At 35.2% G+C, this 72,089-nt stretch overlaps 4 protein-coding genes across 24 annotated transcripts; 3 read left to right on the forward strand and 1 right to left on the reverse strand.

Annotated features, from left to right (window-relative positions):
* Positions 1 to 5,628: 5,628 nt before the first annotated feature.
* LOC112420789 (uncharacterized) lies at positions 5,629 to 12,647 on the forward strand (the record flags this gene model as incomplete). Its single annotated transcript, XM_039832652.1, has 4 exons — positions 5,629 to 6,315; positions 10,504 to 11,472; positions 11,652 to 11,735; positions 12,012 to 12,647. Coding segments are annotated over 4 exons (2,376 nt in total), but the record flags the coding sequence as incomplete, so codon positions are not given.
* An 830-nt stretch (positions 12,648 to 13,477) lies between these two features.
* LOC112420791 (uncharacterized) lies at positions 13,478 to 14,098 on the forward strand. Its single transcript, XM_024780483.1, has one exon. The coding sequence runs from the start codon at positions 13,478 to 13,480 to the stop codon at positions 14,096 to 14,098; it is 621 nt and encodes a 206-aa protein (XP_024636251.1).
* A 5,742-nt stretch (positions 14,099 to 19,840) lies between these two features.
* Positions 19,841 to 34,571, forward strand: LOC112421274 (phospholipase A-2-activating protein). Of its 21 annotated transcripts, XM_039833124.1 has the most exons (25): positions 19,844 to 20,239; positions 20,676 to 20,779; positions 20,919 to 21,005; positions 21,341 to 21,401; positions 21,508 to 21,647; positions 22,200 to 22,385; positions 22,761 to 22,814; positions 23,466 to 23,543; positions 23,917 to 23,970; positions 24,622 to 24,699; positions 25,360 to 25,437; positions 25,817 to 25,870; positions 26,532 to 26,609; positions 26,987 to 27,040; positions 27,532 to 27,582; positions 28,305 to 28,448; positions 28,667 to 28,698; positions 29,401 to 29,466; positions 30,237 to 30,390; positions 30,535 to 30,624; positions 31,103 to 31,230; positions 31,695 to 31,762; positions 32,014 to 32,086; positions 32,838 to 32,900; positions 33,419 to 34,571. In XM_039833124.1, exons 1-25 carry the CDS (start codon positions 19,872 to 19,874, stop codon positions 33,554 to 33,556), a joined length of 2,481 nt encoding a protein of 826 aa, XP_039689058.1. In that variant the 5' UTR covers positions 19,844 to 19,871; the 3' UTR covers positions 33,557 to 34,571. The 21 variants fall into 21 exon arrangements, with proteins under 21 accessions (XP_039689061.1, XP_039689062.1, XP_039689060.1 ...); XM_039833127.1 differs by lacking the exon at positions 32,838 to 32,900 and having other exon boundaries at positions 19,841 to 20,239; XM_039833128.1 differs by lacking the exon at positions 29,401 to 29,466 and having other exon boundaries at positions 19,841 to 20,239.
* A 35,355-nt stretch (positions 34,572 to 69,926) lies between these two features.
* On the reverse strand, positions 69,927 to 70,886 carry LOC112418111 (extensin-like). Its single transcript, XM_039832653.1, has 2 exons — positions 70,601 to 70,886; positions 69,927 to 70,513 (listed from the first exon to the last, which is right to left on the reverse strand). The coding sequence occupies exons 1-2, from the start codon at positions 70,884 to 70,886 to the stop codon at positions 69,927 to 69,929; spliced, it is 873 nt and encodes a 290-aa protein (XP_039688587.1).
* Positions 70,887 to 72,089: the final 1,203 nt, after the last annotated feature.

Consider the following 72,089-nt stretch of genomic DNA (forward strand, 5'->3'; position numbering starts at 1 on the left):
TCCAAGTAGGTGAAGCAAAAGAAAGACACCTATAAACAGTGTGATTTTAAGAACGGATGGTAGGGGAGATTACTCATCAAACCTGAATTGACAAGAGTGAGTGGAGTAAGTTAAGAATGGTTCTAGAATATATTTTTTTACAAGAAAATATATATTTTATAAAGCAATATGAAGAATTACACAATTTTATTCAAATTAACATGAGTCTGAGTATTCTTTTTCCACTAGCAACACTCAACTAATTAGTCTTTATTCAAATTTATTTATTTTTTTAAACAGTTTTAATTCGGATTTATTTATTTAATATGCAAACATAAAATAAATTATGCATAAAATAAAACTTCACACCATTGTAGCGTGAGTTAACTCACGTTGCCCCATGCATGTAACATGAGTTAACTCATGTCAATGTTAAACCCAGCGTGAGTTAACTCATGCTAGTTGGTCGATTGTTCATGCACCAGGAACACATTTTGGGTGTGTTTGATTTGCAAAACAATAAGTACTGGACAGAACAGAACAATATAGAACAGTACAACACAAAGCAGAACAGCACAGGACAAATTTTTTATGGCATTGAGTAATTTTTTGTTTTATACGATTTTTGGGAGACAAAATGTTATTTTGGTATTTTAGACAACTTGTACGTGGGACAAAAATATGAGTTTTTGTCCTGTCCCTTGCCTCAAGTTTGTCCTATACCTGAAACAATTTTACAAATCAAACACTGGACAATTAGAGTTGTTATGTCCTGTCCTTTATTTTTTAGCAAATCAAACGCATTCAACCTTGATTTTATTGATTTTTTTTTTTTTTACAGTTTTTTGACTGCATTTAGTGCACATAAAACCTATGTTACCATCCCCCCCCCCCCCCGATTTACCATTTCCTCACTCTCTCACCTTTATATTTTTTTGTTTTTAGCTTTTTGTTGGTAAAAAGAGGTCAATCAAGGGGTAAAATAAGGTCTATGGAGGGGTAAAAATCGGCAAACCAACTTGGGGCACAAAGAGCCCTTGGGTTAGAAGTAAATCTGCTTCTTTTTATCCAATTTTTTTTTATCGTGGGTAAAAAGACTCTTTATGAAAATTGTTGTTGACACATCTTGTTAGGCTTAGAAACACAAGTAAAAGACGTAAATGCTCCTCGGTAGTTAAGTGCCGAGAAAAATGAAACTGGCTGCAGTTAACTACCGAGGAAAACCTCCGCAGTTAACTTTTGATGCGTGCTGAACATAAACAGAAGCAGAAACTCAGTTTTGAAGTTTCTTCTTTTCTTCAAATTCTCTCCAAATTCCATGTTCACGAATTGCAAGCCAATCATCCCCACATTATCCCAAGTAAGTACCATTAATCATTGCAATCTTAATGTTAGTTTGTTTAGGTTAAGTTTTTGAAATTTTTTGAGTAGTTTGCATGTGGTTAGGTTTTATGAATGAATTGACAATTTCATCATTGCATGTGTAGTTTATGAATTGATAAATGAATGTAGTTGTTGCCTATGTTGTTTAAATGATGTATAATAAAAATGTGGTTTTGAATGGTGCCAAATGAACACATTTTGAGTATGTTTTATACTTTGCACGCAAAGTGTTTGACAAAATGCCCAAATGAAAATTGTATTGATTATTGAGTTAGTTTAGGTTATGGAAATGATTGAAATTGTAACGCCCACTTTCGTTTAATCGTTTATTTAATCGAGTTTAGGTGATTATATTATAATTATATAATATATGCATGATTTTGGTATGTTTTGATGATTTATTATGATTTGATCGATGACGTGATAAGTTATGAGTTTTGGAAGATTTGATAAGGATATGAGAATTATTTTATTGTTAAATAAAATAAAGATTTGAAAATAATATAAAATATTTAGTTGAGGGATGTTTTGATATTTTAGATAGTTTTGGGGGAGAAAGTGAGATAAGATAAGTAATTAAGAAGAGGTATATAAAGGTTAGACCTAGTTTTAGAAAAACATTGTACGTACGACTGTTTTGGAGAAAAAGGAGAAAAAGCCAAGTTTAGAGAAACCAAGGAAGAGTGCTGCGATTTTCTTCATACAAGGTAAGGGTGAGACTAATAATTCAATAACGTTGATTGCTGTAATTCTAATGATTAATTGACAAAGTTAGGATTGATTTAGAAAAGTTTTGGAATTAGGTCAAAACACTAAAAATTGATGATCAAACGGTAAAACTTGTTTAGATTGATGTAGAAACCGTCCTTTAACCTTAGAACATGTTTAGGATGGATTATGGGATCAAAATTAGGCTTTGAACCATGTTTTTTGATGGATTTGCGAGAAAACCCGTAGTCTGCCCGTGCTTCTGTTCATCGCTCGCCACGGCGAGGGATGACCTTCATCGCTCGCCACGTGAGCCCTTTCCCTTCGCCTCGCGAGTTGTTTGGTGCAACTCGCCATGGCGAGCAACCCTTCCTCGCCTCGCGAGCTTAGGCAGAGAGCATGTCATATTTCGTGATTCGACCTTTTTAGTTGGACTTTGAGTGCCTTTGAGTGCCTGAACATACCTAGTATTGATTAGGAATGAATGTAAGATCAGAGGGAACCCAGAACAAGTTTATTTTGGGAGTTGAGTGGTACTCGCCATGGCGAGTAAGAACTCTCGCCTCGCGAGCACAGCCAGGATGCAGTTGCTTGTGTGTTGGTGCGATCTGTGTCGCACGTGTTGATCTAGAGTGAACCCCTAACTAGTAATAAGACCTAATGATGACGTTTAATGCAGTCTGTAGAGTTGTTTAAGTTATGTTGATATTAATTGGACATGAACTAATGTATTGTATATTCATGCAAGATATGAAAACTTGATAATGATGCAATTTATGTGCTATTGATATAATGATATCATCTCGTTTATGTGACCTGTTTATGCTGCTTCCGTTATTTAACTAAGTGCATAAGTATATGATGAAGTTAGCTCCAAATTATTGGATGCATGTTGATATGTTGATTACGATGTTTTGTTCATAAGTGTCCATGCATAGCATCTCATTGAGCTTAGTCCTCGCCACGAATATTAGGAGCTTTGTCCTCCGCACGTTTTATAGGAGCTTTGTCCTCCGCACGATTAAAGTATATTAATACTTATGATGACGATTGGTACCACATGCATATAAGGAGTCTAAGAGCATTGTCGCATTGTCATGATTAAGATGCCTTGTTGATGATGATTGATTACGTGATTATGTGATAAGTGGTTATCGAGTATGTTATGTTGTTCATGATAATTGGATATATGATTATGTTATAACTGTTTAGCAATTATGCAATGTTATTTAAGGAATGATTATGATGTTAATTTATGATTCGCAATTACATTGATTATGAAATCTCACCCTTCTGCTTGAAAATGTTGCCCTTCGTATGGGTAACTTGCAGGTGATCGTGCTTAGTGTGCAGTTTGCTTTCGTGAGTTGGCCTTGCCTTCACTGTGTCGTCTAGGTCGCTCTGATACGTAACGGGATGGGGTTATATGCTATAACATGCTTCATTCTTTTATGTGAACTGCTATGATAATTTCTGTTTTGATTAACTCTTTTGAGATACTTTATTGGGGCCTACGTGCCAAACTGATTTATGGTTTATGAACTAATATTCCGTTGCTATGTTAAGATATTATGTGGAAGTTAAATTATTATTTAACTGTTTTTGGATTACGTTTTTATGTGATATCCCGTTTATGGTTTTTACTCTGATAAATGTTTAAGAAATTTGTATATTGGGAAAACGGGGTGTTACAATTGGTATCAGAGCAGGTCGGTCGGTCCGGTCAATTAGAGAGTCGTGTCGAGTCTTAGTAATATGTATATTACTATCTTATGTTGTTGTTGTTGTTGTTGCTACTTTTGTAGAATATCAGGAATGGCTGGAAGAAACGATGCTGCGTTAGCTGCTGCTCTACAAGCTGTTGCCCAAGCTGTGGGACAACAACCTAACGCAAATGCTGGTGCGAATGCTGAAGCTAGGATGTTGGAGACTTTCATGAAGAAGAACCCTCCAACTTTCAAAGGACGTTATGACCCTGATGGAGCCCAGACGTGGCTTAAGGAGATTGAGAGGATTTTCCGGGTTATGCAGTGCACTGAGGATCAGAAAGTGCGGTTTGGTACTCATCAGCTAGCCGAGGAAGCTGATGACTGGTGGGTTGCTCTTCTGCCTACCCTTGGGCAGGAGGGAGCTGTTGTGACTTGGGCTGTTTTCAGGAGAGAGTTCCTGAGGAGATACTTTCCGGAAGATGTTCGCGGGAAGAAGCAGATCGAGTTCCTTGAGTTGAAGCAAGGAAACATGTCTGTGGTAGAGTATGCTGCCAAGTTTGTGGAACTGTCAAAGTTCTACCCGCACTATACTGCTGAGAATGCTGAGTTCTCGAGATGCATCAAGTTCGAGAACGGTTTGAGGCCCGACATCAAGAGGGCGATTGGATACCAACAGCTTAGAGTTTTTCAAGATTTGGTCAATAGCTGCAGGATCTATGAAGAGGATACGAAGGCTCACTACAAGGTAGTGAATGAGAGGAAGGGCAAGGGACAGCAGAGTCGTCCTAAGCCGTACAGTGCCCCTGCTGATAAAGGGAAACAGAAGATGGTCGATGTTAGGCGGCCTAAGAAGAAGGATGCTGCAGAGATTGTGTGTTTCAATTGTGGTGAGAAAGGCCACAAAAGCAACGTCTGCCTTGAGGAAATCAAGAAGTGTGTCCGGTGTGGCAAGAAAGGTCATGTTGTAGCTGATTGCAATCGTACGGACATTGTTTGCTTTAATTGCAACGGAGAGGGTCACATTAGTTCATAGTGTACTCAGCCTAAGAGGGCGCCGACTACAGGTAGAGTCTTTGCTTTGACTGGTACTCAGACAGAGAACGAGGATCGTTTGATCAGAGGTACTTGCTATATTAATAATACTCCTTTAGTTGCTATTATTGATACTGGTGCTACGCATTGTTTTATTGCTTTCGATTGTGTTTCTGCTTTGGGTCTTGATTTGTCTGATATGAATGGAGAGATGGTTGTCGAAACTCCAGCTAAGGGTTCGGTGACTACTTCTCTCGTATGTTTGAAATGTCCTTTGTCTATATTTGGTCGTGATTTCGAAATGGATTTAGTTTGTCTACCTTTGAGCGGTATGGATGTGATTCTGGGTATGAACTGGTTAGAGTACAACCACGTTCTTATTAATTGTTTTAGCAAGTCAGTGCATTTCTCTTCCGTCGAAGAGGAAAGTGGTGCGGAGTTTTTATCTACTAAGCAGCTGAAGCAACTGGAACGCGACGGTATCTTGATGTTTTCGTTAATGGCTACTTTATCTACTGAGAATCAAGCAGTGATTGATAGGTTACCGGTGGTGTGTGAATTTCCTGAAGTTTTTCCAGATGAGATTCCTGATGTGCCTCCAGAGAGAGAAGTTGAGTTTTCTATTGATCTTGTTCCTGGAACGAAGCCGGTCTCGATGGCACCTTATCGTATGTCTGCTTCCGAGTTATCTGAGTTGAAGAAACAGTTGGAGGACTTGCTTGAGAAGAAGTTTGTTAGACCAAGTGTTTCACCTTGGGGAGCGCCGGTTTTGTTAGTAAAGAAGAAAGATGGTAGTATGCGGTTATGTATTGATTATCGGCAGTTGAACAAGGTAACTATCAAGAATAGGTATCCACTTCCGAGAATTGATGATTTGATGGATCAGTTAGTGGGTGCACGTGTTTTTAGCAAGATTGATTTAAGGTCAGGTTATCACCAGATTAAAGTAAAGGATGAAGATATGCAGAAGACAGCTTTCAGAACGCGTTATGGTCACTATGAATATAAAGTTATGCCTTTTGGTGTTACCAATGCACCTGGAGTGTTTATGGAGTATATGAATCGCATCTTCCATGCATTTTTGGATCGGTTTGTGGTTGTGTTTATCGACGATATTTTGATTTACTCCAAGACTGAAGAAGAACATGCTGAGCATCTGAAGATTGTTTTGCAAGTGTTGAAAGAGAAGAAGTTTTATGCTAAATTGTCTAAGTGTGAATTCTGGTTGAAAGAAGTGAGTTTTCTAGGCCATGTTATTTCTGGTGATGGTATTGCAGTGGATCCGTCTAAAGTTGAAGCAGTATCACAGTGGGAGACTCCTAAGTCAGTTACTGAGATTAGAAGTTTCCTGGGTTTAGCTGGTTACTATAGAAGGTTTATTGAAGGTTTTTCTAAGTTAGCTCTTCCGCTAACGCAGTTGACTTGTAAAGGTAAAACTTTTGTGTGGGATGTCCATTGTGAGAACAGTTTCAGTGAATTGAAGAAGCGTTTGACGACTGCTCCAGTGTTAATTTTTCCGAAGTCAGATGAACCTTTTGTGGTATATTGTGATGCGTCCAAGTTGGGTTTAGGAGGTGTACTTATGCAAGAAGGTAAAGTGGTAGCTTATGCTTCAAGACAGTTGAGAATTCATGAGAAGAATTATCCTACGCATGATCTCGAGTTAGCGGTCGTAGTCTTTGTATTGAAGATATGGATACATTCCTTGTATGGTTCGAGATTTGAGGTGTTTAGTGATCACAAGAGTTTGAAGTATTTGTTCGATCAGAAGGAATTGAATATGAGACAGCGAAGATGGCTTGAATTGTTGAAAGATTATGACTTTGGTTTGAATTATCATTCAGGTAAAGCTAATGTTGTTGCAGATGCCTTGAGTAGGAAGATATTGCATATGTCCGCTATGATGGTCAGAGAGTTCGAATTTCTTGAACAGTTTAGAGATATGAGTTTGGTTTGCGAATGGTCACCTCAGAGTGTGAAATTGGGTATGCTGAAGATTGATAGTGAATTCCTGAAAAGTATCAAGGGAGCACAGAAAGTTGATGTAAAGTTTGTGGACTTGTTGGTTGCTAGAGATCAGACTGAAGACAGTGATTTTAAAATCGATGACCAAGGTGTGTTGAGATTCCGAGGAAGAATTTGTATCCCAGACAATAAAGAGTTTAAGAAGATGATTCTTGAAGAGAGTCATAGAAGTAGCTTGAGTATTCATCCGGGAGCTACGAAGATGTATCATGATTTGAAGAAGATTTTCTGGTGGTCTGGTTTGAAACGAGATGTGGCACAGTTTGTGTATTCCTGTTTAGTTTGTCAGAAGTCGAAAGTTGAGCATCAGAAACCTGCTGGAATGATGGTACCTTTAGATGTGCCAGAATGGAAATGGGATAGTATATCCATGGATTTTGTGACGAGTTTGCCAAATACTCCTAGAGGGAACGACGCAATTTGGGTTATTGTTGATAGATTGACGAAGTCGGCTCATTTTCTACCGATTAATATTAGTTTCCCTGTTGCCCAGTTGGCAGAGATTTATATCAAGGAGATCGTGAGGTTGCATGGTGTTCCTTCGAGCATTGTATCAGATAGAGATCCAAGATTTACTTCTAGATTTTGGAAAAGTTTGCAAGAGGCTTTGGGTTCGAAGTTGAGGTTGAGTTCGGCATATCATCCGCAGACAGATGGTTAGTCGGAGAGGACAATTCAGTCGCTAGAAGATTTGTTGAGAATTTGTGTTCTTGAGCAAGGAGGAACTTGGGATAGTCATCTTCCGTTGATCGAGTTCACATACAATAATAGTTATCATGCTAGTATTGGAATGGCACCTTTCGAGGCTTTATATGGTCGGAGATGCAGAACTCCGTTGTGCTGGTTTGAGTCAGGTGAAAGAGTGGTCTTAGGACCAGAGATTGTTCAGCAGACTACTGAGAAAGTTCGGATGATCCAAGAGAAAATGAAGGCGTCGCAGAATCGACAAAAGAGTTATCATGATAAGCGTAGAAAAGATCTTGAGTTTCAAGAAGGAGACCACGTGTTTTTGAGAGTCACTCCTATGACCGGTGTAGGACGTGCTTTGAAGTCAAAGAAGTTGACCCGAAGTTCATTGGTCCGTATCAGATATTGGAAAGAGTTGGAACGGTGGCTTACCGAGTGGGTTTACCGCCGCATCTTTCGAATTTGCACAACGTTTTCCATGTGTCGCAACTTCGAAAGTATGTTCCGGATCCATCTCATGTAATCCAAAGTGACGATGTGCAAGTTAGAGACAACCTTACGGTAGAGACTTTACCGGTGAGGATTGATGATCGTAAAGTGAAGACGTTGAGAGGCAAGGAGATACCTCTCGTGAGAGTCGTTTGGACGGGAGCGACTGGTGAAAGCTTGACGTGGGAGCTTGAGAGTAAGATGCTGGAGTCTTATCCAGAGTTGTTTGCTTGAGGTAAATTTTCGAGGACGAAAATCTTTTAAGTGGGGGAGAGTTGTAACGCCCACTTCGCTTAATCGTTTATTTAATCGAGTTTAGGTGATTATATTATAATTATATAATATATGCATGATTTTGGTATGTTTTGATGATTTATGATGATTTGATCGATGACGTGATAAGTTATGAGTTTTGGAAGATTTGATAAGGATATGAGAATTATTTTATTGTTAAATAAAATAAAGATTTGAAAATAATATAAAATATTTAGTTGAGTGATGTTTTGATATTTTAGATAGTTTTGGGGGAGAAAGTGAGATAAGATAAGTAATTAAGAAGAGGTATATAAAGGTTAGACCTAGTTTTAGAAAAACATTGTACGTACGACTGTTTTGGAGAAAAAGGAGAAAAAGCCAAGTTTAGAGAAACCAAGGAAGAGTGCTGCGATTTTCTTCATACAAGGTAAGGGTGAGACTAATAATTCAATAACGTTGATTGCTGTAATTCTAAAGATTAATTGACAAAGTTAGGATTGATTTAGAAAAGTTTTGGAATTAGGTCAAAACCCTAAAAATTGATGATCAAACGGTAAAACTTGTTTAGATTGATGTAGAAACCGTCCTTTAAACTTAGAAATTGTTTAGGATGGATTATGGGATCAAAATTAGGCTTTGAACCATGTTTTTTGATGGATTTGCGAGAAAACCCGTAGTCTGCCCGTGCTTCTGTTCATCGCTCGCCACGGCGAGGGATGACCTTCATCGCTCGCCACGCGAGCCCTTTCCCTTCGCCTCGCGAGTTGTTTGGTGCAACTCGCCATGGCGAGCAACCCTTCCTCGCCTCGCGAGCTTAGGCAGAGAGCATGTCATGTTTCGTGATTCGACCTTTTTAGTTGGACTTTGAGTGCCTTTGAGTGCCTGAACATACCTAGCATTGATTAGGAATGAATGTAAGATCAGAGGGAACCCAGAACAAGTTTATTTTGGGAGTTGAGTGGTACTCGCCATGGCAAGTAAGAACTCTCGCCTCGCGAGCACAGCCAGGATGCAGTTGCTTGTGTGTTGGTGCGATATGTGTCGCACGTGTTGATCTAGAGTGAACCCCTAACTAGTAATAAGACCTAATGATGACGTTTAATGCAGTCTGTAGAGTTGTTTAAGTTATGTTGATATTAATTGGACATGAACTAATGTATTGTATATTCATGCAAGATATGAAAACTTGATAATGATGCAATTTATGTGCTATTGATATAATGATATCATCTCGTTTATGTGACCTGTTTATGCTGCTTCCGTTATTTAACTAAGTGCATAAGTATATGATGAAGTTAGCTCCAAATTATTGGATGCATGTTGATATGTTGATTACGATGTTTTGTTCATAAGTGTCCATGCATAGCATCTCATTGAGCTTAGTCCTCGCCACGAATATTAGGAGCTTTGTCCTCCGCACGATTAAAGTATATTAATACTTATGATGACGATTGGTACCACATGCATATAAGGAGTCTAAGAGCATTGTCGCATTGTCATGATTAAGATGCCTTGTTGATGATGATTGATTACGTGATTATGTGATAAGTGGTTATCGAGTATGTTATGTTGTTCATGATAATTGGATATATGATTATGTTATAACTGTTTAGCAATTATGCAATGTTATTTAAGGAATGATTATGATGTTAATTTATGATTCGCAATTACATTGATTATGAAATCTCACCCTTCTGCTTGAAAATGTTGCCCTTCGTATGGGTAACTTGCAGGTGATCGTGCTTAGTGTGCAGTTTGCTTTCGTGAGTTGGCCTTGCCTTCACTGTGTCGTCTAGGTCGCTCTGATACGTAACGGGATGGGGTTATATGATATAACATGCTTCATTCTTTTACGTGAACTGCTATGATAATTTCTGTTTTGATTAACTCTTTTGAGATACTTTATTGGGGCCTGCGTGCCAAACTGATTTATGGTTTATGAACTAATATTCCGCTGCTATGTTAAGATATTATGTGGAAGTTAAATTATTATTTAACTGTTTTTGGATTACGTTTTTATGTGATATCCCGTTTATGGTTTTTACTCTGATAAATGTTTAAGAAATTTGTATATTGGGAAAACGGGGTGTTACAATTGGTATCAGAGCAGGTCGGTCGGTCCGGTCAATTAGAGAGTCGTGTCGAGTCTTAGTAATATGTATATTACTATCTTATGTTGTTGTTGTTGTTGTTGTTGTTGTTGCTACTTTTGTAGAATATCAGGAATGGCTGGAAGAAACGATGGTCGTCGTATGGGTACCGTAACAACAATGGTCGTCGTATCCTCTCAAAAAAGCTTGACAAAGCCATTTCTAATATGAGTTGGCGTCTTGCTTTCCCCGAGGCCTTCATTGAGATCTTATGCAGACTCCACTCTGACCATAATCCTATCCTTCTCCGCTTTGGTGGTCTTCCCTTAGCTATAGGGCCCCGTCCTTTCCGTTTTGAGGCGGCTTGGATTGATCATGAGGATTATTATGATCTTGTTACTACAGCCTGGAACTCTTCTAACCACAATCCTACTACAGCCTTAAAAAATGTCAGGGAGAGTTCTATCATTTTCAATCAAGAGGTTTTCGGCAACATTTTTAAAAGAAAGCGTCAAGTTGAGAAAAGGCTCAAAGGTGTTCAGCAATACTTTAACCGTGTTGATTCCCTTCATCATGCCCTTCTAGAAAAAGATCTTCAAAGGGAGTATAACGACATCCTCTTCCAAGAAGAAATGCACCGGTATCAAAAATCTAGGGAGCAATGGGTTAAATTTGGGGACAAGAACAATGCTTTCTTTCATGCCCAAACCATCATCAGAAGAAAAAGAAACAAAATTCATAGGCTTCAGCTCCCAAATGGTATCTGGTCCACTGATAGCTCAACTCTCCAAGAAAAGGCTCAACGATTCTTCAAAAACCTTTTTTGCAGCAACCGACACAATAACAACAACCTTACCCTAGAAGGTACCCACCCAACCATTGATGTTCAAGATATAACTTCTTTAACCAACCCAATCACTAAGGCAGAGGTAACCGCAGCTCTGAACTCTATGAAACCTTACAAATCCTCTGGCCCAGATGGTTTTCAATGCATTTTCTTCAAACAATATTGGCATATAGTGGGTGAAGACATTTTCCAATTGGTCAAAACAGCCTTCGAAACATGTTATTTTGACCCTGCTCTCTCTGACACTCTAATAGCTCTCATCCTTAAGGTTTATCCTCCTTCCAACTACAAAGATTTTAGACCTATTAGCCTTTGCAACATGTTTACAAGATCATCACCAAAGTTCTTGTCCTTCGCCTCAGGCCTATCCTAGATACTATCATTGGCCCCTACCTGAGCAGTTTTCTGCCAAGTAGATGTACTTCTGATAATGCTGTTGTTTTACAGGAAATCATTCACCATATGAGGAGATCAAAGAAGAAAAAGGGGCAGGTGGCATTTAAGCTTGACCTTGAGAAAGCCTTTGATAATGTAAGCTGGACCTTCCTTCAATCATGCCTTCAAGATTTTGGCTTTCCAGATATTACAATTAAGCTTATCATGCATTGTGTCACCTCTTCCACTCTCTCTATTCTTTGGAATGGGAACAAGATGCATCCTTTTAAGCCTTCCCATGGCCTCAGACAAGGAGATCCTCCCTCGCCTTACCTTTTCATCATTTGTATGGAAAAACTTTCCATTGCCATCAACAATGATGTCCAATAAGGAGCTTGGGAACCAATCCACATTTCTAATAATGGGCCTCAGATATCTCATTTACTCTTTGCTGATGATGTCCTCCTCTTCACTAAGGCAAAAAATTCTCAACTTAGATTCATTTCTGACTTGTTTGATCCCTTCAGTCTAGCATCCGGTTTGAAAATTAATTTGTCAAAGTCTAGAGTTGATTATTCAGCAGGTACTCCTCAAACTAAGATCAATAGGCTCACTTCTATCTCGGGTATTAGGAGCACTACCTCTCTTGACAAGTATTTGAGTTTTCCTATTCTCAAAAGGCGGGCCAAGCGAAGTGATTTCTTGTATATCATTGAAAAAATGCAAAGTAGACTTGCTTCTTGGAAAAACAAATTGCTTAATAAGCCTGGCAGGTTAACTCTAGCATCATCTGTTCTCTCAGCTATTCCATCTTACTATATGCAGATAACCTGGCTCCCTCAGAATATATGTGACTCCATTGACCAAACAACTAGAAACTTTATTTGGAGAGACTCTAATAACAAAGGTATTCATCTGGTTGGTTGGAACAAAATTGCTCGTCCTAAGCACCTAGGAGGACTTGGTATCAGACCAGCTAGGGAAGCTAACATTAGTCTTCTTGGAAAGTTTGTTTGGGAATTGGTCCAATCTTCAAATAAGCTTTGGGTTAATCTCCTATCTGACTGATATGTTTCCGGTCCGCGCATCCTCCTTGCTACTACCCACAATATTGCCTCAGCCACCTGGTCCTCTATCATCAAAGCTAAAGAGATTATTAAAGATGGTTTCTTTTGGCGCGCAGGATCCGGTAGTTCTTCCTTTTGGTCTTGCCCTTGGAGCTCCTTTGGTTACTTAGGGCCTTTTGTACCCTATATTGACATTCATGACATTCAGTTAACGGTTAAAGACGTCATCTCCTCCACTAGCCCTCACACTCAGATTCTCTACACTCAACTTCCTCCCATAGTGTCTGAAACCATCAATAACACCCACTTTAAATCCAATGCTTCCCTTGAAGACGCTTTCATTTGGACAAACAACAAAAATGGTACCTACGCTACTAAAAGTGGGTATCTTTGGCTGCTATTCCGAATGCACCCGGTAACTCTTTCTAATTCTACCCTCTCTTGGTCTTGGATTTGGAAATTAAAGCTCCCAGAAAAATCAAATTTTTAGTTTGGTTGGCTTGCCACAATTTTGTGCCCACCATCTCCTTACTTAATCATAGAAACATTGCTCCGACTGCTACTTGTTCAAGGTGTAATCTTCATGTTGAGACTTTTCTTCATTGTGTGCGTGATTGTCATTACTCAACAAACATTTGGCAGCATTCAGGATTTAATGACCCAGATTTCTTCTCTAACTTGATCGATCATGATTGGCTTAAAGATGGTTTGATGGGTCCTCAGTGTTTTTTGTTTGCGGCTTGTCTTTGGTGGGCTTGGCGTCACCGAAATAACATGTGTCTTAGTAATGAAACTTAGTCCACTCATCATCTCTCTTTCAACATTCAGAGCATGGTTGAGAACTTCAAAGTTTGCTTCAAACCAATATCAAATGATACTTTGGACATCAGATTCATTAAGTGGAACAATAATAACTTCTCTAGTGTCATCCTTAATGTTGATGGTAGCTGCCTTGGTTCCCCTATTAGAGCTGGCTTTGGTGGTGTCTTAAGGAATTATGCTAGTTTTTACCTTTCAGGATTTTCAGGTTATATTCATAATTCCTCTGATATTCTCCAAGTTGAGTTACTTGCCATTTACCAGGGCCTCTTGCTAGCCAAATCGATGAACATTGATGCGATTGTTTGCTACTCTTATTCCTTACATGGTATAAATCTCATAAAAGGTCTTCCTATGAAATACCATGTTCATGTTGTGTTGATTCAAGACATAAAAGACTTACTAGAGCAATGTGCAGATTTTATGGTCAAGCCAATGTGCAGATTTTATGGTCAAGCCAATGTGCAGATTTTAGGGGTTCACACCATTCGGGAAGGAAACCAATGTGCAGATTTTATGGTCAAGCTTGGATCTTTATCGAATGTGGACCTCCTCATCCATCCTTCTCCTCCGGATGATATTATGAGTCTTCTCAAGAACGACGCAGCTGGAACTTTTTTCCCAAGGAATTAGTTCTTTGTTCTTTTTTCTTTCTGTTTTCCTCCTTTTCTCTCTTGTTTAGCTTTGTAACCAAAAAAAAAATATAAACAACAGTGAATCCCAAATTGTGTTCTCAAAGGAAACAAAAAAACACTGATTCTAGATGAATCTCACAGAAAACGAAAAAACAATGACAATGAGGTAAATCTCAAACAAGAACATAATTGAGAATATTAGGATTTTCAATCCTGAAGAAAACACTGCAAAATTAAACTGAAGAAATCATACTGGTTTGTGAAGAGGGAGAAGCTGATGGATATGTGCGTTGAGAGGTTTGGATCTCGTTTTCTTCGGCTTTAGAGTGTGGCGGCGATGACGAATCAACACAAACTTGATATTAATCTCAGAAGCATCTCCGCTGTTGTTGTTGCAAATGTTTCAAAATAGAATTTGTTATGAATAGAATTAATCAACACAAACTTGATATTAAGTCGTCGGCATGGTGGAGTTTGTGTGTTGTAGATGGTGGTGAGAGAGATCTGTTTTGGGTTTAGAGAGAGAACGGAGAAGAGGACAATGAAAGAGAAAATGGTGAAATATCTAAAATATCCCTGCCACATAAGTGGTATAGAAAAAAGGTGGTCTACCGATCTTTTCCCATTATGAATTTATGATGATTATTAAAAAAAAAATTAGCATAGTACTCTCTCCATTGACCCAGTTGGATTGGTTGGATTATGTTGGTATGAGATTTTAGAGTATGCGTCTCTGTTAAAATTTAACTTTGATTCTCTTATGCTAATTTAAGTGAGTTAGTTAGATTGGTTTCTTCAACAAAAAGTACTCTTTATCTCAAATTATAAATCATTTTAAAAAACATTTTTATCTTAAATTATAAATATTTCTATAATATAACATTAATATTCATTTTTTCTTTGAAAAAACATTAATATTAGTTTTTTATATTATTAATTAAAAATAATTTTGTAAAGTGTACTAATTAATACTTTTTCTTCACCATACAAAATCAGTTATTTTTTTTATTTGGGAAATATTAACTTGTGTCTTAAGGTACAAGTTAAAAGACTAAAGATATAGACATTTTATAGGAAATTGTGATTTTCATATTTTAAAAATTTCAAATCTTATCTTTTTAAGACAAAATTTATGTTTTAATTTTGTTTTTAGCTTCTTAACTTGAGTCTTAAATGCACAAGTTTGTATATGACCTTTCTTTCTTGTTTAATGTAAAATTCTTAGAGTCATTTTGTAATTTGAGACAAATGGTGTAGAAAATATAAAACATATATTTAAAAAAAAAAGTAAGATAAGGTGAAGTTAAAAAGCATGAAAGTATGGAGTGTGGCATGAAAGAAGCAAACATATAAAGGAGTGGCCATTCTTACGTCACAACCAAACTTTAGATTACTAGAGTCCCTTTCTTTATAAAACTTTAAGGATATTTTAGTTCAGGTGCTCTTTGTACTCTTGTATGGTACTATCTTTTTGCTACTTCAATTAAACTAAATAAATAAAGATAAAAATAAGTTAGGATTTGACTAGACTTTTTTAAACCGAATATGTACTCAAATAAAAAGATATATAACCTAAAAATTTAAAATACTGATACATGACTCGTTAAAAACATACATAGTTACTAGTTAGTTTTAAGTAACTATACATACTCCACATGCATAAAGGATTTTTCATGAGCATGTAATATACAGGGTATGAGTTTTTTTTAGCTCTCTGGTTCTTAAGAAAATGGCACTGGTAATCCGAAGTTTAGCAGATAGTTAAGTAAAATCCGGCCAAAAATTATTCTCACCACACATTATAACTTACATAGTTTATATTTATTTGAATAATTTGCTCTATGTGCATATAAGAGTTTTTTTTATAACTTTTTTAGTTGAATATAATTTATATTTAGGTAAATATATATTTTTTTAAATTGAACTTAATTTATGTAAATAAGTCTGATATGGACCTATGTCCAAATTTTATTTATTTTTGCAAGTTCCTCAAATGTACTTCTAGTTTCTTTTTTCAAGTAGGTGAAGCAAAAGAAAGACACCTATAAACAGTGTGATTTTAAGAACGGATGGTAGGGGAGATTACTCATCAAACCTGAATTGACAAGAGTGAGTGGAGTAAGTTAAGAATGCTTCTAGAATATATTTTTTGTACAAGAAAATATATATTTTATAAAGCAATATGAAGAATTACACAATTTTATTCAAATTAACATGAGTATGAATATTCTTTTTCCACTAGCAACACTCAACTAATTAGTCTTTATTCAAATTTATTTATTTTTTTACACAGTTTTAATTCGGATTTATTTATTTAATATGCAAACATAAAATAAATTATGCATAAAATAAAACTTCACACCATTGTAGCGTGAGTTAACTCACGTTGCCCCATGCATGTAACATGAGTTAACTCATGTCAATGTTAAACCCAGTGTGAGTTAACTCATGCTAGTTGGTCGATTGTTCATGCACCGGGAACACATTTTGGGTGTGTTTGATTTGCGAAACAATAAGTACTGGACAGAACAGAACAATATAGAACAGTACAACACAAAGCAGAACAGCACAGGACAAATTTTTTATGGCATTGAGTAATTTTTTGTTTTATACGATTTTTGGGAGACAAAATGTTATTTTGGTATTTTAGACAACTTGTACGTGGGACAAAAATATGAGTTTTTGTCCTGTCCCTTGCCTCCAGTTTGTCCTATACCTGAAACAATTTTACAAATCAAACACTGGACAATTAGAGTTGTTCTGTCCTGTCCTTTATTTTTTAGCAAATCAAACGCATTCAACCTTGATTTTATTGATTTTTTTTTTTTTTTTTTACAGTTTTTTGACTGCATTTAGTGCACATAAAACCTATGTTACCATCCCCCCCCCCCCCCCGATTTACCATTTCCTCACTCTCTCACCTTTATATTTTTTTGTTTTTAGCTTTTTGTTGGTAAAAAGAGGTCAATCAAGGGGTAAAATAAGGTCTATGGAGGGGTAAAAATCGGCAAATCAACTTGGGGCACAAAGAGCCCTTGGGTTAGAAGTAAATCTGCTTCTTTTTATCCAATTTTTTTTATCGTGGGTAAAAAGACTCTTTATGAAAATTGTTGTTGACACATCTTGTTAGGCTTAGAAACACAAGTAAAAGACGTAAATGCTCCTCGGTAGTTAAGTGCCGAGAAAAATGAAACTGGCTGCAGTTAACTACCGAGGAAAACCTCCGCAGTTAACTTTTGATGCGTGCTGAACATAAACAGAAGCAGAAACTCAGTTTTGAAGTTTCTTCTTTTCTTCAAATTCTCTCCAAATTCCATTTTCACGAATTGCAAGCCAATCATCCCCACATTATCCCAAGTAAGTACCATTAATCATTGCAATCTTAATGTTAGTTTGTTTAGGTTAAGTTTTTGAAATTTTTTGAGTAGTTTGCATGTGGTTAGGTTTTATGAATGAATTGACAATTTCATCATTGCATGTGTAGTTTATGAATTGATAAATGAATGTAGTTGTTGCCTATGTTGTTTAAATGATGTATAATAAAAATGTGGTTTTGAATGGTGCCAAATGAACACATTTTGAGTATGTTTTATACTTTGCACGCAAAGTGTTTGACAAAATGCCCAAATGAAAATTGTATTGATTATTGAGTTAGTTTAGGTTATGGAAATGATTGAAATGATGTTAATTATAGTTTGATAAAGAACTGATGCACACAAATTATCAGGATGTGAATGTTTATGTTTATGTTGAAATGATGATTATAATGATTATATTGAATGTTTATGTTTATGATTATGTTTATTGAAATGTGAAGGTTTAGTTTATATTATATTGAAATGATGCACACAAAGTACTTATTTTTTTTTTATTATGTTTATGTTTATTTTAGGTTTAATGTGAATGTTTATGTTTAGTCTAGGTTTAATGTGTTTGATTAGGTTATGGAAATGATGTTAATTTTTTGTGTAGATATGTCTGATCAGGACCGGATTGATCTATCTGAGATGATTGGTGGTAGGCGTGCTATGACACAAAGCCCTCGGAAGAAGAAGGAGAGGAGAAACACACATATTCCGAAGAGGGGAAAAGGTCAGAGGGGGGATGGTTCAGGGACTTCTCAGGCTACACAGTCTGCAGAGACAGGTTGTTGACCAATCACAGGTTGTTGACCAGTCCCTGGTGGAGTACCTGAATTATCAGGATCATATACCAGAGCAGCAACATATACCAGACGAGGATGACATTGCAGCAGCGGTTGCCCCAGAGGTGTTACCTGTGGAGCCTCCATTTTCTGGAGGACCGGAAAATATATCTCTGCTGCACTCTTATGCCAAGCATGTGGCATTGCCGCTTTGGTATAATTCAGATAACGTAAGCGTAATTTTTTTAATTTTTTTTCTTTATGTTTAATTATTTTCTTTATATGTGTGCTTGTTTAATTATTATATCAACTTTTATATGTGTTTTTGTTTAAGTCTTTTCTTTATGTTTAATTATTTTCTTTATTTCAACTTTTATTATTTTCTTTATGTTTAATTATGATTTAAATTGTTTTTGTTGTGTGTTTTTTAAGTTTTACATGTGTTATGTCTTAAATTAAAAATATGTGCGGCAATTTAAATTTGTGATTTTTATTTTTGCATTTGTTAAGTTTTATTTTGTTTAGTTAAATATTTACATTATTCGTGGGAGGGATGACACTGGCATATCTGTACGGTGAGTTAGCTGATGGCTGTTTGCCTGAAGACAGAGCTATTGGGGGAAGCGTGACACTGCTCACTGAAAGAAACTTATAAATGTGAACCTTAACTTTTACTTTTTTGTTATATTTTTCGTGCGTAATAGTTTATAAATTTGATTTGTTTGGTTTGTGCATACATGGTTTTTGGCGCATTTTCCTAAGTTTTATAGTGTTGATCCAAACACCGACTATGTTGAAAACTTTCCGGTTGCGGCGAGGTGGAAGCTTCATGAGGGTCATGGAGAGGGGGTGACATATCGCTCCTTGCTTGATCGTATTCAGTTTGATGACGTTACCAAGATGCCGTACGAAGAGCACAGGGAGATTCAGGGTTTTGAGGAGGTTTTCTGGTATTCAGGCTGGATTATGTGCGGTGTTCGTAGGGTATACCATCACTTGCCCGAGAGGGTTTTGAGGCGGTACAGATACGTCCAAACTGTCCCTAGTCATCCGACGGATGTTGTAGAGCTGCCACTACCTCAGATTGTGCAAGCATTTCTTGACTTCCGCACTCACACGCTTAAGGAGCCTGAATGGGGTGAGCCGGCGGGAGAGCAAACATGGCGTATGAGGGAGGGCTATGTGTTATGGTACACTAAGGTGTCTCACCCTCATATTTTGCCACCTCTTCCAGGAGATCTTCCGAGACCATCAAATGAGGAGCAGATTATTGCAGAGCAGTGTGAGCGGTACGAGGCGAGAAGCTCGCGTGATACCTATGACATTGTTAGCGGTGCTGTTGCCTACGCTGACGCGCAGATGGGCCAGGCGGAGGTCATGAGCCCTCAACAATGGTTTCAAGCCATGAGCCATGTTAGAGAGCAGATCGCGCCGATGTTGGCCAGGAGGCGAGGCCAGAGGACGAGGAGGAGGCACCAGCAGCATCAACAGGACTAGAACCAACAATAGGATTACTTGTAGTTTGTATTTTAAGACTTGTTTTTTAGTTTTGGTATTTTGATGACATTGATTTGTATGTTTGTATTTTGATGACATTAGTTTTCATTGAGATATTTTACGCTCTTTAATGGTAAAAATGACCGAGAATTACAAATTACGCTGTGCACTCCGCCACGATGATGATGAAGTTCGCGGAATAGCCATCTGCGGCAACACCGGCAAAATAGTCACATCTTCTGACAAATCGATTCGTCTTTGGACAGTTCAGGGCGAACACCTGTGGAAACACACTTACCCAAGCCCCGTCCAATGTATATCATGGATTCCATCGAACCCTACTTTGCAAAGCGGTGGTGTTTCTGTTTGTATGAAAAATGTTGTGTTGGTTTGGGACTTGGATAGTCGTAAGATGGTGAAGAGTCTTGTAGGTCATGAATCGCAGGTTACTGGTATTGTGGTTGATGGGGATGATCTTGTTTCTTCTTCTATTGATGGGTAGGGTTTTCAAATTCTATTTTAGTTTCAATTCTATGTTTGCTTAATTTTTTTGTTTTGTAATTTAATGTATTGAATCAACTGTAAAATCAGCGATTTATTTGGGATAAAGTGTTGGGTGGTAAAAAGAACCAACACCATGAGATGAGTATGTTGTGCTGGATCTTGGTTTGGGCAAGTAGCAAGAGTTTGTGTAGAGATTAATGAATTGGATAGAGATTATATATTATACAACATTATATCACCGTTTTATCCATGTAGCCGACCCTGATTCGTCGGATAAAGCTTGGTTGTTGCTGTTGTAGATCAACTAAGTTATTGTTGTTTTTATCATTATTTTGTAAGCATGATGATACACTTCTGTATGTTAGGTTGTATATATGTAAAATTTAGCATCTTGATTTTTTTAGTCTTAATAATGTAGTACCTTGTGCAGTACTTTGAAGAGGTGGAGGAATTGGGAATGCATGGAGACATGGGCGGCTCACGAGGGTCCAATTCAAGCAGTTGTAAAGCTACCCACAGGAGAGCTTGTTACAGGTATTGATACATTTTCGTTAACAACTTTTCATTATCACTTGTTGGGTTACACTCAGAATTATGTCTCTTAGGAAGTTCACACCATTTGAAATGGTATTGGACTGAAGTGAGTTTGTTAACTTATATTCTCCCATTTTAGGTTCAAGTCGCATTTTAGAATCAAGGGACTCTATTTTAAAGATGTGGAAGGGCAAAATTTGTTTACATACTTTTCATGGACATACAGGTTTGCTTTCCCATCTTTAGACACATTTTAATTTTTGATTTTGTCATCGATTTATAATGGTTAACTTATAGCTCTTTTGTTTGGTTTATTTCCCTTGTATTTCTCTGAGTGACGAGGAATGGTAGACTTTGTTTTCTTTATATTTTGGTCTGTGCCTTCGATTTTAGGACATAAAGGTCTTATAGCAATAATGTTTCCTTGTGGACATGATTTTGGCAGTCATATTATATTCTTTTATGCTGCCAGGGACTGCATATTTTTGCTGTTTTACTGTCTTAACTCTTAATATGAACTAATAACACTGCAAATGCTGATAACCTTTGAGGAATGTACAGATACTGTTTGTGGCTTGGCTGCGATGTCTGATCGTGGAATCCTATCTGCATCCCATGATGGGTGGGTTCATTTCTGTACATGCTCCTCTAGATTTAATAAATATTGAATGCCTTGCTCTGCATCAGGAAATATATATGACCTGCTTGACTTGTTTCTGTCACTACAGTTCTCTCAGATTTTGGGCATTAAATGGTCAGGAAACGAAGAACATGTATGGCCATACTGCAACTGTTTGTTCAGTTGATTCACTTGCATCAGGACTTATTGTCAGTGGTAGCGAAGATCGTTCGGCAAAAATATGGAAAGGTAACGATTTCTTTTTATTTGATATTATCTTTATATATTGCTTTAGTCATGCTACTCAATACTGTTGAGTTTCATGGCTTTTGTTCTTTTTTAGTGTCCTTAGGGAGCTTAAGAATTAATCTTGGTTTGTCTTTATGAAGTTTATGGGGGGATTTTTTGTTGTGGGGGTGGGGGGTGTCATCCCATTCCTTATTCCGGCCAACAGTTGTAAGAATATGCTTGATATTGTATTCTCTTTGGCCACTATCTATTGTTATTGCAACTTATTTCTATTTTATATTGAGGTATAACCATACAAGCTAGTTTTTTTTTTGTTTATTTTGGAAGAAAAAGAAAACGGTCACAAGTTTTGTTTCGTATATCATATGAATAGACCCGTCTCTTCCATTATCACTGATCGAATTGCCGTGCATGTGAACCATCTAGGGTTTTAACTTTTTACCCGCTCGAAGGCATCTGTTTTATTTAACATGGATAGTTTTAGTTTTTGTTGCCACATCTTAGGAACTTGTTGCTCGGAATTGTGAATTTTTTTGTCTTAACATTTTTCAGGTTTTAGTTGTGTTCAGAGCTTAGAGCATCCTCGTTGTGTTCGGGATACAAAATTTATGGAAAACGGGGATATTGTTACAGCATGTTCCGATGGATTAGTACGCATTTGGACTGTAGATACGAATATGGGAGATACGCCAGATCTATTGGTTCAACGATTTAACGCTACGATTAAAGAAAAAGAAAGTAAGTTTTCATCTCCATGTTCTAATGATATGTTCTTTGGAGTTGAATTAATCTGCACTTCATCCATTTGTCATGATTTAGATATTAACTGTAGAACCATGTGAAGATACAATTCATTTTGCTTTCCTGTTTTATGAGAATGCAATCTCATGATTGATTGTTAAGCCTGGTTACTAGACCAGGCGCAAATTGACCCCATTTCATTTTCTATTATTTTTGTTTTTCTTTTCATTTTTGTCTTTCTTTTGTTATGATTTTTTGGCTGTTCAGTTTATATATTACGCTTTAGTGCATTGTCTTTTTCTTTTTTTAACTTTCAACCATATTAAGATAACCATAACCTGTGGTTTCTTATTTAATCAATACAATGAACAGAAGTTGCTGAGAAGCCAAAAGTAGAGTGCGTAGTGAATACCGACCCGATGCGTTGTAAGTTCTACTCTCAATGTTGTATTAATATGTTCTTTACAGTTGAATTAATTTACACTTCATCCATTTGTTGTGATTTAGATTTTGACATAAGAACCATGTGAAGATACAATTCTTCTTTGCTTTCCGGTTTTATGGGAATGCAAGCTCATGATTGGTTGTTGATATGCACATAAGTTAGTTGCGTTTATCTTGCTCTTGGTTCCATGACTTGGAAAAAAGACCCTATTTAATTCTCTGTTATTTATTTTTTGCTTTTGTCTGTCTGCTGTTATGTTTTTTTGGCTGTTCAATTTATGCATTCTTTGTTTTCTGTGCCCCTTCCATCAAATCTCTTTGACACCTTTTTTGCATTTTTTATTTTGTTGTTGATATTTAAACTCTTCAGTGTTTCTCGGATTTACTCTAACCTTTTTTGGGAAGCTTTCTTTAATGATTTTGAGAAATTGGATGTCTTCAGACGAAATTAAACACTCAAATCTTTTTGGTTTGGGAGATTAAAGCTGAAAATCTTTGAATTGGTGCCTTTTGAATTCTGTGATAGATTTTGAGAAATTTAGTGTGTTTTCTTGAAATTAAAACCTCCATAACACTGAATATCATCATCAGCATTAAACTAATGTTATTCTCTTGTCTTTGATGAATAAACAGTTCGTCCGTCGAGGAATATGGTAGATACGACAAATCTATTGGTTCAACGATTTAACGCTACGATTAAAGAAAAAGAAAGTAAGTTTTCATCTCCATATTGTAATGATATGTTCTTTGGAGTTGAATTAATCTGCACTTCATCCATTTGTCATGATTTAGATATTAACTGTAGAACCATGTGAAGATACAATTCATTTTGCTTTCCTGTTTCATGAGAATGCAATCTCATGATTGATTGTTAAGCCTTGTTACTAGACCAGGCAAATTGACTCCATTTCATTTTCTATTATTTTTGTTTTTCTTTTCATTTTTGTCTTTCTTTTGTTATGATTTTTTGGCTGTTCAGTTTATATATTAGGCTTTAGTGCATTGTCTTTTTCTTTTTTTAACTTTCAACCATATTAAGATAACCATAACCTGTGGTTTCTTATTTAATCAATACAATGAACAGAAGTTGCTGAGAAGCCAAAAGTAGAGTGCGTAGTGAATACCGACCCGATGCGTTGTAAGTTCTACTCTCAATGTTGTATTAATATGTTCTTTACAGTTGAATTAATTTACACTACATCCATTTGTTGTGATTTAGATTTTGACATAAGAACCATGTGAAGATACAATTCTTCTTTGCTTTCCGGTTTTATGGGAATGCAAGCTCATGATTGGTTGTTGATATGCACATAAGTTAGTTGCGTTTATCTTGCTCTTGGTTCCATGACTTGGAAAAAAGACCCTATTTAATTCTCTGTTATTTATTTTTTGCTTTTGTCTGTCTGCTGTTATGTTTTTTTGGCTGTTCAATTTATGCATTCTTTGTTTTCTGTGCCCCTTCCATCAAATCTCTTTGACACCTTTTTTGCATTTTTTATTTTGTTGTTGATATTTAATCTCTTCAGTGTTTCTCGGATTTACTCTAACCTTTTTTGGGAAGCTTTCTTTAATGATTTTGAGAAATTGGATGTCTTCAGACGAAATTAAACACTCAAATCTTTTTAGTTTGGGAGATTACAGCTGAAAATCTTTGAATTGGTGCCTTTTGAATTCTGTGATAGATTTTGAGAAATTTAGTGTGTTTTCTTGAAATTAAAACCTCCATCACACTGAATATCATCATCAGCATTAAACTAATGTTATTCTCTTGTCTTTGATGAATAAACAGTTCGTCCGTCGAGGAATATGGTAGATACGACAAATCTATTGGTTCAACGATTTAACGCTACGATTAAAGAAAAAGAAAGTAAGTTTTCATCTCCATATTGTAATGATATGTTCTTTGGAGTTGAATTAATCTGCACTTCATCCATTTGTTGTGATTTAGATTTTGACATAAGAACCATGTGAAGATACAATTCTTCTTTGCTTTCCAGTTTTATGGCAATGCAAGCTCATGATTGGTTGTTGATATGCACATAAGTTAGTTGCGTTTATCTTGCTCTTGGTTCCATGACTTGAAAAAAAGACCCTATTTAATTCTCTGTTATTTATTTTTTGCTTTTGTCTGTCTGCCGTTATGTTTTTTTGGCTGTTCAATTTATGTATTCTTTGTTTTCTGTGCCCCTTCAATCAAATCTCTTCGACACCTTTTTTGCATTTTTTATTTTGTTGTTGATGTTTAATCTCTTCGGTGTTTCTCGGATTTACTCTAACCTTTGTTGGGAAGCTTTCTTTAATGATTTTGAGAAATTGGATGTCTTTAGACGAAATTAAACACTCAAATCTTTTTGGTTTGGGAGATTACCGCTGAAAATCTTTGAATTGGTGCCTTTTGAATTCTGTGATAGATTTTGAGAAATTTAGTGTGTTTTCTTGAAATTAAAACCTCCATCACACTGAATATCATCATCATCATCATCAGCATTAAACTAATGTTATTCTCTTGTCTTTGTTGAATAAACAGTTCGTCCGTCGAGGAATATGGTAGATACGACAGATCTATTGGTTCAACGATTTGACGCTACGATTGAAGAAATAGAAAGTAAGTTTTCATCTCCATATTGTAATGATATGCTCTTTGGAGTTGAATTAATCTGCACTTCATCCATTTGTCATGATTTAGATATTAACTGTAGAACCATGTGAAGATACAATTCATTTTGCTTTCCTGTTTATGAAAATGCAATCTCATGATTGATTGTTAAGCCTGGTTACTAGAACAGGCAAATTGACCCCATTTGATTTTCTATTATTTTTGTCTTTTTTTTTTCTTTTCATTTTTGTCTTTATTTTGTTATAATTTTTTGGCTGTTCAGTTTATGCATTAGGCTTCAGTGCATTGTCTTTTTCTTTTTTTAACTTTCAACCATATTAAGATAACCATAACCTGTGGTTTCTTATTTAATCAAAACAATGAACAGAAGTTGCTGAGAAGCGAAAAGTAGAGTGCGTAGTGAATACCGACCCGATGCGTTGTAAGTTCTACTCTCAATGTTGTTTTAATATGTTCTTTACAGTTGAAATAATTTGCACTTCATCCATTTGTTGTGATTTAGATTTTGACATAAGAACCATGTGAAGATACAATTTTTCTTTGCTTTCCAGTTTTATGGGAATGCAAGCTCATGATTGGTTGTTGATATGCACATAAGTTAGTTGCGTTTATCTTGCTCTTGGTTCCATCTCTTGGAAAAAAGACCCTATTTAATTCTCTGTTATTTGTTTTTTGCTTTTGTCTGTCTGCTGTTATGTTTTTTTGGCTGTTCAATTTATGCATTCTTTGTTTTCTGTGCCCCTTCAATCAAATCTCTTCGACACCTTTTTTGCATTTTTTATTTTGTTGTTGATATTTAATCTCTTCAGTGTTTCTCGGATTTACTCTAACCTTTTTTGGGAAGCTTTCTTTAATGATTTTGAGAAATTGGATGTCTTCAGACGAAATTAAACACTCAAATCTTTTTGGTTTGGGAGATTACAGCTGAAAATCTTTGAATTGGTGCCTTTTGAATTCTGTGATAGATTTTGAGAAATTTAGTGTGTTTTCTTGAAATTAAAACCTCCATCACACTGAATATCATCATCATCATCATCATCAGCATTAAACTAATGTTATTCTCGTCTTTGATGAATAAACAGTTCGTCCGTCGAGGAATATGGTAGATACGACAGATCTATTGGTTCAACGATTTAACGCTACGATTAAAGAAAAAGAAAGTAAGTTTTCATCTCCATGTTGTAATGATATGTTCTTTGGAGTTGAATTAATCTGCACTTCATCCATTTGTCATGATTTAGATATTAACTGTAGAACCATGGGAAGATACAATTCATTTTGCTTTCCTGTTTCATGAAAATGCAATCTCATGATTGATTGTTAAGCCTGGTTACTAGACCAGGCAAATTGACCCCATTTCATTTTCTATTATTTTTGTTTTTTTTTTCTTTTCATTTTTGTCTTTCTTTTGTTATGATTTCTTGGCTGTTCAGTTGATGCATTTGGCTTTAGTGCATTGTCGTTTTCTTTTTTTAACTTTCAACCATATTAAGATAACCATAACCTGTGGTTCTTATTTAATCAAAACAATGAACAGAAGTTGCTGAGAAGCCAAAAGTAGAGTGCGTAGTGAATACTGACCCGATGCGTTGTAAGTTCTACTCTCAATGTTGTATTAATATGTTCTTTACAGTTGAATTAATTTGCACTTCATCCATTTGTTGTGATTTAGATTTTGACATAAGAACCATGTGAAGATACAATTCTTCTTTGCTTTCCAGTTTTATGGGAATGCAAGCTCATGATTGGTTGTTGATATGCACATAAGTTAGTTGCGTTTATCTTGCTCTTGGTTCCATGACTTGAAAAAAAGACCCTATTTAATTCTCTGTTATTTATTTTTTGCTTTTGTCTGTCTGCTGTTATGTTTTTTTGGCTGTTCAATTTATGTATTCTTTGTTTTCTGTGCCCCTTCAATCAAATCTCTTCGACACCTTTTTTGCATTTTTTATTTTGTTGTTGATGTTTAATCTCTTCGGTGTTCAGCAGGATGGTCAGTTTCCTTGTTTTTTTCTTGACAGTTTATCACTTTGTTTACCTTCTTTACACTCATTCTAATAAAGTTTACTTTTGGCTATTCAGTGGTTGCTGTGGATATTGGAGGTGGTAGGACGTTGCAATACAACCGATCAGGTACAAATTTTCGCCACGAGGTTGCAACTTCAATTGATTTAATAATGTTGAGATTGACTTTCTTGTGCCACGACAATTGATGTTACTGTCTGTTTGTTCACTTAAGTGCGTTGAAAAAATGAATTTATTTGGTCTTTGGGAAGTCAGTTAAAAACACGTTATTGTCTATTGAATTGTTTCAATTTCAACAGTTTCTCACATTGTTCAAATTCATTCTAAGAACTTAGAACAGTGGATGAATTTATTCTTATAATCATCACATTAGATATTAATATGAACTCAACCAACAACTGGTATATTAGGCTGTTTTTATTTCCACTTTCCACGAGGCAAATTGCATATGCATATGCATACATGCTTGCCTGCTCAATGTAATAAAAAAGAGAGAGTAATTATTTGGCTCTATCTGTGAATAAAACATGGTGCGGACTATTCATATTTTTGTTTCTTTTGCATTTCACTTTTCCTTATTCTTTGACGTCTCAAGTCACAGTACTTTAGAATGTACAGAGAAATTTTTCAGGAGAATGCGTCAAGCTATTCACATAATATTTTCATTTATTCTCTAGCGACATGACATTAATACTACCTTTTCTTGTGAGTGTTTTCAGTTTTTAGGGCTTAGTAATGATGTGTTAGTTTCAAAGACTTTATACTTGATGTAGCAACCCATTTAGTCTGATCAGTTACTTTCTTGCTCAATTTCTGCTTTTGGTTTTCAGTTAATGTATACGCAGCTGCTGGACGATGGTTAATAGAGAATTCTGAACCTTTTCAACATCTTTTGACTATCAAAGATACCATACTTGAAGCAACTGGTCAAAAGGATAATATTTTTGTTGCTCCAATTAGCCATAAAACCAGCTGTAAGTACAATGTTATGTAATAATAAATTTACAGTGATGAACGTGGTCTATTATCTTCTCAATCATTCTTTTTTCTACTTGATGGTTGTTGTCATTTTTTTTTTCAGCCAATGCTAACTAACCTTATTTTTTCCTGCATGAATTCCAACACATTATTGTTTTAATACGTGCTTGTGCAACTCAGCCCCAATTAACCTTGTTTATTGTTTTAACAACAGATATCCCTCCACATTTCAAATATCTTCCTGAGGTGTGTTTTCATACACTTTGTTTTGGAATTTGCTGATATATTCATCTGGAGGAATACTTTTTTGCTCTAGGAGTTCTAAGACCTTATCTATTTTGAATAAAATAAAGTAATGCATTGTTGTTTACTTTTGCCCAATACGTTAGTCAAACCTAGGTTATGTCGCAAAGGCGTAATGTCCTTAATCCTAACATGCTATATTTTGTGTCACGAGGGTTTCGAAAATTTATAATATGAGCATCTGATTTGTATGTTCAATGTTAATAAGAAAGAAAATTATAATTTTTGTACTTCGGTATCATTATGGTCTATGTATTCTTGTGTATTAGAGGCAAGGAGCTCAATAGCAAATAGTTATTCTGATAGATCTTACTTGGTAAAACCTTTGCTGCATTCTCTCTTCAGGAGAATTGCTTGACAACGAATGCATTTTTTTGCAGTTTGAATTTAATTTTACTTCTACAATAGTTATTTTTATAAGATGGTCACATAGGTCAATATATCATCTTTATAGAGCATTGCTCAATGTACAAGTGTTTGATCAAATTTGTGGAATTGATTAGTGTTTAAAATCGTGATTTTTTGTATTTTTGTAAATGTCCAATGCTCAAACCTCCTTATTGCAGAGCTACATAGTTATTCATTCTTCATATGGCAATTGTTTAATTTGATAGCTCATGCCCAGTTTTTTACTTCCATTGTCAGCGAAAGACAAATTTTGATAATTCAATTGACTATGCAGCGAACCGTGCAAATATTGTCGATCACAAGGTAGGATACATGATTGGTTATTTTTGTTCTTTTTCTCCTTAATTATTAATATGTAATGTTAAAATGGCTCCTTTTGGTAGAAGAAACTTAGGGGGCGTTTGTTTCACGGACTCAAAAATTATTCATATGAATAAAATACCTTGTAATATATAGTCGGGACTCGGGAGTTTGATTCCTGGGTATTTCTAAAAAAATCCGTTTGGCAGTTATATATTTTTATTTAAAAATGTATATAAATTCCATAGGAGTCCAGTTTCCCACCCTTTAACATGGGAATATTGGAAGTTATTTCATTCCAGGAACCGTTATACCCAGGATTAATTGTTTGTCAATCTTGTAACAAACATGGGTATACTCATTGCCCACCCATGTATTCCCAGGAATGTAATTCATAACCTTAATTTTACGATGGTGTACTCACCTACAATGTTAAGGACTGGGGAACTTTTCTAAATCCAATGTACCTATTGATCATCCTAACTTCACATACAACAAAATATGCCTTTTGATGTTAGACACGGGATCTACATTTAATGTTTGATATTTGGGATCTACATTTGATGATGCTCTTTGATATAAAATATAAACCCTAGTCAAGTTAATGTTTGATATTATTAGTGCCAGGATTTTCTGTGTCTACGAATAATAGAGCTGCATGTTGTAGAAAGCATGCTTCTGTGCAGCATCATTATTTTTCTTGCTGTTATGATGATATATATGAATTCAATATTGAATTTTCTGAGTATCTGGTTCTATTGTCAATCTCACAGGAAAAACTTTTGACGGATTCGGAAATTACAACAATGAAAAGCATTTATGGTAGACTCGAAAGTCCATATGATAATGACCCTGTTTTTCAAGCATCTGATATAGATTTGTTACTGGGAATGCTATCTTCATGGCCACCCTCAAGGATATCTCATGGTTAGTTGTTTTCTTGTGTTGTGTTATTTATGTAAAACAATTGGATTACATTTGTTTTATAGTATGATTGCTTCTTAATCAGTACACTTTCTCTGGTCTTAAGGAAAATTCTTTCTGACTTCATGTTGTGCTTTCTGTATGCAGTCATTGATATTACAAGGATGACAGTTCTTTATCATAGCGGGGCTAATCTACTTATGGGAAAAATTTATCCCTGCAAGTGTCCAGACAATGGTATCAGCATTTCCATCATTTTGCTGTAACACTATATTATGACAATAATAAGTTTAATTCTGTCTTTGCAATATGAGACACTCTTTTTACTTTGAACCTTATCTTTCTTCCTGTGCATTGTTTGATATCATGGTGTGCTAATACTAAACGGGATACAATTAGGAATGGTAGTATTATTATTGTAGAAAAGATGGTTGCATCTCAACTTTGGTGGTTTGGACATGTGGGGAGTAGACTTATAGATTCTGAGTAAGGAGAGAAAATTAGATGAAGGTTCGGACTTAGGCCAATCGCTTGAGGCAGAGGAAGAAGACCAAGAAAATTTTAATGTCAATGGTTTGGCTAGAGATATGATTCATGATAGAAGAACAATACAATGCTGTTTGATCCTTGTAGTCAAGATAAAGACTTGGTTGTTGTATCTTTCTTTCTTCTTGTACTTTGCTGATGAGGTGAATGTTTCATTGATTTTCTCCAGATGTTTTAATGAAAGTGATTAAGAGCAATTCTCAAACTAAGGAAAATCTGTTGGCAAATATCCGAGCTGTCACCAATCTCTTTAGAAGTTCATGGTGCTTCGGCTGGTTACAGGCCCATCGCATTGAGGTCAGTGTCTTATCATCCTCCTCCTCATCATCATTTATTATTATTATTATTGTTATTATTTATTATTATTTTCACTTGGATTATTTAAATGAGTTTATAATAATTGTTTAGAAAACCAACATATGTAGAAAATTTGATGTTAAACACTTTTGTTTTAAAAAAGTGTTTGAACTGATATTTTCTCTAATTAATAGTGTTCTTTATTGTTCTGGTTTCAAGTATTACTAGTGTATATATTTATTTCAATATATACATTGGCTTTTAATAATGCTGCTTAACTATTTGTCTAAAAAATAAATGATGCAGCTTAACTAGATTAATTCAACTCTCCCATACATTTTATGCCCCTTTTCTTATTTAAAAACCATTTCTGAACAATCATGTGAATTGAATTTGTCCATCTTTTTTTGGTTAATTCTGATGGTGGATCTTGGTCATTTACTTGTGCTGTGTCTGAGTTGCAGATTCTTTCTTCCTTCTCAAGTTGGCATTTGCTTGGAGTGCATGATGCCTACTCTGTATTGATACTCAAGTAAGTCATTCTTTTTAACGAACACCGAAGTCTTTTCTTGACCTAGGTTGAAGCAACTTTGTTTTGGAGAATACCAATGCATGTTATAGACAGTGAATCAAGTATAGACAGTGAAGCGGGTGGTGTCTTTAATGTTTTGATATCAGTTCTTGCTTCATAATTTTCATCCTTGCATTAATTTTCTCTCGGAACTGCAATTTTGTTGGTCCACAATGTAAGCATGCAATAACCTCTTTTAATGTGATCCTCAGTTATGCAGTGCTATTGATTCCATCATCTCCGAGTCATGATGGTCTATATCATATTCTATTCGCAGCACTTGAGGTATGTCTTACCCTATTTTTACCTGGGTTCAAACAACACATTACCAAAACTTTGCACACTTGGTAAACCGACTCCGTCAATTGCAGTAGGCTCTATCAAAAGCCAAAATTTCAATAAATAATTTTGAACAAAATGATTTCTCATTAAGGATTTTTCAGTATCTGCATAGAATGTGTATTCCAAGAGTACTCATCTTGAGATAAAATGAAACTCTTAATGTTGCGTTTGGCACATAGACAAAACTGTAGGTAGCTTGTTCTGTTTTGTTTTCTTATATCACTTTCCCTACTTTTGTCATGTTCTGCTGTGCATTTTATATGCACCAAATATAGAACAAAACCTGTATGTTCTGTTCTGTCTTGTTTTTGTGTGTCAAACTCATGAGCACCAAAGCACTTGGAAAACCCTCTATTAAAAGCTAGCTATTCAATGAGCATCACATACTAATCATTATAATACCCAGATCTCTATCATAGCACCCACCCAATCCCAAAAACTAATATCCTCAAATTAAAGAAAAATCGCATCCTAATAGTCCTCAAAGATAAACATATTTTATAGGGAAATGCTAACAAGTGCCCCACACTTGTTAAGGAAACTAATATAGAATTGTTGTGACTAATGAAAAGCCAGTATTCAAACCTAAAGCTACTCAAGAAGCAGAGGTGTACATTATTTAAAATATTGAATTTGGGTACTTTTAGATGTTACATTTCTGAATAATACCAATATGCATTTTGTTTTTGTTCAGATATTACGAAAGAATGTGTCATTTGATTCCAAATTTAATGCTTTACGTGCTGTTGGATCTATGGTATGTTTAAGTTTCTGTATCTCATCGTTTTTTTTTTTTGGGCAGATAATTTCTATTTTAGTTTTTCTGTATGTAAGTCAGCTGGTCTGCATGTTTATGGCTTTAACTACTCATTTTTGCTTGTGTTTTATAATCTGCTTTTGTGAAGCCTGATTATCCAATTCACTTATTACTGTTGTCTACTGTTCCTGGCCTATTAGCAAAAACCGCTGTGTTGATTAGAGTTTCATATCATAGTCAGTGAAACGCCTTTGTTTTGGTGCACATGATTTTCACAAGTATTTACATACTTATGAAAATCAAGTGTGGGGCAAATATTTACATACTTATGTTTGTTGTATGCAAATATTTACATGCTTACATGCGAAGTCCATCAATATAGGATAAAAATAAAGGTTAATTATTCAACTAAATGTGACACTAGACAGATTTCGTGTTAATAAATTCATGTGCTTGTAGGCATATCTACCTCTGAAATGTTTTACCAAACTTTTCATTGTCAAATCCTTTTCAAACAGTTGCTGCTGAAGAAGGGTCTTTTGGAAAATATAGGACGGGACTTTGTTTGGAGCATTATTTTGAAAGCATCAGAGGGGTGTTCTGACAGCGAGTTTCATAAGCTTCAATCCGAAATCAAGGAAGTACTAGGGATCTGAATCCAAAATTCTTTTGGGTTATTCAGACTCGTGTTATTGAGTACTCACTGTTATATCTGAATACATTATGATCTTCAGATTCTTATCCCAAAAGACTACAACAATACTAGCAAGCACCAACAAGCTAATGTGACAACACAACCCAACCCTCTGTCAAGAATAACTGCAGCCACCCCAATTTACTTACCTTCATCGTTAGAGGTATTCACAAATTTTGGTTTAGGTGTCGTCCATCGAATTGTAGCATCCGACATTGTAATGGGATGCAATGTTGACTGAATTAGCAGTTGAACAGATGAATTACAACCTCTAATAGACCTCTGTTCCAAATATACACTTGCGCTAGTTAAGTCACACAGTGTGACTTAACTAGCGCACCTTATAATATCTGTGAGTTAACTCACGTACCTTGGTTGGTGGTCAGAGCTGAAAAACAAACATTTTTTGGTCTTTGATCAGGTTTTCAACATTCATTCCACATGTTTTTTTACCAAATTTTACACGTTTTTTGACCACATTAATGGTGTTTACAACTCATACTACCATTCCCACCTATAAATACCCCTCTATACTTCCATAATTCCTCACACCATCTCACTTTCTGCCCCTCCCCACTCTCTCCCTCTATTTCTCTTTTTTTTTCTTTTCAATATTCTCTTTGAGGGCAAAAGTGATCAATCTTCTTCGGGGTAAAATAGTGAGTAACCGACTTGGGGAAGTGATCGACCCTTGGGATAAGTTTAAATATGCTTTTTTAAACCCCAGAAACTTTTTACCGTGGGTAAAAAGAATCTTCTTGAGGTAAAAAAAAACCAGATTTAAATTTAGCCCAAGGGTTGATGATGTATTTTTCCCAAGAAGGTTGCTCACTATTTTACCCCATGAAGATTTTTCACTTTTGCTCCAAGAGGGAGAAAATAAGTAGAATAAATTAGTGAATTGGAATAAATTATTGTATCAATTATTGTATTGTATGAATTCTATTAATAAAATGAGATATTGTTATATGCATCAATTTTGTTCATTCCTTTTTATTTTATATTTGCTTTTATTTTCTAATTTTGTATTTAATGAATAAATATTAATTTAGTTCATTTACTTTTATTTATATTTGTATTTTTTTAATGAATAATATCGAATAAAGTAAATAAAATAATTTGAATAAAGTAAATAGAATAATTTAGAATAAAGTAAATAAAATATTTTGAATTAAAAATTTGAATAAAGTCAATAAATAAATTCGAATAAATTTAGCGTGAATTCGAATAAACATTGCGATAGCGTGAATTAGAATGAAAATTACGACAGCGTGAATTCGAATAAAAATTGTGACATCGTGTATTGAATGAATTCGAATAAAAAGTCAATAAATAACTTAAATAGCTGATTCTCAGTAATACAAGTTCTTATCATTACATTACATTTCGGAATGTACCTTCCAACTGCAACAATTATCTTACCCTTTAATGGGGTAAATTCAAACTTCCTAAACAGCAGGACTCTAATATTCTATCAACATCTTGAATGATGGTATTCAAGTGTCAAAATAATGAGGTGCATTCCTTGACACTTGAATACCATTATTCAAGATGCTTATCGAATGCTGGAGTCTTACCGTTTAACAAGTTTGAATTACCTCATTCAAAGGAAGACAATTGTTACAGTTGGAAGGTGCATTTGTTCCGTACTTACTGACGATTTTTTGGACGTTTATACCGAACGTTTGTACCTTCCAACTACAACAATTGTCTTACCTTTGAATGAGGTTAATTCAAACTGGTCAAACAATAGGACTCAAGCATTTCGCCCGACATTCATGTTTTTCCTTTGAAAAGAATATATTTTTGTTAGGGTTGGTTTAGATGATGGTATTCAAGTGCCAACGAAATGAGGTTCATTCCCTGACACTTCAATACTTTCATCTAAACCAGCCTAACAAGAGTTTAATCTTTTCAAAGGAAAAACATGAATGATGGGCGAATGCTGAAGACTTGTCGTTTGATAAGTTTGAATTACCCCATTTCAGAGGTAAGACAATTGTTGTAGTTGGAATGCACCTTACCTTAACTAATGACGATCTTCTGGCGGAATCAAACTTTTGATGATATCTTCAGTTGATCTCAGCAACGTCACCCGCATATCGATCCACTGGAACATGTTGTGCTCCCAAAACATGCTCGTCACGTTTTCGTCGTTCTTTAATTCCACCCAAGTGAATGATACCCTCCCCTCGTCGAGTGTTGGACGTTTATACCGAAAGTGTTCCACCCTCCTTGTGTCTCTAGCGTTGACTCCTTGGTTGAATTCAGTGATTTCATCCTTTAGACCTCTTAACGTTACACCAAGGCACCGAACCATCAACCTCTGCGGTTCTCCACCATTGAATTGTGCATGAACATCGATCCACCCGACCATTGCTTCAAATCTACACAATATGAAATTAAAAACAATCAATGAAAAACTCATTCAAACAATTCATCAAACACTTGGAGTGCAAATTATACATAAACCCTAAAATTCATAACTACAACATTAACATGCAAACATCCAAACATCCAAACACAATTAAGCAAGATGAGTCATTTTCATGTAACATTGTATCATATCTTGCAAAAAAAAATTAAAATTTAAACAAACTCTAGTCTAAAAAAATTCTCTAAAACTCAAAACTACAACATTAACATGCAAACATCTAAACATTTAAGCAACACAAGTCATTTACATGAAAACATTGTATGATTTCTTGCCAAAAACACCAAAATTAAAACAAACTCTAAATCTAAAAAATTTCTAATTTATGAGAAAAATATAACATATAAACATAAAAGGTTAATGGTGTTTGATCATGAAAACTTACTTGTTATTGGAGTGTTGTTTGATTTGGACCTGAAGGAATTTTAGATTTGAGTGATTTGAGAGAGATTTTTGAGATTTTAGATGAGAAATGAGGAAATGAGGTGTTCTACCTTGTTTAAGACAGCACGTAGCGTGAGTTAACTAACGCAGCGCTAGTTAACTCACACAACGTTAGTTAAGTGGCGCAATGATTAACACTTGCGCTAGTTAACTAGCGCAGGGGCATTTTCGAAATGCTTGCAGGGCGCGAGCGTTTTATGCCGGGTGAAGAGCAGTATTCTTGTTTTTTGGTCGAATAAAACGAAGAGAATCTTAACTTATTGGTCTGGACCGGTCAAAGATTTAGGGTCCAATTGCTTAGCCCCAATATCAAATCAAGCCAAATACTACATTTGGAAATTTACTCGCAACACACCGGGGGGGGGTGGTGGTGGTGCTCGGAGTAACTGAGACCAGTTCGAACGAACTGTAACGTCTCTTTCCCATGTTTCTGTGTATCTCTCACCAGCGGTTATACATCCCACGATTTCGTAACCGCCGGACATACGTGTGTCGTACAAAGGCTTTGTAAACACCCACCTCTATATAAAAGGGACTCCTCGCAGTCCCCAAGGTAGAATCTCTCTCATTTCTTAACCTCCCATTTCTGACCTCTACTGACTTAAGCGTCGGAGTGTCTGTAGGTACACACTCCTGCCATTCCAGTATTCAAACTGACACATTTCCACTATCATCAATCACCGCATTAAAGAGCATTGATAGTCACCTTCTTATTAGGTACAATCACTTATGATAGATATTTCTTTTTTCGCCTCTATAATTATTAACAATCACTTTCGTCTAAATTTATCCATCTAGATAGAGAGAAAAAAATTACCCTTTTATCCGAATCTATCCATTGAAATGTGAGAAAATAATAAAAGTGACTATCCTCTCCTTTTTTTTTATCATCAATGATATTGGACATCTCTAATAAGGACTTTTTTATTTTAATAAAGACATCAACCAATTAAAGATCACATTGGAGGGAAAAAAATGAATGGCAATTAGTTGCACGACAACTATATAAGGATTTTCTCTCTCTTCACCAACTAACGGGTTTTATGATTAAAATAAGAAAAAGTTATAAAAGTTGAACCCAATATCTCAAATTTATGTGTTACTATCTACTCCCTCCGTTCCATAATATAAGCAAAAAAAACACATTTTCTTTGTCCCAAAATATAAGCAAAAAAGACAAACTTTTATCTTTTCCAAGATTTTTTTTTGTTTATTCTCATAAAATTAAATGCAAATTACATTCAATTTTCTCTTTCTTTCATTTTTTTCATAACCAATGGCCAATAAAAATTGTTTTTACATCTTCCTATAAAACTTTTTCCAAAGAAAACACAAAAAACCATATTCCAAATTCTTATGTTTTAGTTTTCTTAATAAGTGTGATTTTTTTTTTTCTTATAATTTGGAACGGAGGGAGTACAATTTATTTTTTAAATGCACATATTAAAGTGCGTATTAATGGCGCCTATTTAATGACTATTTTTAGTTTATTATTATTGGAGTCATTAAATCATTAATTGATACTTTCATTAAATTTTTTGCATAACTGATGTTTACATATGTGATCCATTTAATGTCTCTTTTTAGATTACTAGTATCATTGTAAATGCTTATGCGTCTTTAATTATCATACATTCATTTAACACATCCTTTTATCACTATCTTTCTATTTCCATTAGTTCACTAATATATCGCATTTATCATGGACCGCATCACCCTATTTATTTCTTTCTTTGTCGATGTGTAGAATATATATTAGGTGTCTAGATTTCTAAAACTATAGTACTAACAGAGAGAAATTAGAGAAAAAGAGAATGGATATGATTTTAACTCACAAGTGATTTTGATTTTCATGTTTATTTTATTCGACCAAAACATTTATATTGTTAAGGGGTACATCTATGATCGCGTTCTCCGTTCGATTCTTCTAGCAGCAGTTTTTAGCCTGGTCCTTGCTTTGATCCGCCCGGTTCACCAAACCTGAGGTTCGGCTCAACCAATTCGACCACAGTCCGGTTTAGTTCTTTAAACAATGCATGGAACATCCACAATATGCAAGTATCTATACACTGCTACTCTACTAGTCGTCACTTCACAAAGTTCAACTAAATTTTACACAATATTATTAGCGACAGTTAGATACATACATCACACGAAAACAAAACAAAAATACTTGTTTCAAAAAGAAAAGAAACGTGAATACAAAACCCGGTTAGGTAATTAATCTGGTAATGTAATGCATGAAGCATACTTATACTCGCTAAAATTCATATAAACTCATCATTCATCATGGAACTTCTTGGTTAGTTCCCTTTTTCCTAGAAAATATGCCTCCAATAAGTGGAATCAATGACTTCTTCTTCTTCTTCCTAAGAGAAGGGTGCCTTTCCAACTTCTCAACACCTTGATGACCTTGAGGTAACATGACATGAGAAACTGACGGTGGATTCGCGAACGTCACATACCTTTTCTTTTGAAATTCCATCATTAATTCTTCATCAAATCTTGAACTTTTCAGTTCAAAGGTTGTTAAATTCTCAACAAACTTCACGTCTTCAGTTTCTGATGATTTCACTATTTGGTCAAACTATTGATGGTGATCAATATGTTGTCTATTTGGTCAAACTTTAACTTGAGAACCACTTAGAAAAGTTTGAAAATCCAACACAATTCACCTCTCCTTCTTGTGTTTTTCACACCTTCAACACTCGCCCTAAATTAATACTACTAACTTAACTTCTTGTCTATTTCTTGTGTTTGAAATAGACAACATATTTAACATCTAGCAATTGCTCGCGCAAACTCCCGATCAAGGTTTTGCGAAATCGAGTGTTAAAACGTAAACTTGCCCGAGTTTACGTTTTTAGGTACCAAAATCGCGTAAACTCGGACGTAAACTTGTTTTTTGGTAAAATCGGAAAGTTGACCTAGTTTGACCGAGTTAACACGGCATAAAATTGGTAAAATCGGGTAAAATCGTCTGAGCTTGCGATCTTACCTTTTAAAAACACATATTTTTTGTTTTGGGCCGATTTTCAATTAAAATCCAATTCATTTTTAATGCCTAGCTCAATATCACAGTGTTATAATTGCGCGGCGCTTCTTTTCTTCTTCTAAAAAACATACAACATAAACTTGCTCTTCTATTCTCCTTCATCAATGTTCTCCAAACTGAAACCATAACCTTATTCTCAAAACCGATTCCAACACCGGAGATTGTGACGTTGAAGATTTTGGATAGATTTATTAACAACTTTAGAAACTTGCTTTTATAGATGACACAGAGACTTATGAAACTTATGATTTTTTGCATTAATTTTTGTATTTTGATGCTTAGTTGAGCATAACGTTTTATAATGGTAGTTTGATATAATTTGCCTTTGTAAGTAAGTCATAATTTACAATATTATATTAACTCGTACAAGTTTACCTAGACAAAACAAATTGAGGTAAACTCTCGAGTTCCAAGGAGTTGATAAAGAAGCAAATCTTGTTTTTGTTCGTCAACTTCAACATCTTCTCCCACCGCTTGATGTCAATGTAAAATAAAAATATTAGGTGACAACTAGAGTACCCATGAAAGAATGGTGGGTAATTTACCTCAAACAATGAGCATTCACCTTTTTAGGTGGTATCTATGAACTATCTTGACCCTACCAATAAATTGCTCATTTTCATTGGTTGGTGGGTAAATTACCTACCATTTTTCAAAGGTAATCTAGAAAAAAACCAAAATATTAATATTAATAATATATGCAGCATATATTTTTTGAAAGTTTTGTACTCAAATAATCTGTGCTACCTCTTATGAACTCCAAGATATTCATTATGCTACAGACAACCACAAGCAATCATAATCATATCTTTTGATTGGAAAAGAAGAGTACTAAATAATTGGGGTGAAGCACATATCGTCAAAAGTAGGGCATCCTCGTTATGGAATGTTCAAAATCAATATTTGGTCTACGTCAAGTTGGTCTCCTTATTAAACAAAGTCAAATTCATCTCAATTAAAATATTGATTTTTTTTTTTTTTATCAACACACCACATTTTTAATTTCCTCCTTAATTAACTATGAGCAATCTACTCTTTACATTGATAATTGGAAAGTTACCATGAGAGAACGTAGAAGAAGATGGCGCAAGTGGTGATTGTGTTAAGTAAAGCTTGACTGACTGACAGAGGCGCATGCACCAAAGCCGAGAGAGTGTGGAACCATAGGTGTAAAGTTTTTTCAACGTCGAATGCTTGAAAAGGAGTATAGGGATGAAAGAAATTTGGAAAAAAGAAGAAAACAAGATTAACAGAGGTATCTAATGATAACTAATGAGAAAGGTTACCTCACAGTAAAGCTGTTACATGATTTAGGGGGTTAGGGTTTTTATTAGAAACCTTTACTCTCGTTACTGTTTCTTTCTTAGATCTCTTTCTTCCCTTTATGCTTTATCAGGCCGAATGGTTTATGAAACTTACGACACTATGTTTCCACACCCTCAGACTTTGGCTTTGGTGCATGTGCCTTCCTGCTCATCAGTCAAGTTTTCCTTAACAGGATCTAGATCTGCTGCAGCATAGGTCTCGTATCCAATCACTCTCTACGTTCTTTTAGTAACTTTCCAATCACCTAGACCAAATATTGAGATGAATTTGGTTTATATAATATGGAGACCAAAAAACACAGAGTAGGAATGCTGTCAAAGGGTAGGTAGGGTTGCAACTTGCAATGCACTAATTAGGTTTTCTTTAAAGGAATGATTTTAGTGCTTAGTATATAAAGGAGAAGAATAATGGATTGGGCTTTTTCACTCATGATTGTCTGTTTTTAATTCATGAGTGGATTTTTGGAAGAGTAATGTTCTATGTACACCCTTTTATCTCATATCCCAAATATACACTCTTACCTGACATTTCATTTTTATATAAAGTATATACTGGACTGATACTGATAAATTTCCTATCCTGAGATATGATTCCCTTGACAAAAGTATATACAAGAGAAAATTTTAGAATAAAACGAAATGAAAAGAATTATAAAATGAATTGTAGATTAACCAGAGACATATATTTATATAAAAGGTCAAATACCTCCCTAGGTCCTTTAAGTTTTACGTTTGTTTCAGATAGGTCCTTTAAGTTTTTAAAGTTTCAGATAGGTCCTTTAAGTTTCGAGTTTGTTTCGGATAGGTCCTTTAAGTTTCTAAGGTTTCAGATAGGTCATTTAAGTTTCGAGTTTCTTTCAGATAGGTCCTTTCTATCAAATCAACTTTGGCTTAACTGAAGTTGATAGAAAGGACCTATCTGAAACAAACTCGAAACTTAAAGGACCTATCTGAAACCTTAGAAACTTAAAGGACCTATCCGAAACAAACTTCAAACTTAAAGGACCCATCTGAAACCTTAGAAACTTAAAGGATCTATCTGAAACAAACATGAAACTTAAAGGACCTGGGGAGGTATTTGGCCTATATAAAATGTGGTGCAATATTATCCATATAAACTATTGGTGTTTTGTCCACCACGTAAAATTTAAAAGACATATATTTATACAATGTTAATGGTATATTGGCCATACAAAAATGTAGGCGCATTAACGACCAAATAAAGTAAAAACACTAGGAAAAAAGTAGCATATCCTATCTAGTGAAATTACTTCTTCATCTTCTTATAATTCTTCGTCTTCTTCATCTTTCCTATCCAAAGGAATTAGAATGACTTCATTTGATTCTTTTTTTTAGTCGTTGTTTTACTCTTTCAATATACATGAGTTCTCCAAACCAAAGTTGTCTATAAAAAAAACATCTTCTCATGCCTCAACTTCTTATGTAGTTTCCACTTCTCATACATAAATGAGATATTGGATAACCATCTTTCAAAAATGCATGAACAAAGTGATCATGTATTAAGCCAAGACACATAATGTAGGTATTTGGGCTTAGTGGCGATTGTCCTCTAATTGGGCAAAAACTTTCAGAAATATCAGTTTTTATTTTTCCAATTCAACCATACCTTTATTGTAGCAAGTTGCAATAATGTGACCCATATCCGTTAACGTCAACCACTTATATTTTGGTGCAAATGTATTATTTTGTGGATGATACAAGCCATTGAAGATATATTGAAAAACGTTTCTTACTGCCAAATATTGACATATAATCACTCTTATGTGTCATCGCCTAAAACATCCACAATTTTTTTCAATATCTGGAGGTGCTTGAAAAAATTTGTAATTACAAGAAGGAGCTGGAGATGTGGGGAACGACTATAACAGTGTTTCAAAAAAAACCATTAAGGATTGTAGAAAGGATATGGAGGTGTTACAAGAGAGAGATAAGACGATGATGGGATGAATCTCTATAACTAAGCCATTGGTCAAATGATCTACACTACTTACACAAGAGGACGCGTATTGGAGGCATAGGGAAAACGTAAAATGGTTGAAAGATGGGGATACAAATTCAAGAAAATTGCATGCCTTGGCAAGTGCTAGAAGGAAAAGAACCTAAATTACAAAGGAATGATGGGGTAGTAGTGTATTCTCAAGCCAAGTTATTGGAGTAGTAAAGTTATTATGATGATGTTACGATACTGATAACAGTACTAACACAGAGAAAGGAAATTGATAAAAACTATCTAAGAATCTAGATAAATGGTACTTAATTCATTTCATAAACCTCCAAGTACTGAGTACATGCCTTTATAAATAATAGGCTTGATTAGTGCATAGTACAGATCATGACAAGTGTCTTACATCCCTTTAAAAGTGTTAACAGAATTATCAAATAATTATTCTAAAACCTTAATGTGGATAGTAGTCATTCATCCATATTGGAGCAGTTCTCTTCCTTTTCGTCACAAGCCCATCACTTGACCCAATAGTTGTATCATTACCTACCCCATCTGGAAGGACCTTGTCCTCAAGGTCAAAAGATGGAAAAGAGGTCTGAAACTCCTCTTTGTCCTCCCATGTTGCTTCATTTTTTGGAGCATCCTGCCATTGTATGAGAACCTGTCTGCGAAATCCGTGATTAGTCTGTAGAGTTCGAGAACCCAATAATTTTGCAGGGCGTAGTTCAACGCGAGTGCCAACGATCTCTTCTGCTAATTCTGGAACTGTGGCAGGTGGTGTGCCATGGAAAGCCTTGAGTTTAGAGACATGGAAAACCGGGTGAATACGCGCAGTGGTTGGCAGTTGTAACTCATAGGCTACATTCCCGATCATCTTGAGCACCTTAAAAGGCCCATAGAAACGGCGTGCAAATTTAGGACTCTGACGGTTTCGGACAGAATGTTGCCGGTAAGGTTGGAGTCGTAGCATAACCCAATCACCCACCTTGAAAGTGAGGTCCACCCTATGCGAATTAGCTTGAGACCGCATCCTTTGTTGAGCATAGGTGAGATTCTGCTTAAGTAGTTGCAGCTGAGCTTGACGTTGAGACAAGGTTTCGTCAAGTGTGGCAATAGGAGTGGAGCCCGGACTGTATATTGTTAAGTTGGGAGGCAGTCTGCCATACAAAGCTTGGAAAGGAGTCATTTGGATGGCCGAGTGATAAGTGGTATTGTACCAATATTCTGCTAGATGTAAGTACTGAAGCCAGTTTCGTGGTGTATCAGTTACATAGCATCTTAAGTAAGTTTCAAGTGTACGGTTCGTTACTTCCGTTTGACCATCCGATTGAGGATGATAAGCACTAGAAAATGCCAATTGGGTACCGCTAAGTCTGAAGAGCTCTTTCCAAAACTTGCTTATAAACACCCTGTCTCGATCACTAACAATAGATTTGGGAATTCCATGGAGTTTGTAAATCTCCGTCATATAAATGACAGCAATATGAATGGCAGAATACCCACTTGGTAAGGCTATGAAATGACCATATTTGGTGAGCCTGTCCACTATAACCCATATGACAGATTTTCCATGAACCATTGGTAAATGAGTGATAAAATCCATTGATATATCTTGCCACACTTGAGTCGGAATGGGAAGAGGTTGCAGCAACCCCGGAGTCTTTTGAGTTGAATACTTACTGCTTTGGCATACTAAACATTCCTTAATGTATGTCCTCACATCCTTAGCCATGTTAGGCCAAGCAAAAACAGCAGCTAGTCGAGCAGTTGTACCCTTGATGCCAGAGTGGCCTCCCGTAGGTGAGTCATGGAATTCCTTCAAGAGTTCTCTGCGCAATTCACACTCCAATGGAATAAATATTCTGTTTCGGTAATACAATATACCTTGCTGGATGGAAAAGGGCTCTGTGGTTGTGGCATAATTGCCAAACTTCATCATCAAAGCCACACCTGTTTGATGTGTGGTGTAGAAGCACCGCAATGTTTCTATTAACATAGGTTGGAGAGTTGATAGGGCCATATGAATGGACTCCACTGGCTGGATGCGTGACAAGGCATCAGCCACTCGATTGTCCTTTCCCGGAGTGTAGAATATTTCATAATCATATCCGAGGAGTTTGGTCAGCCACCGCTGTTGAGATGGAGTTTGAATGACTTGATTGAGAAGCCCTTTTAAACTCTTTTGATCAGTAAAGATGTTGAAATGACGCCCCAACAAGTACTGCCGCCATTTTTTTACCGCTTCCGTAATAACAAACATCTCACGGTCATAAGCTGATGCAACTTGCATTCGAGGACTCAATTTCCTGCTGAAAAATGCAATGGGATGTGCTTGTTGTGATAAAACCGCCCCAATTGCAATGCCGGATGCGTCCGTTGTAACCTCAAATAATTCATTGAAGTTTGGAAGTCGCAATACCGGAAGGTTAACCATAGCATCCTTAAGCTTCTGAAAGGACTTCTGAGCAACATCAGACCAAGAGAAATTATTAGTTTTAAGCAATTCTGTTAATGGCGCTGCAATTGTTGCATAGTGGCGTACGAACTTCCGGTAATAGCCTGTCAGCCCCAAAAAACCTCTCAAGGCAGTGACAGAATTGGGACAAGGCCATTCCAAAATTGCGGTGATTTTGGAAGGATCAACCGCTACCCCTTCGGCCGATACAATATGACCCAAATATTCCACTTTACTGACCCCAAAAGAACACTTAGATTCCTTAGCAAAAAATTGATGTTGTTGTAAGATTTCCAAGGTAGTTTGGAGGTGTATCAAGTGAGCTTCTAAGCTGGGGCTATAAACCAAAATATCATCAAAAAACACCAATATAAATCGCCTCAAACACTCACGAAACACCTCATTCATGGTAGCTTGAAATGTAGAAGGAGCATTGGATAGGCCAAAGGGCATCACCAAAAATTCAAAATGGCCATCCACCGTGCGAAATGCCGTTTTGAATGTGTCTTCCGACGCAAGAAGGATCTGATGATAACCAGATCGTAAGTCCAGTTTGGAGAAGTGGGTTGCACCATGGAGCTCATCAAGCAACTCATCCACAGTTGGTATAGGAAAACGATCTTTAATCGTTATAGCATTCAGGGCACGGTAATCTACGCAAAAGCGCCAAGACCCATCCTTCTTTCGAACCAATAATACCGGTGATGAAAAGGGACTAGTACTGGGTCGTATAGTACCATTTTCAAGCATTTCTTTAATCATTTTGGTCATAGTTTCCTTGTGGCAGTGCGGGTATCTGTACGGTTTCACATTAACAAGGGAGGAGCCAGGTAAAAGGTGTATGTGGTGGTCTTGGCTACGGTGGGGGGGAAGTGATTTTGGTTGGGAAAAAATTGTTGGAAATTTGTTGAGAATGTTTTGGATTGAAGGGTCTCTAGATCCTTGTGGAATAACATCAGTATGGTCAGATGGTTGAATGGGAGTAACATCAATTGAATGTATGGACGCAATTGTGTCAGTGTGTAAGTAACGGGTAAATTGTGAAAATGAAGCATGTGTAGGTATGGGTGAATTGGCTCCTGATATAGTGACTGGTTTATTATTGTGGAAAAATTGAATGCAAGGAATGCTATAATCAGATAGGAATGGCCCTAGAGTACTTAGCCATTGTACTCCCAACACAACATCAGCACCATGGATGGGTAAAATCATAAAAGGAACTTGAAATATGGCATCATTAATGTGAACCGGAATGTTGTTACAGCTACCTGAACATTTGATGGTCTCCCCATTGCCGACGAACACATCAAAAGGGTTGATAGATTCAACATTCAGTTGAAGGAATGAGGCAACTCGGGGCTGAAGGATGTTATGTGAACTTCCAAAGTCGATAAGGATGGACACCTCCATCTGTTGTATACGCCCGGTGACACGCAGGGTGCGTGTTGATGGGGAACCGAGTGAAGCAGCCCGTGAAAGATGAAAGTGTTCAGACGAGATCATGGAAGCAGGTTCTACAACGTCTGATGCTTTTGTGTCCTCTAGCTCTGGTGGGTTTTCCTCCGTCTCAACCGAAGTGGTGTAATCGTCGTCAACCAATAAAATCATGAACTGACGCGATTTGCAACGATGGCCGGTTACCCATGGGTCATCACAGTTGAAACAAAGTCCTCGCGACCTACGCTCCTGCATCGCCTCTGCAGTGAGCCTCTTGATAGGAATGGATGAGTGCTCTGGCGTAGTTCCGGTAGTCGCCGGTGGAGGCGGTGGAACCGATCGTGTCGAGCGATGACTAGAGTAACGTGAATCAGCAAGTTTAGCTTCAATTAACTTAGCCATACCAATCGCATCATGGAGGGAGTAGGGTTTAAGAATCTGCAATTCTCGTTGGATTTCAACACGCAACCCCGATAGGAAGCAATTGAGCAACACTAAAGGAGGAATACCACGTGTGCGATTCGAGATATGCTCGAATTGCGATTGATACGCCACCACAGATCCAGTTTGCCGTAAGTTGAACAACGCGATTTGGTGATTTTCGTAGCTCGACGGACCAAATCGAAGCTCAAGAGCTTTGATAAATTCATCCCAGGTCGCCGGAGGGTGATTCGCATAGATCCACTTAAACCAAGCTAAGGCTGAACCAGTCATGAAAAATGGAATGTATGTGAGCCTTTGGTGATGTGGGGTTTGTGATAGATCAAAGTATTGTTCTGCCTGGAAGATCCAATCAAGGGGTTCGGAACCATCAAAGGAACGAAGGGTTATTTTGGGAGGTTTGGGTTGTAGTGGTTGGTACGATGGATGGATAGATGAAGTGGGTTTGGAAGCAGCTGAATTGGCCATGGCGATTTGATCGTGAAATGAATCTAGTCGAGTGGTGACTAGGGATTCCATCATCTCACGCAACTGTTGCATTTGTTCTTCAGAGATCAATTTTTCAGTTTTGGGAGGCATGGTGAGTGAAGATGAAAGCACCAATTTGTTACGATACTGATAACAGCACTAACACAGAGAAAGGAAATTGATAAAAACTATCTAAGAATCTAGATAAATGGTACTTAATTCATTTCATAAACCTCCAAGTACTAAGTACATGCCTTTATAAATAATAGGCTTGATTAGTGCATAGTACAGATCATGACAAGTGTCTTACATCCCTTTAAAAGTGTTAACAGAATTATCAAATAATTATTCTAAAACCTTAATGTGGATAGTAGTCATTCATCCATATTGGAGCAGTTCTCTTCCTTTTCGTCACAAGCCCATCACTTGACCCAATAGTTGTATCAGATGACCTCTTCACGGGAGAAAGAGGTAGCATTCAACCCATTTTTGTCAACAGTTAGGGATATACGTCCAATATCACTTTGTAATTTTTTTTACAAAATTATATCAAAAGTACTGCTTAATAGACTAAATAAGTTGTTACAAAAATGAAAAGCACAAGAGCGGTCAACTTTTACGAAAAATCGATATATTATGTATAATGTTTTAACAACATCCGAAATTCTACATCACATGAAATGTAAGTCAAAAGGGAAGAAGGAGGAAATTGCACTGGAAATTGATATCAATCAAGCATATGATAGAGTAAACTGGTGTTTTGTTCAAGGTATGATGAGGAAGATGGGGTTCGATGAGAAGTGGGTGAAATGGATGGAAATTTGTATGGCTAATGTGAAGTATCAAGTGCTTGTAAACAATGATGGTATTGGTTTACAAGATCCCAGTAGAGGCTTACGACAGGGGGATCCACTATCCCCATATCTATTTATTATATGTGTCGAGGGACTATCAGTCATGCCAAAAAGACTATAAGCCCGTGGAGATATCCAATATATCAAAGTGTGTCAAGGAGATCCATTTTTGACTCACTTTTTATTTGCTGACGTTTGTTTTCTATTATGTAAGGCAAATGAAAAAGAACTTCAAACCTTATCTAAGGCCCTTAAGAAATACGAAAAGGCATCTGGGTGGGCTATAAATTTTCAGAAGTCGGAAATACTTTTCAATAAGAATGCTGATCAGTTGACAAGGTGACTGTGAAGATCATTTATAGGTATCAGAGAGTATAGGTTTTACAAAATATTTGAGCTTACCATCTTTGGTGGGAAGAAAGAAGAGGGCAATGTTTAAACATATTTGGAAAAGAATACAAAATTGGTTAGGAAAGCACTTATCTAAAGCTTGAAGAGAGGTACTTATTAAATCAGTTGCTCAATTGATACCAACATATTTTATGAGTTTATTTCTACTTTTGACAACTTTAGGTGAGGAGATTTAAAATATGTTAAATTCATTTTGGTGGGGATCGAATCGACATAATGGAAAAGGTGTCAATTAGTTAATATGGGAGTGATTGACAATGAGAAAAGAATATGGTGGTATGAGTTTTCAAAATTTGTACGGGTTCATATTGGCAATGCTAGGGAAGTAAGGTTGAAGATTAGAAACCAACCATGATATCATAATTTCAAAAGTGTTTAAAGATAGATACTTTCCAAGAGGGAATTTTGTGGATGCAAAACTGGGTCACAACCCAAGTTATGTTTGGCGTAGTATCCATGCTTCATATGTAGTAGTCGGAGGAGTCCTCATATGGAGATCGAGAGATGGTTCGCAGATAAGAACATGTTATGGCCCATGGATTAAGAACAACGAAAGAGCCCATGCGACAAGTGCCGTACTGATGGGGGTGGAAAATATGACGGTAAGCGATTAAATAGAGCAAAACGGAAGTGAGTGGAAAACATATACTATCAAGGAGGTGTTCAGTGAGAGAGGTTCAATGAGAGAGATTCCAAAAATATTCTTGCCATGTCAATTATTAATGATATTGTAGAAGATAAGAAGTGTTGAATATTTACAATCCATGGGGACTACACGGTTGATTCGGCATATGACTATACCACGGAAACTCTGGTTGATAACAGTGAGTGGAGAGTGGAAGGTAACTTGATGAAAATTTGGAGACATCGAATTCCATAAATAGTAAAGGTATATTTACGGAGGGTCCTTATGGGATGCCTACCCACGAGACATAGGCTTAAAACTCAATGTGTTTATTTTAGCAATTGATGTGTTCATTGTGAGAGATCATATGAAAACGACTGCCATTTCTTTTTATGATGTGCAAAATTAGAGAAAGTTTGGAGTGCAACATGTCTATGGCATATTATACAAGAGAATTTGGAAACTGCGGAATGTTTTGTAGATTTATTCTTTCACTTATTAGAACCCCTACATCATAAACAACTTATTGATTTTGTAATGACTCTTTGGTGTATCTGGAAGAGCAAAAATGACAAATTATGAAATGACGTTAAAACACAGCCGCGCATCTCGGTACATGTGGTGTGCTATGTCTTACTTCAATAGAAAAATTCCACGAAAGAAAGGGAGGAAGAGAGCATTAAGAACAACATAACAATCGGAGAATGGAACATAGGCGAGAAGGGTGGTCTAGACCGTCAGAGGGGAAAGTCAAATATAATGTCAATGCAGTAATTTTTAAGGAGCAAGGATGCTTTGGGGTCGACATATGTCCTATAGTGGATCGAGGGGGAGTACATTGGGGCAAAAAAAACTTGGTTTAAGAACGTCTTCATACTTTTCAAACCATTTTCAAACACCCCCATCCCCTCTGGAACATTGGTGTAAAATAACAAAATCATTCCTTCTAGACCTTCTGAGAATATCACGACAACTTCTCATCACACCTCTTCAATTTAGGGGTGGCAAAATGGATGGATAAAAAAAAATCCATTAGTCCATTAAAATCCACAATATTTTTTTTTTTTTAAAAAAAAAAACCATCCAATCTATCTATTAGGTTTTATGTCCATCCAATCCATCCATTATTAAATTTTAATGGATGGATTATCCATCCCATCCATTTAATAAAATGTATTATTTATTTTTTAAATTTGTTTACATAATTATTTTTGGTAATAAATTGATGTAAAAAGTAATAACATTCAAAATTCGTTTTTTTAATTAAGCCCAATGATTATTTTTTGTCTAACCCCAAACCATTTTTTTTTTATAAAGTCCAAAACATTTTACTCTCAGAAATAAAATAAATAAATAAAAGGTGGTGGTGCACCGACGTTGACCACCAGCCACCACTGTTGATCGGCAGAGCTCCGACGACCTATACGGCAGCGGACAACGACCATAGGACCGGAAATTCAGGTTTTCCAGCGACCCACAGCATAACTCTAGCAAGATCACGACGGCGGGTGGTGGCTGTCTGACGGGAGTGGCGGAGCTCCGGTGGCCATATATTCTGTTGCCTTTTTTTTATTAATGGGCTGATTTTTTTTAATTGAATGGGCTCAATCTTATGGACCAATCATTTGAGGAAAAAATAAGAATGTTACTTTTTATGCCCCCATAATTAAAAACATAGCTTGTTTTTATTTATTAACAAAATTAATTTAAATCTTGTTTAAAATAATTTTATATCCAATGGATTATTATTAATACTTTAGGTGATCCAATGGATTTTTAAAATACGGTGGATGGATTCGATGTATCCATAATTTTAAATGGATGGATTAAATCCAATCCATTAACTATTTTTTTTTTGTTTGGTAGATGGATTGGATGAATATTATGGTGGATGGATTGAATGAATATGGATTTGATGGATCTGATTGTCACCCCCTACTCCTCATATTGTACGATGCTACCTTAGTGCGACGTTGTTTTGTTCGTCGTCGTTGTGCGACGTTGTTTGTCTTTCTTGTTTCGTTCAGGTATTTGCTCGATTCAGATTGTCAGATCAGCTTCGATCCAGTGCAAATCAAATCAATGACTTTGGAGTCGTCAACGTTGCAGATCCGGAGCCATGTGTATTCTAGAGACTTAAATATAGTCATATGTGTAGGCTTTAGTACTTTGCCGTTTTATGCTATTAACATGGATGCTGTGAGTTTGTTCACGGATTCATCCTCTTTGTTTTTAGCGAATTTTCATTGTATCGATGTACTCTATCAATTTGAATGAATGAATATCGTTTATTTTTGTCAAAAAAAAAAATATATATAAAAGGGATACATGGATTTTGTCTGTCTAGACGAATAAAAGAAATAAGGAAAATGTTAACAAGTGCTTTTATGACATTTTTTAAGCATACCAAATTAGGAAATTTTTCATTGAAAATTGCGTAGTTATGACTTTTAGATGTGTTTGATTTGTATTTCCAAAACAATTTTTTTTATAAGTTCCTTAAACAATACCTTTAAAACACGAGTCTTGCTATGGACACTGGTTAAGGAAACTATAAATAAAAATTTATCTTAAAAATATAAGTTTTGATTTTTGATTAAGTAATAATTATACTATTTTTTATAAAAAAAAGTTGTTTTAGATGTTTAACAAATGCTCTGAAGGCATTGTTTAACATTGTCCTTCAAACATTTGTTAGTAAGATCGAAAAACAAAATGAAGTAAATCTCATAGTGTTAGAGTTTTTTTTTTAATAAAATTCCAGACAAAAACGAAGTATTATTATTTTTTTTTTTAAGGAACGAAGTATTATTTTTTATTGACCCATATCTCCATATACTGCATATAAATTTACAAATGTCTGGAAATAAAGAATAAAAATACAAATAAAATCTCTATAATATTTCTTCTGAGTTTATTTCAATTTCAAAAACAATTTAATCCATATATTTTTCAAGTCGTCAATAAACAAATTATCTGTATCCCAGCAAAATATATATCTTTGATACAAAAAGTGAACTTTATCACAAATGATAAAAATACATTCATCAACTTGCATATAATAATAATATGTAAAAAAAAAAACTGCATTTCCCCTAAAATAAACTTGCATCTAATCTATTAAATATAGGTGTACCATCTGATCCAATACACACAAAAAAAGTATTATCATCACTATAATAAGTTAGAACAAAAAACATGTTTTTTTTAACCAATTTGCTGCCAATTTCCAATTATTTAATTTGTCTATATTCAACCTAATCTAGAAGGGATAATTTCTAGATAGCCGAATAAGAACAAAGAAATATGGTCAAAAGGAAGAGCAAATTTATATATTTTGTTTGTCTTTTCTTGGAAAGAAGGAAGAAAAGTTGCAAATGGATACCCAAATGAACTTTCCCTTCTAACGTGGCATTTAATTCGTCCTTATCCGGTCTTTCGGTACAACACATTTTTCTTATTGCAAATAAGAACATATTGCACAATGCACACTGTGATCTATAAGTTAGGTGGGTCTTTTGTGATTTGGCGGCCATGACTAATCTTTGTAAAAACTTCCTCTATCATATTCATTTTTTTAAAATTGTTTTTTATAGCTGGATTCGAATCCGGATCTTATATATATTATGCATTGTGCTTACCTAAGCTAACCTTGAAACAAATGCTGTTTAAATTACTGTTCAATCTATTGAAGAACTTTGCGAGTTTTCAAAACATGTAAATCTGTATGATTTTTTTTTTTTGGTCAAGTAAATCTGTATGATTTTAAAACTAGTAAAAACTAATTATATAGATTCCAAATAATCGTAATTTGAAGATGTACCCCGATTTAAATTTTCAACGGACCACGAGCTTAATAAAAATTAACAATTACAAGTTTTTTATATACCGATTTTAATGGCAATAATTTTATTATATCTTTCCAAGTCTTTGGCGTGCTTAGTAATGCTAAGGGATTCTAGAAGGTTAGTAGGGGGTGACACTAGTTTGAAATGTCGATGAGTGGGAACTTTCAGCTCTATGGAGTTGGACCTCCGATTTATATGTCCGTTTGCAAATCGAATGTCTCTCATTCAAATTTTAGGTTTTGTTTTCTTCCTTCATCATTTTTGTTCAGTTTAATAATAATTTTAAAAAAAAATCTTAATAAAAATTTAACCGGCAAGCGATATTTGATATAGAACACATGTTTACACTAGGCTATAGAAATTGATGTGTTCTGTGGTCGAAATAATAGTATATATAGTATTTAGCAACTCAACCTAGGCATATTTTTACTATGAGAGTTGAGCCTCCAATTTCATAGAGTCGATCCTACCTCCTCCCAAAATGATTAGATCTTTCACTGGTGCCCCCCCCCGGCCGTCTTCAACGAGTGGGAAGTGCAACCCATCAGGTGTTGGTTCTAGTAGTGATTGTGGGGGTTGCTGGTGTTTGATCGTGGGGGTCATGGCGTCTCTTGTTTTCTACTCCTCCGGATCATTTTTGTAATGTATTTCTTCGACGGGGTGGACTGATGTGTGTCCAGGTCTACTGGTGGTTTTGGTTAGTCTCACAGGCATGAGGGGTTTTTTTTGTTGCTACTATTTCCATTTTTCTTCCCTTAAGTTTATTTTAGTTTTTTGTCATTCTAGTAGTCGGATCGGTATACCCTGGTCACTGCTGATTTGCACCAGGGTCGACCTAATAATCTTCAAAAGTACGAGAGACCTAAAACTAGTTTTGATATGTGAGGCGACCTAAAACTAGTTTTGATATGTGAGGCGACCTAAAACTAGTTTTGATATGTGAGGCATTTTATCTCAATATATGAGCCATTTTTGCTTATAAAATTTAATGAGGGATTTAGTTACCGTACCCTTGGGGCGACCCTGATTTGTAGTAGGTGTTGGCCTTGTTTTGTAGGTGTTACCCTTTGTACGACCGTGCGGATGGGAGGCACAGACTGTGTGTTTTCTTTTGGTCATCCCCCAGTGCGTTTTTGAAAAACGCATGATCGTGTACATAAAACGTACGACCGTGCACTTTTCCCTGACATAGAAAACCTTTTTTTTTTTATTCCTCCATAGAGTTCCTAAGATGTATGATAGGGTCCCAAACCATCAAAATTAAGTGAGATGAGTTAATTAGGTATTCTAAAAGTATTTCCATAAACTCACGATGAATTTAATACATGAAGAAGTTCACGAGTACAAGAGAGGAGTGTAGGGGGGTTGTGAGGAAATGGAATTACGATGGTTAACAACGAAAACATATTTCCCTTAGTTAATAATGAGTTCACGATGGTGATTAGAATAAAGTATCAAGAGAGCTTAGAATATACGAGAAGATTTGAGTATGTCCGTAAGATAAATAACAGGAATATAATAGAGGGATATTGATGTAGAAACGACCTCTCATAATGTTTATGATTTTAGTAGCTCTCACTTACTGAATTATACACATCACATGTATTCATATTGCGAACAAACTAACTCAGTTGTATCTAAGTTTAAACTAAGTTTGTAACAACTATTAACTAACTACAATAAAAATGTGATATGTAAATCTAACTATCAATTGAAAACATAATCTTTATCACATCTTGACATCTTAGTATAAAATGTAAACCGAATTATTTGGTGTGCCCCTCCCGAATCAGTAACACGTATTGAAGAAGTTAAATTAACCCACCCAAATTGACACCTGAGATAATAGAACATCAGACGAGCAAACTCTAATCTCCCAAACCAACACCACTAACCCAACTCAAGTGGGTTTAACAGATAGAATATCGAGGGCTATCATTGCCGTTTGGTTCAAGCATTCAACTTTCCACCTTGTACTCCTATAACTCTTGAATTCAACCTCAAAACACACAATTCAACATTTTCTCTTTGTCTTTGACTCCTTCTACAATTGAGGATATACCTAACAGAAAAAAGATCTAATCAGAAATACTATGGTTGTGCCAGCAGAGAAGCATAGTTAAACATCTTCCAAAGATATGGATACGTGCCTTGTGTTGCTTTGCCATTGAAAAACAACGTTTTGTGAAGCTTGTTTTCTTGCATGGTAAAGACATGATTTGGAATTGGAAGGAACAGAGAAAGAAACCTCAAATGAGTTTTGGTAGTTGAAATCGAAGGACAATTGAACACGTTAACGTTGTTGTCTTCGTTAGTTATATATAGAAGAAGGTTGGGGGGTGGGTACCACTTGTTTCACAACTTGTAAACGTTAAATCATTATTATTCATTTTTTTGATTTTTTTTTTTGGTGTCATGTTCCACGAATGTGCAATTTTCCTTTCATATATCTTGCTGAACTTCTTTACTGTTTGAAAAAGTTTTTCAATACAAAACTACATTAATACATGCGGTTACTATTATAAATAAAAAATAAAGATTCGTAAACACTTTTAATGTACACAACTCTTTGCACCACTCTCGAAAATTTCAGTTAACCAAATATACAATTTGTATGGTCACATTTTCAATTGCATAACCACTATTTTGAAGCTAAAAGATGTGATCACGCAACTAAAATGTCCATGACCACTATTTTTCCACTTAGTTAACCAAATAAATTTTGTCAAAATAGTGGTCACGCAACTAGAAAAATATGGTCACACAAACCATATATTTGGTTAACTAAATTTTTTGAGAGTGGTACAAAGAAGTGCACACATTAAGGGTGTCTACCTATCATTACTTTAAACAAAAGTCTATTTTATAGCTTCATTCAATAAATGATGTATGTGGTCTATATTGTTGATCACATATATCATTTATTGAATGAACCTAACAAATGAATTTTTATTTATAATAGTGATCGGATGATATATTTTCAAAAACCTCTTGTAATATTCACTTTTTTATTAGGTAAAAAACAATGTGAGTTCTATTATTATATATGAATTACATTTTTAAAGTGTGGATGCTGAGTTGAAAAGAAACCGTTCTCAGAAGTTTTCACAAACAAAATAATAAGTGTAACAAAAAAACAAAATAATAAGTGAATTGTTAGTTTAAACTTTATATTTATTTTATCCAAATCTCTATTTTTTTGTCTACTTCATAAACCGTCGGTAGAGACATTACATAATATATGTATGGATCTGGATTCAAACTCTCGATATCTGTAACACCCAAGGCTGATAAGGCTAGGGAGTGGTTGCCGGTGCACAAGGCACGACAATGAGCGGCTCCCGACAACTTCTAGACAAACCGAATCACACCAGAATGAGAGGGATCCTGAGGTCGTGCATGTATGAGTCTGCATGGTTGAAGGAAGGCTTGTAAGAGTTTTTTGGTACTATCTATATCAACAAGATGCATCTTCTTTTTGGTATCCTATTCCATAAGAACTCCACAGTTAAGCGTGTTTGACTTCGAGTAGTCTTTGGATGGATGACCTACTGCAAAGTTTTCCAGTAAGCGTGCAAGTGAAGACAAAATATGCTGAAAAGACTCATGTTGGTTTGTATGGTCAGTCAGCAATGCTTAAAGTCGTATGGGATGTTACAAATGGTATGAGCAGACCTCTCCTAGTACGGTGTGGTTCGGAGACTAACCAAGCGGAAGCTAAGGGGCATATAACAACCAAGGACTACTCCCAGTACGGTGTGGTTGGCAGGTCTAAAAGTGCCTTGACATCAAATTGATTACTTATGCATGTTTTGTTCTTAGTTTTTTAAAGCTAATTTTACAGATAAATATTTCATCAGCAATATTATTAATCAAGTAATCTATCGATTTTATTTCATATCAAGACTCTAGTTGATGATCCCTAACCTGATCTTTCGATTTGAAATTTGACAATCAGAGATTGCTTCTAGTCTGGATCTCATGGGGTTTCTGCCTTGTTATCAAAAAGGGAATTGTGTAAAGAAAACTCCCTCCTTGGATGAGCACATGGCTTAGTCAAGTAGAACTGGTTTGCGCTGCTTGATGCTTCGATCGAAAACAAATCAGCTATGTACTTGGACCTCCTAGCTTGGACTCGAACTTAGCGCAGTGAAAGAGATAATCAATATAACTGAACTTAACTAAGCTTGCATCTTACTATACTATAAGGTTTTCTAGAACTTAAGACTCTTAGATAGAAAGTTTCAAACCAAATGGGTGTAAGCAGTTTGGACAAAATTGACGAAACATAAACTCCAAACCGAACTAAACCAAAAAAGTATCCGACCGTGAGGAAGATCATAGAATTAAAGTACACAGAGGAAGAGGATGCTCAAATTGAAGAAGCTTCTACTCTGGTTACAAGGATGGAAAGGAGAAAGCAAGCTGAAGTTGAACATCTTCAGACCCTCAGACAGAAACTCAATCTGTTGCTGCTGAGAGTTTACATGTTCAGGAGAGTAAACAAGCTCAAGAAGCTTTCCTCATTGAACAAGCTAAGAGTGTAGCAAGAGAAATGGGAATCTCTGTGGCTTATCTTGTAGATAAGAAGACTACTCAGGATGCACAGAAGGTCTTGGAGTTCACTGAAACTATCCAAAGCTCAGCTGCTGATGAGGTTTGTGTTTTGCTGAAGTCAACTATGGAGGTGAATAGGGAACAAGGAAACTCATAAGTTGCTGCTTCAAAAGCTGGTCTTGAAGAAGGTAATATTTCTAACAATAATCACTCAAATACAATAGATCTTGACCCACCTTCACCCTCACACACCACAACCAATCTAGATGACATGCCTTAAGAAGTGTCTACAAAAATCTAGATAAAGCTTTACCCCCATCACCATCCACCAAACCTCAACCAGAGTCTGACAACTTGAAAGGAAAAGAATTTGATGATTTCGTTGTTAAGCTTATTCAAGCCCTACATCCTGATGGAGAAACTGCTATTTTCCCTCCATACTTAGATGTAGATGCTAGGTGTAAAACCCTAATTTATTATTTAGTTATTTTTATCGAGTTTAGTGTCATTTTGAACAATTTATGTGAATAATTGCGATGTGTGATGTTTTGTGTTATGTGTTGGTGAATATTAGTAGCTTATTATAGTATTATTAGTGAAAGAATAAAATTAAAATAGAATAATGAGGCAGTAAGGGAAAAATTGGAATAAGGGGGAATGTGTTAAGTTAGGAATAAGGAGAGGTTAGGAAAAGGGAGTCAGACACGTAAAACAATTTTTGGAGGAAACGTGAAAGTGAGAAGTCAGAGAAGAGAAGAGCATTGTGAGAGGGCAAGAGAAAGCTTAAAGAATTCAAAGTTCATCCAATCTTAAGGTAAGGGTGGGACCAACCTTCTTTAATATGAGTTATATAATTCTAAAAAGGGGCTAACTTTGATATTGTTGATAATTGTGATGTTAAAGAAGTTAGGGTTTTGAATTGCAATTTGATTCTTGAAAGTGTAAGTAATCCGATGAATTAATGTGAAAGTTGATGTTTAGGTTGTAGAGCAATCCTAGGTAATGTTTCCTATCAAATTGAGATTTTGAATAAAAGTGATTTCAAATGTTTTTGGGAAATAAGTGATTCTGGGATAAGCTGTTTTGAAGATTTTAAAATATGATTTTTCAGTAAAATATGATAGGATTTATTGAATAGAACGCGTAGACGAAAATGGAATTGGAATCGGGATAAAGGTTGAGTTTTTACGTGCGAAATGGTAAAACCGGGAAAAATCAGGACTGCACAGAGCTGTAGCGCAGGTCACTGGCTACTGCCTGCCTGCGAAGAATAATGTTGATTAATTGTGAAATTGTGATGCGAAGTTGATGTTGTTGTTGTTGCATTTTAATTGTGTCATTGCATAATCATTTCATTTTAATTACGATGGCCTGGATTGGCACCACTGTGGTCTGTATTGGTGATTTATTAAGCGAAGGGGGTTGTAGCCTGTCAAAGCCGAATCACGGCATTAGCGAAGGGAGTTGTAGCTCTGTTGGTACCATATGCATAATTGCATTGCATTGCATTTGTTGAGTCGTGTCGTTGTACCGTTGAGAGAAGTTAATTGATTATTTGTAGTTGGACTTATGTGAAGCATTGTTAATGATGAATTGCTGCTATTTTGTGTTGTTAAATTCTTTTACATGAATTATTGCTTATTATTATCGAATGTGAAATCTCACCTCCTTCTGTTTAAATGTTACCTCTATGTGGGTAACATGCAGATATTCTAGAGTAACAGCTGATGTGAGTTGAATTCTCGTGTCATCATAGGAGTCATGCTCTGATACGTAACAGGATGGGGATTCTTATGTGTTTTATTTTCCATTGTTACGTATCTTCTTATAATTTGATGTTGGACCACTTTTAGGTGGATTTTATTTATGTTGTTGATATTGAGGCCTTAGTGCCAAGTAATGCTTAAAGATTAAATATTTCCGATGTGACATTATTTTATATTATTGAAAGCAGTTGTATAAATAAATAGTGAATTTAACTCTATTTGTGTTAAATGATATTTTGAAGAACGAAATGTGACATCCTGTTTGCGATGAACTCTAATTTATTTTATATTATTTATATGTTGGGAAAACGGGGTGTTACACTAGTATAGAGATTATGGCTAATAAGAAAACGGAAGTCTTCTCTAGATTAGCTAAGACTCAAACCTTTTAGTCAGCGTTTCCTTCCCATTTAGATGGTCTGAACATTTAGATGGTGAATTACCTGATTATGAACCTAGCCCAGAAATAGCCTCTGAGACAACACCTGACGTTGATGTTTCAGAAAACCAACAACAACCTACAATCCTAGAAATGGCCTTTGAAACATGTACAACCATGATTATTCATCCAAATTTCATGCAGATTCTCCCTTCCAATCAATTACAACCTACAATCCTAGAAATGGCCTTTGAAACATGTACAACCATGATTATTCATCCAAATTTCAAGCAGATTCTCCCTTCTAATCAATTCTTTACATGATGCTAGTACTTCAACATCAGAAGACCAAACACATGTAGTTCAACCTATAAATGCAGCACAACCAGAGAATTCATTACATGATGCACTTGATACTTTAGTCAGTCAAACATCTGTTCTTGAACCGATTCATGAATATGTTGTTCCCATACCAATTCTTGATATATCTAACATGGATATATCCGATTTTGATGAAGAGGAAGAATATGTTATTCATGTTGACTGTAATTTAGGTTATGCATCCTCTTTAGAACCTGAACTAGATATACCCTCTGCCTTAACATCTCAACAAAGCCAAGACTTACCTTCAATCCATGCACCTCAAACCATCAATGTTCCACCACCGCCTACCCTTTTACTGGATTCTATTGTATTGAGAGAGGTTTTTGAGAACATATTTGAGAACATATTTGACCCTTTTAGAAATGATCTAGTTCACATTGAGAATTATGAAGACAAGTGGATTGCTCTAAGGGAAGTAGTAGACAACGTCTTTTGTGACTTGCAGAGATTGTCTATAAAAGCTCAAAATCAGTCTCTTAGCAAGTGGTTTAAGGAAGTCATCAAGAGTATGGAAGCAGTGCAAGTCAGAAGGAACATATTGTACATCTCAGACTCTCCATTCTTCTTAGATGCCTCTTCAATCATCACTTCATCTGTTAGAGAGGATCTGAATACTTCTTGGTTGACTCAAGTGAAAGTTAAGCCTGCGATTTTAATTCTTAAGAAATTGAAGCAAGATCCTGAACAAGACAAAAGAGTTAAGAAACTTGAGCAAGAACTGTTTGATCAGAAGATGTTGACTGAAGCTTTGAAGAGACAAATGGCTAAAACGAAAGAAGAATACAAAGCTCGTGAAGAAGCTCTAGAAGAAACTGTGAAGAAACAGTCAGAAGACCTCAAGGCAATAATGATGGACATGATGACCATGATGAAACAACAACAACAACAACATTAGATTGCACACATTATTTTACTTGTTGTTTATGATATTGTTGTCTATGTTTCTCTTGTTATGCTTCTGATACTTATGTTTTGATACTTAGAATAATCTATGTTTTTCTTACTTCTCTTTTTGATTCTTATTTTATACTTTTTGTTGATGACAAAATGGGGAGTAGACATAGTACATTTAGGTTCTGAGTCCACTAAATTAACTTAAAATTAATTTAGGAGAACCTGTTTCTCATCTCCTAGTCTTTGATTTCATGTGAGATTATTCTGAGTGACATTTTTAAGTTTAATATGAATTTAATTAACTTGGATAGAACTCAGGGGTAGCATTTAATACTAGTGTTTGTCATCATCAAAAAGGGGGAGATTGTTGGAACAAAATGTGTTTAACATTACCACCTTAAGTTTTGATGATAACAAGGTATTAAAATGTCAATTGAATATGCTAATATTTGTTCAAGTGTGTAGGACCATAGAAAAAAATTATAAGTCATGCATTGGTTCTGAAAGAACAAAAGAGAGTAAAGGAAGCTTATGTTGCAAGACAGAGTCTGAAAACTAAGAGAGTGTGAAGATCATTAGAAGCTGACTGCCAGAAGTTGACGTCATCAGAGAATCTGAAGAGCCTCAAAAGCTGAAGTTCAACAGAGTCTAAAGATTGGAAACTGAAGTTAGTTAAAAGTTGTTATTCTGAAGACACATCATTGCAAAAGGAATAGAAGCCTGGAGCAATGTCTATTTCAGAGGAATTAGAAGGCATTGGATGGTTATCCACTAAAGAGCGCAGGAAAAGGATATGGTACATTTGTACAACCACTACTCCACTACTTCACTCCTCATGTCTGTAGTAGAACAAGATAACAGATGTGTCTACGCTGGTTATTCTCTAGTCAATGAATGAATTTGAAATTGTTCCCTCCTAGGACAATAACCAAATCAAGCAACAGATCATTGGTTATGATCAAGCTTCAAAAATGACTCTTTTGATGTTCTGGCAATCAACAACCTCTCTTTCACACCTCTATATAAAGAAGTGAAGACTTGAAAATTGTAAGAGACTCAACAATTTTACAAGTGCCAAAACTCTGCAACAACTTTCATATCTTAGAATTTCTAGAGTCTTAAGAGTCTGAATGTGACAAAACACAAGAAGAGGGGGTTGAATTGTGGTTTCTTTCTCGTCTCCTAAAACTGAAGTGACTGTTCAGAACCTGATAGAGTTCGGCTTCTGAAGTGATGTTCAGAGTCTAAATGCAGCGGATAAGTAGAGAGAGAGAGAGAGAGAGAGAGAGAGAGAGAAGAAAGGCACAAAACAATTATACAGGTTCCTTCCACAAAGATAAAACATGGATTGTAAGGAGGAATTACTTTTGAAAACCGTGTGAGGAGTAGCATAATTATAATAACAAAGATAAAACATTTCTATATGATCAAACATATATTTCAAAAATTAAGTGTAGACTTGTGATGAAATATTGAATTCCACACACATAAACTAAATTTCGGTGAAATAAATTTTTAAATAAATCAAAAGGAAAAAATGCAACAATGCTACTAATGATAAAATAAAATAAAACACACAAAACTAAGAAAAATAATTTTATTTAAATTTTTTTCTTACAAGAAACATTAATTTATTAATATCACTCATTATCTGAGACACTACAAAGTTTCTATTAAAAAAATGAATAAGATGCTGGTTGAAGAGGAGCTGGGGTTGGTGGGTATGAGGATGAGGTGTGTGGTGTTCAATGTGTGGATGATCTAGACCGTTGGATAGAATGAGGGATGAAGACGGTGGCTGAACAGGGGTATTTCTTGGGGTAGATGGGTGATGGGGAGGATGTTTATTGTGATGATGATCTAGACGAAGAGAATGACTATCCAAAGAAGATGGTGGTTGAACAGGAGCATGGGTTGGTGGGTGACGAGGACGAGGACGACGTATGCGTTCAATGTGTGGTTGATCTAGGCTACTAGATGGAGTAGGGGATGACGACGGTTGCTGAATAGGGGCCTTACTTGGGGTAGGTGGATGATGGGGAGGATGTTTATTGTGATGATGATCTAGACAAAGAGAATGAATATCATAGGAAGATGGTGGATGAGCAGGAGCAGGGGTAGGTGGGTGACGAGGACATGGTCTGCGTTCAATGTGTGGATGATCTAGGTTATTATATGGAATGGGGGGTTGAGACGGTGGCTGAATAGGGCCCTTTTTTGGGGTGGATGGGTGATGGGGAGGATGTTTATTGTGATGATGATCTAGACTAAGAGAATGAATACCATAGGAAGATGATGGATGAGTAGGAGTTGGGATTGGGGTAGGTGGGTGACTAGGATGAGGTCTGCGTTCAATGTAACACCCCGTTTTCCCGACTTAAAAATTTCATTTAATTAATCAGAGTATTCAACATGTAAACGGAATGCTACACTTCATAAAATCATAAATAAGTTAATTAACTAATTTATCCTTCAACATATTAATTCAAACTTTGCAGCGGATTAAATTCATTAACATAAAAAGTCTTGGCATGAAGGCCTCATCAAAACATCTCATAAAAATCCAATTAACAACTTAATCATGTAAATTTATAAACAATACGTAAGGAATAGAAAACATGCAACAAGTTCCCATCCCGTTACGTATCAGAGCACCTAAACGACTTAGTGAGGGATAGCCACTCACGACAGCAAAAACACAGCAACCTACTCTCGATCACCTGCATGTTACTCATACGAAGAGCAACATTTTCAAGCAGAAGGGGTGAGATTCACAATCAATAATAATAATATATATTTCATCAAATGCATCTAACAACTTAAACTCCATCAATTAGTAATAATAATTCTTTTAACGACTCCTAAACCATATCATGTACTCATCATATCAACAGTCATAACTCGATATCATAAACAACATCATAACAACATCATTCAACTTCATAACCAACATCTTAATCATAATCATATAACATCATACTTATAATTCGTATACAACATGACAACTTCATAATCAATGACATAAACAACGTAACAACATCATATTCATAGTTCATATACAACATAACAACATCATTAATTCGTATTAACATTCTCCACCAAACACCTTATTAACAACTCATGAATAGAGGACAACTTAGCAATTATACGTAACATCATCATTTCATAATAATAATTATTCATCAAACATTCCATTAGCAATTCATGAATAAAAGACAACTTATCAACTTAACATAACCATCATCAAGTACATTTAACAACTCATAGATAACATCACATAATCATCATCACAACATTCATAATCATCATCATGTAACATCCTAACAACCTCATATTCAACACCATAAACAGTCATCATAACATTATAATCAATATCATAATAATATAAACAACAACATATATTCAACAATAATGTTCTTACTTCTTTAACTTTAGTAACACTTGCTAATTCAACCAACAACGACGACAACAACAAGATTCAACGACAACGAAAACAAATCCCTCAAGAACAACGGCAACTACAATTATCCAATATATGTATATATTTCATAATCAACAATATCATCAATAATAGATATCAAATTCATCAATTAAATCTAACACCCTGTCATAATAATAATTCATCAATATATAAGTATATTATCATTAACAACATCAACAACAAATGGTAATTAAAACCAACAACGACGACTCATGCAACAACTCGACACCACCGCTAAGACATGACCTCCCCCCTAATACTCCTCAATAAATGCAACTATGCATGTGGTACCATAATTCAGGACCGTGACCCACACCGCTGTCGAATGGTTAAAGCATTCTCAACAGGACCTAAGTCCTCACCGCTCCACACCACTTTGAACAACTAGTGTTCCACCGTTTTGAACGACAAGGCGTTCCAGAGCCGAAGCTCTCCTACTTTGATGTTTATGCAACTACCCAACCTGTGTATCTCTACATACAACTCAACAACATCAACGACAACCACTACTCATCAATGCATATATGTAAATATGACTTCACCTCGACAATCCAATTAATAATACTTCAACCTTTGAAAAGAATTCAGCAACATGTATAATTTATTTAAATATAAATATACATCACAGTCAACAATAATCCATCATAATTGATCCAAAGATTCCAGAAAATACACAATTAATCATAATCAAACTAATGCATAAAGTTCATTCAACATAGTATATGTTCACTTGGTTTCATACTCAATCATCTCCAAATTCACTAAACTCAACAACGGCAACATCAACGACAACGTAGACAACGACGACTGTGCATAAATAATTATAACTTACTCCACAACTTGGTCAACATCAACAACTTAAGACTCCAATACTTTGGACGACATCTTACATCTTAGACCGTCACATGCAGCTTAATCAATTTACAACAGCAACATAGGCAGCACATAAACATCTCAAGATATAACAATATCAAATGATAATCAACATCAACTTAAACATCTTATATAATCCACATAATGCATATACAAATATATCTCATTACTAACAACATCAAATCATATTATATCTGACTCACTCAACATCAACAGTACTATAATCAACCTCCATTCCTACCCCAAGGGTCAACTCACAACATGGGTTAAATACTCTTAAACACCTTAATTGCACTCATATTACTTCTAATTTTGAGCCTTGGAATTATCCCATAAGTTTTGGATTAACTTGGAAATGGTTGTGCTGAATTTTCTTAAGATTTCCCTAAGACCTACTTGGAGTATTTTCATCATAACTCCTAAACCAAAAATCATTTTAGAGTCAAACCAAAGCCATTGGAAAGCTAACAAAATTATCTACAGCTTTCATGTTTACACCAAAAGCCAATTCAAAACAGAAACGTGTGAAAAAGACACAAGAACACGAAATAAGAAATGCTGTCAAAAAGCACTTCGCTTAAGCGAACGAGTCTTCGCTTAAGCGAACTACTTACAGTAGCTATTCGCTTACAGCTCGCTTCCGGCTCGCTTAAGCGAACAGTCATCGTTTCTGCATAATTTTTCACGGGTTTAAACCATTTTTCACCCCAAAACTCCCAATTTTGATCTCCCAATGCCCAAACATGTTTCCAAAGATTGTTTATAGGTTCAATATACAATTAGGCATCTAAAGGAACATAAAACATGCATCAACAACAACAATTCAGACCATTCTAGAAATCATACAAAACTTCTCCAATTTATCCAACAAATTCTAATCTCCTCAGAATTCTGATCACATCAACATTATAGATTAAGAAATCATTCTAAACACTAAACTAAACACATTAAACATGATTCTTACACCATCCCTTTCAAAATCAGCATCAACCCTAATTCCCAATTTTTATTTTCAAGAACAATTCAATTAGATCAATTTTCAGAAATTATATACTATGATTATTGAGAGATAGTCTCACCCTTACCTTAATTTAGATGAACAAAAGCACAACAATCGGATTCTCTGACTCCACTTGTTCTTCCCACCCTTGTTCTTGATTTTCTCTCCCAAAACTTGTTTCACGTAAAACTGCTTCTGACCTTTTCTTTTCCTCACTCCTAAAACTATAACTCCCCCTTTATTTCATTAAACTCCCTTAATTTTTATTAAATCCTAATTAACTCCCACACTCCAAAATAATTCTATTTCTCCACTTATTCTATTAAATAATGAAAATAACCATTTAATAAAATACACCACACCACAAAATCAATATAAATCATTTAAAATCATATAAAAGACTTTAAATCAACTAAAAATAATTAAATAACAATTAGGGCGTTACATTCAATGTGTGGATGATCTAGGCTCTTAGATGGAATGGGGGATGGAGACGGTGGCTGAATAGGGGCCTTTCATGGGGTAGGTGTGTGATGGGGAGGATGTTTATTATGATGATTATCTAGATTAAGAGAATGAATATCATAGGAAGATGGTGGATGAGCGGGAGCAGGGGTTGGGGTAGGTGGGTGATGAGGATGACTGTGGTGGTGAGTACTGACCTCTATAGCAAGAACTGCCACAGAACTCACTTGGAGTAAGGCTAACACTAAGACTAGGACATTGGCCATGTCTCAATGCAAGAAAAAGTAGCCTAAAGAGAGGTGGAAGAGTGATATTGATATCTTGGAAGTGTTCAAAAGAGTGTATTTATAAGAGTTAGTGCGTAGAATAATTTTAATATTTTATTATAAACTTAGTCAGAGTCAAAAGATTTTTAAAAGATGTAAATTAAAAATTAATTATTCTATATTTTAATATTATTATTATTATTAATAAAGATTAACATACTTTAATCAATATTATTTAATATTTAATATATATTTTATGACATTTTGAATCCTAATAATTATATAATTAATAAACCATTTAAGGGTATTTTGATCAATAATCTTTTTATATAGTCACAACTTTTACCAAGAAAAAAATTATGTTATTAAAGTTTAAAAGAAACTTAAGATGATGATTGAAAAGTTTTAGTATTATTTTACTAATTAATCTTTTATTTGCTTTTTTCATTATTATTACTAGTTGGAATGTCGATGATGCCTCTTGATGCATGTCCTCTCTCCTTACTTATAAAAAAATAAAAAAATTCATTATTATTATCAATCACAAACATTAAAATAAACTATTTTTTAAATGAGTTTACAGTGAATAATAATACATTTTGACTAACATAATTTATTACATTAATATATATGGTTTAATAAACATATAAAAATATTTTTTTATGAATTAATTAAATTAATATGGTTGAATAGAATAAACATATTAAAAAATCTTTTTATGTCCATGTATTTTTTTTTTGTAGTGGTCGGAATTTCAACCTCAGACTTTGCATATACTATAGATTATCCATACCAATTGAGATAAACTCACAAGGATTGTCCATGTATAGAATATAAGTATTATATTATTTTTATATTCTTAATTGTGGATACAATTTTGTTTTCTTTAAGAAAGTGGATATTTTCCATTTTGTACTTCCTTTACTTTTTGGTTAATATATTTTGAAAGATGTAGAAAGCGTCATTCTAATTTTATTTTATTTTATTTTATTTTTAAAAACGTATATCACATTCAGTTGTGCGTCAAAAATTTGTATTTTCCAACATCGATTAGTGCATATATTATAGTGCGTGCCTAAAATAAATTTTCCTTTTGTAAAAACTAACATATATTTTCTAGATATAGTTAATTATTATATTTTAATCAAAATAGTATATTTTGTTCAACAAAAGGGAAAGGGAAACTATATTTAATAAGGTGGAGCTAATGTCTATATTTAGAACCGTCTCAAGTGAGATTGTAACCATCTCTATTGTGATTACAATGTCAAACTTTTATCACAAATAGAAAAACTATATTAAATTTTGTTTATCCCATAAAATTAAAATCACTTGTCAAATGAAAAATTATCTTCACAAAATTATAATGAATTAAATTGGTATTAAGGATCAACACCTTAGTACGAATTGATTATTGTAACCTTGAGCGCCAACAATTCGATGGGAAACTATTTACCTTATGATTTTCTCATTCTGGATTCTCTCTTGGTGTCTCTCCATCAAAGAAGCTACAAGAATACTATCATAGTTAATTGGAAACTTCATACAGCGCCTTGGGTCAAAATTAATTCATAAAATTCGGTCATTAGAACGCATGCTTCTTGTAAAGGCATTTTCCGAGATGATTTGGGCCCTTTTTTGGGGTTGATCTGCTTACAATTTGGGCAGCCTATCTATTTTTAAATGTGAAATAAACGAGTACATTTGGGCTATGGAGTATACAGGTCAACATGGTTGCTGGAGTTAATTATTTGGGAGTGACCCATCTACTGTTATTTTGATATTAAAGAATCTCGTTACTATTCCTATCAGCCATCAGAACCGATGGCACAATTGCCTTCACTTAGGCCTACAACTTGTATCTGCCAACATCTATCGTAAATTCAATGGCTATGCCACCAAGTTCTTCAATATGTGTCATTCTTTTCAAGATATGTTTGGTTCGATTCTTTGTCCTTTATTTGTAGTGATTTTTTTTTTTGGGATATGAAGGATTCCCCATTGATTGCTACCTTTAGATTATAATCTTTATAAGCTTTCCTATTCTCGTTCGAGTGTTTCAGTTCCGTCCCCACTCTTGCATATACTTTTCTACTTTTTAGCGAATACTAATATCGAAGAAAGCTTGTGTATTAAAATTTATAATTTTTACTTCATTTAATGGATTGTAAAGAGGAATTACTTTTGAAAACTGTGTGAGGAGTAGCATAATTATAATAACAAAGATAAAACATTTCTATATGATCAAACATATATTTGAAAAATTAAGTGTAGACTTGTGACGAAATATTGAATTCCACACACATAAACTTAATTTCGGTGAAATAAATTTTTAAATAAATCAAAAGGAAAAAATACAACAATGCTACTAATGATAAAATAAAATAAAATAAAACACACAAAACTAAGAACAATAATTTTATTTAAATTTTTTTCTTACAAGAAACATTAATTTATTAATATCACTCATTATCTGAGACACTACAAAGTTTCTATTAAAAAAATTAATAAGATGCTGGTTGAACAGGAGCTGGGGTTGGTGGGTGATGAGGATGAGGTGTGTGGTGTTCAATGTGTGGATGATCTAGACCGTTGGATAGAATGAGGGATGAAGACGGTGGCTGAACAGGGGCATTTATTGGGGTAGATGGGTGATGGGGAGGATGTTTATTGTGATGATGATCTAGACGAAGAGAATGACTATCCACAGAAGATGGTGGTTGAACAGGAGCATGGGTTGGTGGGTGACGAGGACGAGGACGACGTATGCGTTCAATGTGTGGTTGATCTAGGCTACTAGATGGAGTAGGGGATGACGACGGTGGCTGAATAGGGGCCTTACTTGGGGTAGGTGGATGATGGGGAGGATGTTTATTGTGATGATGATCTAGACAAAGAGAATGAATATCATAGGAAGATGGTGGATAAGCAGGAGCAGGGGTTGGGGTAGGTGGGTGACGAGGACGTGGTCTGCGTTCAATGTGTGGATGATCTAGGTTATTATATGGAATGGGGGATTGAGACGGTGGCTGAATAGGGCCCTTTTTTGGGGTGGATGGGTGATGGGGAGGATGTTTATTGTGATGGTGATCTAGACTAAGAGAATGAATACCTTAGGAAGATGATGGATGAGCAGGAGTAGGGGTTGGGGTAGGTGAGTGACTAGGATGAGGTATGCGTTCAATGTGTGGATGATCTAGGCTCTTAGATGGAATGGAGGATGGAGACGGTGGCTGAATAGGGGCCTCTCTTGGGGTAGGTGGGTGATGGGGAGGATGTTTATTATGATGATTATCTAGACTAGGAGAATGAATATCATAGGAAGATGGTGGATGAGCGGGAGCATGGGTTGGGGTAGGTAGGTAATGAGGATGACTATGGTGGTGAGTACTGACCTCTATAGCAAGAACTGCCAAAGAACTCACTTGGAGTAAGGCTAACACTAAGACTAGGACATTGGCCATGTCTCAATGCAAGAAAAAGTAGCCTAAAGAGAGGTGAGAGAGTGATATTGATATCTTGGAAGTGTTTAAAAGAGTGTATTTATAGGAGTTAGTGCGTAGAATAATTTCAATATTTTATTATAACCTTAGTCAGAGTCAAAAGATTTTTAAAAGATGTAAATTAAAAATTAATTATTCTATATTTTAATATTATTATTAATAAAGATTAACATACATGCATAATAATATGTTAAAAAAATGTAAGTTGAATACTTTAATCAATATTATTATATATTTAATATATATTTTATGACATTTTGAATCCTAATAATTATATAATTAATAAACCATTTAAGGGTATTTTGATCAATAATCTTTTTATATAGTCACAACTTTTACCAAGAAAAAAATTATGTTATTAAAGTTTAAAAGAAACTTAAGATGATGATTGAAAAGTTTTAGTATTATTTTACTAATTAATCTTTTATTTGCTTTTTTCATTATTATTACTAGTTGGAATGTCGATGATGCCTCTTGATGCATGTCCTCTCTCCTTACTTATAAAAAAATAAAAAATTCATTATTATTATCAATCACAAAAATTAAAATAAACTATTTTTTAAATGAGTTGACAGTGAATAATAATACATTTTGACTAACATAATTTATTACATTAATATATGGTTTAATAAACATATAAAAATAATTTTTTATGAATTAATTAAATTCATATGATTGAATAGAATAAACATATTAAAAAATTGTTTTATGTCTATGTATTATTTTTTTTGTAGTGGTCGGGATTTCAACCTCAGACCTTGCATATACTATAGATTGTCCATACCAATTGAGATAAACTCACAAGGATTGTCCATGTATAGAATATAAGTATTATATTATTTTTATATTCTTAATTGTGGATACAATTTTGTTTTCTTCAAGAAAGTGGATATTTTCCAGTTTGTACTTCCTTTCCTTTTTGGTTAATATATTTTGAAAGATGTAGAAAGCGTCATTCTAATTTTATTTTATTTTATTTTTAAAAACGTATATCACATTCAGTTGTGCGTCAAAAATTTGTATTTTCCAACATCGATTAGTGCATATATTATAGTGCGTGCCGAAAATCAATTTTCCTTTTGTAAAAACTAACATATATTTTCTAGATATAGTTAATTATTATATTTTAATCAAAATAGTATATTTTGTTCAACAAAAGGGAAA

Source organism: Medicago truncatula, chromosome 4 (assembly GCF_003473485.1).
Source record: "Medicago truncatula cultivar Jemalong A17 chromosome 4, MtrunA17r5.0-ANR, whole genome shotgun sequence".
Classification (NCBI taxonomy): domain Eukaryota; kingdom Viridiplantae; phylum Streptophyta; class Magnoliopsida; order Fabales; family Fabaceae; genus Medicago; species Medicago truncatula.

Bases quoted from the DNA above. Each gene is read 5' to 3' on its own strand.
- LOC112418111 (XM_039832653.1), bottom strand. From the start codon at position 70,886: ATGGCCAATGTCCTAGTCTTAGTGTTAGCCTTACTCCAAGTGAGTTCT. The intron at 70,514-70,600 runs GCATACCTCATC...CTCTTAGTCTAG, and splicing joins AGATCATCCACACATTGAAC to ATCACCATCACAATAAACAT.
- LOC112420791 (XM_024780483.1), top strand. From the start codon at position 13,478: ATGGTTGAGAACTTCAAAGTTTGCTTCAAACCAATATCAAATGATACT.
- LOC112421274 (XM_039833124.1), top strand. From the start codon at position 19,872: ATGGTAAAAATGACCGAGAATTACAAATTACGCTGTGCACTCCGCCAC. The intron at 26,610-26,986 runs GTAAGTTTTCAT...AACAATGAACAG, and splicing joins TACGATTAAAGAAAAAGAAA to AAGTTGCTGAGAAGCCAAAA. The intron at 32,087-32,837 runs GTATGTCTTACC...GTTTTTGTTCAG, and splicing joins TTCTATTCGCAGCACTTGAG to ATATTACGAAAGAATGTGTC.